Source organism: Hippoglossus stenolepis, chromosome 17 (genome assembly GCF_022539355.2).
Source record: "Hippoglossus stenolepis isolate QCI-W04-F060 chromosome 17, HSTE1.2, whole genome shotgun sequence".
NCBI lineage: Eukaryota > Metazoa > Chordata > Actinopteri > Pleuronectiformes > Pleuronectidae > Hippoglossus > Hippoglossus stenolepis.
In genome coordinates, this window is record NC_061499.1 from 16995463 (window position 1) to 17067551 (window position 72089).

Genomic DNA, 72089 nt, shown 5'->3' on the forward strand with positions numbered 1-72089 from the left:
GAATTTAAATTCCTCCTAATGATTATGAATTAGTGGCTTCACAAAAATTATTCACAACACGGGTTTGGAAATGTTGTAATGTTTTTGGCACGAAGTTTGTCTCATCATTATAGTTAATTTCAGCCTTTTAAGATAAATGTATTTTATCTGCTTCAATCAAACAAGGATCTCTGTCAACCTCTAGAAACCCTCCATGTCAGTCTGACTTGACAAAGCACAGCCCTCCCCCTCCTTTTCGCTCTCTGAGGAAATCTCTGTAAACAAAGCCCACCGGGTCAGGGCCAGACAGCCCCACTCAAAGAAAAGATAAGAGACTTCATGGAGGTAGCGGCTGTTCTTTTGACACTCCTCCTGATCTTCTGAGAAAACATATCGGCGTGCTATCTAAAATTTTTGCAGAAGTTAACATAAAAGTTGAGACAGTAATGCACTTTCAGAGAGACATCTGTGGCCTAGTTTGGGTAAATGTTATGTTACTTTTCAGAAAAGAGAACCACACTTTCCTCTTATCACAGTATGTCAGAGTCCATGTGTCTTTGCACCCATCTCTTTGCCTTTTTATTGTCAAGCGCTATATGTTTTGGAGTTGAAATATTTACTTTACATCGACCGTACCTCTGACCTAGATACCCTGTTTTGCCTTTCCACCTCAGGGAGTGAGCAGATGAAATGGCTCGACTTTAAAAAATCAACGTGGGCTGTTTACATATCCTCTGATTGGTGTTTTTCTCGAACCCCCTTGAATGTTCTCACGACTAATGTTAATTTTGGGATATGAAATGGAGGGTAAAGCATCTGTGAAGCTGTAACCAACTAATAATTGATGTTTTTAACTTGATGAGCGGCACAGTGGTGCAGGGGGTTAGCATCATACCAACAAGGTTCTAGGTTTGAACCTGACCGCTCTGTTTGAAGTTTGCATGTTGTCTGTGTGGGGTTTCTTCCTCTGGCTTCCTCCCACAGTCCAAATGTGCAGGTTGGGTTGATTTCAGACATGCACTGAACTTGAGACATTTTCCTGAAATATTCTAGGGCCTTTATGTGAGAACGGAAATGTCAGTTGCTGCGGCCAAGTTCTGAAACTTTTCCTGCCAGCTCCCAAGTAAAATATCTGGAAAATATGCGAGTGAGCGAATACAGCAGGTCATTGGCAGGAGGATTCACCGCAAGCGAGTGAGCGTGTTGATGATGTTTCAACCCCGCGACATGGAAAAGTGAGAAGACTAAAACAATATATATCTAAGGATGAAAAAGAGGAGCCATACATGTAGAAGATGCAGACAAAGCTGTCAACTTTCAAACAAGATTCAAAAGCAAAAACAAGGGCCAAAGCTGAATTAATACGTCATTTCCAGCCTCTTGTATGCTCTACCCAGGCGCCAGCCCTGGCCTGAATGTTGCGGACATTTTCCTGTGTGTTTTGCTTCATTCTTCATATGTGAAAGGCAAATAACGTTCATGTCTCGGGTTAAATGCTTTAAATTGCCCATCGGTGTGAATGTGATAGTTGTTTCTCAGCTGTGTGATAGACCTGTCACCCACCGCCTACCACCCAGTGTCAGCTGACATTGGCCCCAGCCCTTCTATGATCCTTTAAGGATAAGTGAAATAGCCAATGAATGAATGAATGAACTTGATGAATAGGTGCAGCAACAAAATGTTTATTGACCCACTTTTCACATAAATACATTCATTTTTTCTCTCTCTCCCTGCAGAGCTTCCAGAGAACTGGACCGACACACGGGAGACCATCATAGAGGGCATGACCTTTAACCTTCGTCACCTTGGCATGACGCTGGTGGACCAGCCTAAGGGAGAGGACCTTTCAGCTGCTGCTGTGAAGAGGATTGTTGCCACGGTAATGGCTGGAGCAACAATCACAATGTCAAGAAGTTAGATGTTGTGTATTGAAAAGGAGAAGACGACTGAATTTTCATCCTGTATCATGTTGTCTTCACTGTCGACAATATCTACCGCAATCTGTCGGAGTAACCACAAGCAGCTCAAACTGACCACTCACAGGACCAATTGACCAATCGCTACAAGAAGTAGATGTATTTTTATTATTAATGTTGTAGCCTTATTTCAGCCTCATTCTAATTAAATGGGAACTAAATGATTCGCAAATTGCTGCAACACAACAAAAATTGGAACAGCGAAGGGGCGCTAAAAACGTCTGAATTCACTGTAGTCTCACGTGTGATTGAACAAAGGTCTTGGCTTTACTCTTTACCAGGCTAAAGCCAGTGGGAAGAAGTCCGAGAAGGTTGCTCTGAAGGTTTCCCCTCAGGGAATAGTGCTGCACGACAGCCTGACCAATAAACTCCTGGAAAACGTCTCCATTTACAGGTATGTGCAGCGCTGAAGGTTTTTTGTAGATTGGTGGCATATCAGTGTGTTGTTCCACTTACAAAGCCGTCAGGTAGATTAATGCTGTGTAGGTGTTCCAGCGCGTGGTTCCCTTATCCCATGAACCCTGCTTAAATACTCTGAATGCTGTTTGTCTAACCTGTGACTTGTGACCTGCAGAATATCCTACTGCACAGTGGACAAGCTGCACGACAAAGTGTTTGCTTACATCGCTCAGAACACCCTCAACGGGACCCTGGAGTGCCACGCCTACCTCTGCTCCAAGAGGAAAGTGGTGAGTTGTTAGACTCGAGTATCAGTGCTCTCATGTTTAATTCATGATCAGGATGAATAACGAGAGCGCAGTGAGTTTTAAATTGACTCAACATCGCCTCATTATGAATTTCTCAGTCAGAGTCTAGTGTATGTTTCTCTGTGGTTTGAGTGGATTTCTATGGGATAAGTATTGATACTAGGAAAAATGCTTTAAAGTCTAAAAGTCAGTGTTTGAAGGCTTGAAATCAAAGAAAAAATTGTATGCGTTAAAGTCAATGTTTTGACTGGCTGACATTGTTTTTTTTAAATCTCTGCAAACGTTATTTTTTGTTTTGCGTTTTCTTTGTTCAAAACTGCAGCACTTATTTTAAAGTGTTTTTCCAACACATTATCAGAGTTTCAAAATGTTTTCACTGACCATCAGTTCTGGAGTTTCTGCAGGAATCACGTGATTCACAAGCTCGCAAATGTGAATAAGTCTCTGAAAACTAATGCAGTGGGAGAAAAGAGACGCATTTGAAAACATGTTGGAGAAACAGTGTAAAAAGAGAGCTGCAGTTTTGAAGAGGAAAAAACTAAGATATAAAAAAAAAATGTTTGCAGAGATTTTAATAGTTTTATCATCAAAACATTATGCAAGGCTTCAAGACTTTGTTTCAATCGTGCAAAACTGTATTTTTATTTCAACCTTTTAATAGCCTTTTTTTCAGTTTCATAATACAGCATGATACTTATTCCTTAGATTCAAACCTGTCCGCATTTTCAGGTTGATCATTTGAATCTACCTGAGCCTGTGACCTCCCGGTCCATTAAACAGACGGGCCAGTGTCACAGGTTCCAAGTGATTCCTCTTCCTCCAAATGCTCGTTGGAGTAAGACGAATGCCCGGATGCACTTTTTGGTGTACACATGATTTTCCTGTAACCGTGCTCCTCTGCATTTCCGACACTGTAGCTCAGCCTCCCCCCTTCCTCCTTCCTAAGAGGAAACCCTAGAAGTGAAGCTCCTTGTGCCCTCTATCTTCTTCCTGTGTGTTGAAAAGCAGAAGGGCACTTTTCCTCTCATCTTACCTTCAACCACACTTATCCCGCTTTTCTCCCAGGATAACATGATAATACCCTGCTTCCTTTATACTTGATTCTCATCGGGCTTGTGGGGACGTTGCTGATGACCTCTTTCTGTCCTCGGCCATAGCAGCACCCACTTCTTTGATTTAACTATTGGAAAGAACTTGCTTTCTGTGGTTTCTTATTAAAATTATATTCCTCATAGCCTCCAGTCTATTCTTAATGAATGAATAGCCTTATCTCAATTCAGCTGGCTTAAGGTGAAATCATCTTCACTCAGCCTCTTGCAGGTTACATCAGTGGCACAACTAGTAATGTCAAACACTGAAGTGATTGTGGGGGTGAGAGAAATATAAATCATAACTTCTGGGGACAACTGTATTATCAGCTTTGCTTGTTTTAAATCAAGTTTCAAAGTATCAAGTCTATCACTATTGTGAATTTGAATGTATCAAATTGTCCAGTTTATACATTTACCATTTAACTAATTGTACATCTAGCTATAGGATGCCAACACTGTTGCTATTTTACAGCCACTGTCGGGGCTAAACTGATGTGGGAGGAAATCCCAGACCTGTCGTTGATTTACATACTGGAAATGTCTTAATGAAACACAGCCATTTGGCTCCTGCCTCCATTCTGGGTAGAAACAGTGACAAAATAGCTCAGGCTCTGGTTTATGTGCAATAATCCTAGATAGCTGATGTATCAATCAGCCTCTAGTTGAAATGCCACTTTGCATCACTACCACAACAACAGGATCAGTTCACAAAATAAATGGCTCATTGTGATCAAGGTCCCCAATAATCATTCTTGTGTTTAACAGAGTTTCACTGGGGTCAGTGAACACAGAGGAACTCTCGTCACTCACTGTCTGTTACAAACTGTATTTCTCTTCTTCTCTCCAGGCTCAGGCTGTGGCTCTGACTGTGGCCCAGGCCTTCACAGTAGCTTTTGAACTCTGGCAAGTGGCCAAAGAAGGTAGACACCTCGCTCCCCACTCGTCAAGTCCTTGACAACACACACACACACACACACACACACACACACACACACACACACACACACACACACACACACACACACACACACACACACACACACACACACACACACACACACACACACACCATCTTAACTTGCTTGTGTTATGTCTCTGTACATCTCTCTCCCTAGAGAAAGGGAAAAGAGGGACGTCTGGTTCAGCTGGAGAAACCAGCAGCAGCTCTCATTCAGAGAGCTCTAACAGCCTGGGGAGTCTGAAGGGGACAGGTAAAAAAAACAAGAGTCTGCAGTAAGGATTGTGGTTCTGTGAAACTGTTCCCAGGCTCAGCACAGGGCTTTGAATCATTGACTGTAAGTAAAGATGGACGACTTGTCTCCACTTCCTTCAACTGCAAAACAATGAAGCCAAAATATCACAGAAACGGGTGCTGCCATCTTGCACTAATGAAGCCATTCGGGGAGCAGTTATTGTGGTGTAGAGCCAATCGTTTTATACCATCAAATAAAAAATCAAACCAAACTCATCTATAACATGAACATACATCAGTGTAGAACTACCTAAAATGACAGAAACCATCTTTGAGGAAAATTTATTTGATGTGTTTTTAAACTTTTTGATGTGGTCCATGTCTAATCTGTTGGTGGGGTGGGGTTTAGAACTTATACTGCAGCCAGCCACCAGGGGGCGATCGGGATCATTTGGCTTCACTTTTGGGGAGCAGTCATGTGGTCCATCTTTAATTACAGTCTACTTTGAATGCATGCTAACATACTCGCACTGAAACTAGCATGTTGATATTTAGCATGTACGATGTTTAGCATGTTCACCATCTTAGATTATATTATTATGCTAACATATGCTAATTAGCACTAAACCCAGATCACAGCTGCAGTTGATGGGACTTTTGTAGGTCATAGGTCAAAGTGTTGGACAACTTTTTGACCTGTTGGTGGCGCTTGATGAAGAGTCTGTTATAACTGTTCATTCTTGAAGTAACAAATGTTTTTGTACCACGGCAAAGATATTTCAATAAAAAACAAAGATATCAACCTCATGCTGATACTAGAGGAAAGGTCAGCATCATTGTTTTATTTTATTTCTCAAGGGAATGTGAGCAGACAAAGCAAATTTCAAGGCAATCCACTCAGGATATTTAACTCTGTGGTAAAACAACAATTGATGATCCTTCCTCCCACTTCACAACTAGATGTTGCCACAGACAACCTATTGAACATCGAGGACAGTGTGAATGTTGTGGTTGAGACCAATGGCAATATGGAAGAGGATCAGTTGGACAATCACAGGCCCCCGGAGACCAATAACAACCCTGCCTGGGTACGATTATCCTCTTCTGCTCTTCCTCAGTGTCTCAAGTCTCCTTCAGACTGAAATCTTTATATTCATTTGCCATATGACATTGTGAGTGAAGTGGCTCAAGCCAGATATCTGTAGCTGACAAATTCTTACATTTTAGTGTCTCACACATTCATATTTTATATAATAGCAATTTGTGATATGAAGAAAAAAAAATATATACATATATATTCTGAGTCTGCTGTCTATTATGTCTGCAGATTTTGTCCTTTTTCCAAAATCTTCTGTTATTTTGTTAATCCACCTTTTTTTAACGCGGTGTGTATTTTGTACTCTTTATTTCAGGGAAAAGAGGATGGTTTGGATGAAGCCTTCTCCAGGTGAGATCATTTTTGTTTTAATCGTTTTGTTATCAAGTGAAATTGATTGACTGATTCCCCATCTGCTTTTTTGTTATGATCACTGTCCCCAAAATTCTGCCATGTCAAATCCTCCAGTATCTCGTAGCTGCTGCTTGGCTCCACAGTGCCACTTACTGATGATTTGTGTGTACTGCAGAGTACAAGTCCTCCAACCTTGGGATTTCCTCGAGGAAATGAAGGATAACCTCGAGAGAAATGATGCAATCACTGACTTATTATAGTTTGGTTGACCACTGAGCTTTAAACTGTCTTCAATCTACTGTGTGTTTGTGTCTCCAGCTGTGCTCTGGATAGCTATGGTTCATGTCCAGGTAAAGTTGAGTACCGCTGTCTCACTGTGTAGTGTAGTGATCTGAATCACTAACCTAAATCCATTCCATTCAACCATCTCCCAACCCAATGACACAGTTTATAGGTCAGAAGTGTGAAATGGCTTCATGTGTCCTTTATTCACTCCCTCATGGAGAAAGTGTCGACTGGGCTCAGAAAAGGAAACTGATTCAAAGTACAGAATTTTCATCCTAGTTAAAAAATGCCATCATCTCTACCTGTCTCATCATCACCACAAATTAATAACCCTTTCTGTTATAGACTGTGTGTGTGTCCCTGTACTTATATCTTTGAGAGGACAGTTTTAAGCATGGATCAGACAGAGTGAGGACAATTTGGGGAAGTGAGGACATTTTGACCAGTCCTCACTTTTTCAATGGGCTGTTTGAGGGTTAAGACTTGGTTTTAGGGTTAGAAGTAGGGTTGGGGCAAGGGTTAGGTATTTAGTTTGGACGGTTAAGGTTAGGGAGGAGGGTGTGTGTGTGTGTGTGTGTGTGTGTGTGTGTGTGTGTGTGTGTGTGTGTGTGTGTGTGTGTGTGTGTGTGTGTGTGTGTGTGTGTGTGTGTGTGTGTGTGTGTGTGTGTGTGTGTGTGTGTGTGTGTGTGTGTGTGTGTGTGTGTGTGTGTGTGTGTGTGTGTGTGTGTGTGTGTGTGTGTACCAGAGCAATGGAAGTAATGGGACTTCAGTGCACACAAAAAGCTTTGTTGTGCAGTGTTTGTGGTCATTGGTATAAAACTGGAGCAGTGGGTCTTAACTGAACCTCTGAGACTGTCGCACTGTTTGTCCCGTGGTTGTAATGAACGTCATGTCTTGAAGTAATCTTTCATGAATTATCTCTGAGAGATCTAAGGCTGTTTGCAGCCAAACAGAACAGCACAGATTACAACTGACTTGAGGTTTCAGTTATATAAAAACAGGTCTGAGCTGCGACATAAGTCTGAAGAACAGCAGAAAGAGAAGACTGTCATCTTGCTGGACATCTAAGATCAGGAATTCTGGCTGATGATCTTTTCCCGTGTATCCCAGCTTCAGACTACATGAGTTGGGAGTCATGCAGTCATAGCGACTATATGACTAACTGGGGACAGGGGCTCACACACTACACACTATTTCACCAGGAGAAACCACTCACTACTTCGTCTGATCACCAAACTACATTTGGTCACAAAATCACAAGCGAGAAGAGACCAACTGATTCCTTACAGGTTTCTTTCTTTGCCCATGTCCCATCTTTACACCAAGTTGTGTGGAAATCCATTTAGTAGTTTTTTGCGTAATCCTGTTCACAAGCAAATCAACCTACGAACTAACAAAAGGGGTAACAACAACACAACAGTGAGCCACTCTGATGCAGTGGGTGACATGTTCTTTCATTATAATGATTGTGGAAACTGAATCATTCCCACATACAACACATAAGCTTCTGTTGACAGGCCATCAGGATGGTGAACTTTGACCCTTGTGTCCTCCCAGCACACTGTCTTCAGAGAATTCCATCCACTGCCAGACACATAGACATTTTACTGTTGTACACATGTTAACAATTCTTATATACTATATTAAAATCAGACATGTGTGGGAGAAAAAATTTCGATACAGTGCCCAGATGTCCTGGGAAATTAGATATACATGTATATCTAAAAGTGTTAAGCTATACATTTGACATAATCACCCTTGTTTGTTTTGTGGTTTCCTTGGGATTTATTAACAATTAGGGGAATTATGGAATAATAACAACCAGTTTATTCAAAGACTGAAATGATTCCAAAAAAGGATTAGAGCTCCTTATTTCTCCTCATCATCTCCTCTGTCTCCTCAGACTGGCAGTGTCGCGTACTAACCCCCAGGTCCTGGACATTGGGGTGACGCCACACGACTGGCTCACAGAACCCGACTGGGACAGCACCAACGGAAACACTCCACGCGGTCTCAGCCCATTCGGGGACGATACCTTCGGCTTCTGAGCACCACAAACACAGCAGAGGGAGACGGCGAGGGGGGGAGGGGGGCGTCTTTATGGCTTTCTATGAATTACCCAGGCATCAGTGTCCCTGCGTATGGAAGATGAGGATCCAGTAAATCCATAAGGGAATAAGTGTAGAACTGTGGGATTACATTTGGCCACTTCACCTTGTTGTTGCCTCCTTCACGTGGACGATTCTTCACTTGTTTGTGCTGCCCCCTGCCGACCAAAGCAATAATCTCTTCTTTCAGAGTCACTCTCCTGTCACCACACTGCAAACATTCCTCTCAAACGTCGTCTTATGTCAGCGTCTGTCCTTTTTGTTTACCTAACATTTGTCTGTAGTTTTGGCTTCATAATCTGTGTTTTGTACATGTGATTAGTTATAATTTATAGTTTTATAATTCTTTTTTTGTATATATATACACACAAATATATGGATGAAGACAAGAGAATGATTTAATTGAGACTGATGTACAGACTATCAACAGGCCTTAATAACAGCAGGACAATCAGCTATGCTACATCTTTCAGTTGTTTATGTACAGTATCAGTGGATTTATCCTTCCACCGCATCGGACGTATCCTAAAGATTGTTATATTTCTATAATCTGAAAAATCACTCTAGTTGTTTTGTTCATATGAAATCAACCAGTGGCTCGTTCAGAACTGGGCTGTTTACAGGTGCAACTTTTCCTCTGCATTGTAACAGTGTCCTCTTGAATGAAGCCCAGCAGCGCTCACCATTAAAATGTACATTATAACCAATCAGCATTGTATAGAATTAAAATATATTCATGAATAAAAAATGGGTTGATTTGGTTTATTTGATGTAATTTGTGAACAATTTATGCAGTCACAGGATGTAGAGCCGAGAAAAGGAACTTGGTGTGACTGAGGTTCAATGTTCAGTCTTGAAGTTTCCATCACAAGGGCCATTGAGTAGTCGTTATGCTTTTAGTCATTTACAAGGTTAAGAATCTATGACAGGAGTATTACGAGAAAAGGTCGTGATTTAATAAGAAAAGAAGTCAACATTAAAAGACTACATAAATAATTTAACAACAAAAAGTGATAATACGAGAATAAAGTTGTAATGTAATGAGAAAGTTATAATATTGCAAGAATAAAGTTGTAATTTAATGAACAAAAAAGTAATATTGTGGGGAATAAAGTCAATGAGAAAAAAATTTAGTTTTAAGAGTAAATAAAAAAAGTTTTTTAAGGGGGAGTCTGTGCTCACTGGAGTTCCACTTCTTCTGGATCCAAAGTCTTGGAACAATCTCTAATATCACACAGATGTTACCAACGATAACATCACAGTCGACCGCTGCCAAACATTTCCTCCTCCACAAAAGACAAGAAGAGATTTCCCACAAGTCTGTGTGGTTTCTTACACAATCTTTTCACAGTCCTGATACTTATAATAATGTGGTGCTGGTCTGACAAAATATTAAATATTACGTTATTTGTGAAGCAACAACTAGAAACCAGTTAGTGTTCAGATTGGGAAAGGGAAAGAAACCATCCTGCTTGTGTTTGACAATGAAATTAATGAAGCTTTGAATTACGTTTTTTTTCATTATATCATGTGATATAATTAAATATTAAGTCTCCAGGATGAAACCTTGCAGACTAGAGTTTCACAGCCATTGTTGAGGTGGCAACTTTGTTTTGTAGGAATTTATTCTAACTGGCTTCAAAGCCAAAAGAGCATGAAACAAATGGAGCCGTCCTCTGGCATTTGTTGGAGCGAGGAGCTGTTTCGTGGAGCCCTGCAGGACACCACCTGCAGTGTGATGCATGTGTGTGTGGATCCCTGCATCCGTCTCCCAGCAGGAGTCTCCACGGTCGACCGCCTTCAGCCACAGTTCTGAGGTTACTGCATATATTCTCACTTCCTTCCACTTACACCGAGTTTCTCTGGCTCAACACATGACAAATGTTTGTGACAGCTGGTAATTTGGTCTCCTCTGTGTGACTCCTCACTGGCTATGAAATGACACTATTCACACTGACAATGTAGTTCTCAGGGGATAGAGGTGAAGTTAGTTTATCCCACCAGCAGGGGGCAGCCCTGCACTGACAGTGAAGTGAGGCCCAGGCTGCAGCTGAGGCGACTGTCAAAATATCTCTCACAGTATCTGATGCTGGTCACATCTTTATCTCCCCGCCCGGACCCGGGGGGACATTTGTAGTCCCTGTTGCCAGGCGATGATGTTACAACATGTCTGATGAGCCGTCCTCCTCCTGCTCTGTCCTGGCAGGTCAGGTCAGGTCAGGGTAGGTGTGCGAGTGTCCCCTCGTTGGCTCCGAAGGATGCTTTGTGTCAGGCTGATCTGTTTGACCACCAGAGAGAGGAACATGATGGCAGGGGAGGAGGACACTCCAGACCTCGGCCTCATCAAGCTGCACACAGCACACGTTGCTCGCCACGTTCTGTATTCAACCCATGTGTGTGTGTGAACAGAATTCTGGAGGGCTGAAAGTCACACGCTCTCCCCCCCTCTCTCTCTCTCTTAACAGGCTCTGGCTCAGTGAAGCAGTTTTTTTACAATTCGTCCCGACAAGCTTACTTAACCACTTGCATTATTTAACAGTCTTTTCCTCAAAGGGAGCTCTGACGCTCCCTCTGTAAGTTTGATGAAAGCGTGCCCGCTGAGAAACAGCCAGGCGAGCGTCTCCTCGCAGAGAGAGGACAGATACTGTGAAGGCCTCACGCACAACTTAAGTGGCAGCAGGAGCTCAAAGTGAGTCATGTGCGCCAAAGTCAAGTGACCCTATGAGATTTGTTTACAGCAAACTCTGTGTGTGACGTTTCAGATGAGCTGGTTTTCCTTTTTTTGGGGGTCGGTGTGTTTTTATTGATGCGTGATGAAGGTGAATATTAAATTTCTCACTCCAGTGAAAACCTGCGAAAAGGAAGCACTTACTTCAGCTCAGACACGTCTCTGTTCATCTGGCCTGTGTAAAAGTCGGTGGTGTAAACCTCAGTACATTATATACACACTCAGTATACAGAGAAAATAAGTTCCAGCTCTGCTCCTTCTCATCGTGTTGAGCCCGAAGCAGAGGGGAAGGAAATGAAACCTGAAATCAGTGTATAAAGGAATAGATGCACAATTTCACACATAAGCAGTGTTGTGTAAACACATCATAAAAAGCTGCTGTGGCTCAAAGTTCAGTTCGCACAGATTCAAATGAACTCTTTCATAGTTCACAATTCTGAACTCCGACGTGCACACTCACAAACATAAACTAGCTCTCGTTTATTTGTTCCATGAAGAAAACAAAAACAAGCTGCTCTGATCTATTTTCAGTAGAACCTCTTCCTCCTCATCCATCCCCAGCCCTAAATCACTGCCATGTGTTTAGAACTGGACCCAAATGCTAAACTCAGACACAGAGGCAGGGTGACAGGGAATATTAGAATGTGCAAAAGGAGAATCCGACAGTTTGTATGTGACTGGGCTGAGAGCACACAGGTAGGTGATGAATCCAATCCAGATGGAACACGACAAAAACCAGACTGACACAGGGAGCGGCTGAAACAGACGGAAGGTATGAACCTGAGATGCAAAAGTTCAGGATAGAAGGAAAAACACGATCAAAAAGGCACAAACAGCAGCAGTCTCTGCGGTTACCGACTTTAACTGACGATCTGTCGTAAAACGGGTCCAGAGCCGGGGCTTAAATATGGCGGCGACAGGTGGGTTTGGATTGCATGGTGATAGGCAACAGGTGTGATGGGGTGAGGAGCAGGAGCAGACCTGGGGGGGGGAAGGGAAACTGCAGATCCTGACAGCCACGCACCAAACTCAATGCATCAAGTCCTTTATGAGTCCTGCTGTGGGGAAATATGTGTTACAGCGGCAAAAAGAAATAGTCACATTCAGTAATAAAGTAGTTAAAAAATCACAATAGAAACACAAGGACTTGCATATGTATGATATTGAAATTGAACAAATAGAAAATGATTATTGCGCAGTTAGATTAGTTGAAAACAGGATTTTATTTCTCTCCACCCTCCAAGTGTCCAGTGCCTTAAAATAACGCATGTGGTGATTTGGCGCTATACAAATGAAAAGAAATTGAAAACCTGGGCGTGCTATGAAAGGTGCATGTGGTCTATACTGGGAGCAGAGGTGGGCGGAGCAGGAAGGAAAGACCTGCAATATCTGTCCCTCAGACGCTTGAACCGTTGAATCGGGGGGGATTCGGCTGAATTATTACCTCCAACAATTGGAGATATGTTTTCATTGTTGATTGTAAGACTTTTAGCAGGATTGTGCAAAAACCACAAGACTGAGTTTATTGGTGGAAGGGAGGGGTACAGGCCCATGAAGAACCCATCCACTTTTGGAGCAGATTTAATTAAAGGGCTGGATACAGGGTTTTTCCCCCCACCTTCCTTATCTTTGTGAGATTGGACTTTTTTCAATGCTTTCTCAAGAACTAAAGCATAGATCTTTATGAAAAGATAACCAGGTATATTTAGGGAACTGATATCTATGATTGCTTGTGTGCAATTTAATGCAGCTTGTTGGAATTTAAGGGGACTGCGCTCTAGTACCATTCTAGTTATAGAATCACAGACACTAATGACTTTTGAAAGCCCATGAGCCCATGTTTAAGCACTTTAAACAATATGTCATGAAGCAGGAAAAACCTAAAAACAGATTAGTGTTCAAATGTAATCCAGCTGTATATGTATTCATCATGCAGAAAGTGGGGAAAAGAGGTTCACCAAACGTACGCCGTAGAAACCTTATTTAACCTGCATGAACCAAATTATGCAGCAAAACTCAAAATAGATGAGAGGCTGGTCCAGGTTCCACTGCTGGCTTCATTACAGTCACTTCTCATAAGATGTTCTTCTTCTGATGTTTGTTGGCAGTTGGCTCACAGCTTTTTAGTGCATTCAACTGTGTGTGTGTGTGTTTCTTCTCTTTTCACAGAGCTCGGGTAGCAGCTCTCTCCCCCTTAGCCGTTTCCAATTTCTATGCTGTTAGGCTCTAGTCGTCTCAGACTCCAACTTACTTTAATGAGCAGGTAACTACTACTACTGTTACTACAAATAATAATGATAATAACAATCAATAATAATAAACTTTAGTTCTATTAGATTCATTTCTAAGAGTTACGAGGTGTTCCTCAAAATAAAATGTAAGTGCAGAGTTATCAAATCACAGAAAAGCCTGATCAGACTCAGCAATGCAATAAAACAAAACAAAACAAAACAGATAATATAATTATTTAAAAAAGAACATAAAAACAATCAAATAAAAAATATGATATAAATTTAAAATATAATGTATGTATGTAATCTATGTATGAGAGTGGTCTCATTCTTCTGGTCAAAGTCCTGGCAAGAAAAATGCAATATTTGCAATAGAATTACAGACTTCATGTGATGATTTGCCTCACCCACACACACACACACACACACACACACACACACACACACACACACACACACACACACACACACACACACACACAGAAAACCCTGTTCAATGTAAACATAAAGCCCACAGGCAGAAGGTGACATGGATGGAAGTTTCTGGCTCTCACTCGAACAGCAAAATCTCATGCATGGGTAAACAGACTTTGCAGGGGTCAAAGAGGATATACAGTGGTTATGTCACACACACACACACACACACACACACACACACACACACACACACACACACACACACACACACACACACACACACACAACTTCACAACTTGGTGTGTGCTTCCTGTTTTTTTACAGCTGAGACAAGCACTGCAGCAAAACTGGCTCAGCATCGAGTAAACATTTAAGCAAACTAATCCATAGCTTTAGCTTCACGGGAGATGAATCTGCAGCAGCTGCGATCGATGCCATTCTTAATTCACATATCTAATAAATTCCGTGCTTAATGTGAGCTGCCAGCCATAATGTATTGGAGCAGTTGGGTGGAAAAATGGTGACATTCATTTTGCATTGTTCCTCTGTCTGGGTATTCAGATAACAACCCTGAGTGCAGGGGGACAGAGACACACTTGAAAAGGGAGGCGAGCTCAGTATATAATCCTGTTGATGCGTGTCCGTCCATGTGCTGTGTGGCTGTGTCTCCATGTCCTTCACGTCCACATCACGTCTGACAAACACCGTCTTACCTTCCTGCCATCCAATGAACGGGAGAACAGAACCAAGAACAGAAGTGTTTGCCTCATTAGGCTCCATCAGCCTCCTCTGGCATTCTACTGAGTCATCATCTGCCACCACTGTTTACGCCATTCATTATGAAGCAAATATCACCATTTTATTTGACACAACACCATTAGCTTGTGTGTGTGTGTGTGTGTGTGTGTGTGTGTGTGCAAGTCAGGCAAAGTGTGTGAACACAGTTGTGCACTCTCTGAGTCTAATTTACATTTCCGGTTCCACAGGATGCCCAGGATGTGTATGTGTGTGTGTGTAAGTCTGCGGTTGTTGTATTGATACACTGCGCCTGCTGATCCAGCCCCATAAACAAGCCTTGACTTTGAAGGCCTGGGCCGAATCCATCGCAATCTAACCTTGTCACGCCCCGTGTGCTGGAGGCCAACTCGGGCTCCCCACGCCCCCCGTTAGGATTCAGAGAGACAACTCCCACGCTCGCCAAACTCTCAAGTGATTTAGGTGTGTTGGGGGTCGGATTAAAACCAGATACAGGCCGGCAGTGAGAGTGATCTTTTTGCAAACATGCATTGTTAAATTACAATATCAAAAGAAATGAACGCCTTATGGTGTTATGACTCCTGTGGCCTTTTGTTGTGAGAATAGAACAAAGGAATAATAGTATTACCAGGAAGTCACTGTTCCTCACTACTGCGTGTCTGTGTTCATATTGTGAGTAAACAAAAGAAATGCAATGTGGTAATCAGGAGGCTTTTAGAAGTGTTCTTTTAGCCTTAGCTAAACTAATTGCCTCTCCTGGCTTTAGTCTGCTGTTTGTCAGCCTGTCTGGTGTTATTTCCTCTTTGTAAAGCACTTGCAACTTACAATATAAATATATATAAACATAATAATAATATTATTATTATTATAGTACATTACTGATCAGCTGACATTATCATTACGTGATACATATTCCTCAGTAGATTTATCTTTGATTAAATCACCAAAAACTAATCTGACAAACATATAAGCATGGACTTAGGTTTTTGCATTTTGAGGCTCCTGCCAAACTATTTAGAAGCTGTCATGTATAATCTCCTGTGCCCACTGTGCACGATGGGTGACTTGAAGCAAAGACCTGCAGGACCAGGGGTTAGCAGCAATGGATTGTAAGGAGGCCCCCCTTAAAGGGTTAATCTGCCAACACCACAGTGCTTGTTTTGTCTGGTCAGTCGTCTAAAACCCAGGTAATTTACTGTTATCCAAAGTTCAGTCTTCAACTGGGAGAAAAATAGTTTAAAGTCCATTTAGTAACTTGAATGTTGATCTTCATTAACGACGACATTCCATTACTACCGGACAAACTCCATTTGCTGGTGGATATAATCATATAAATAATGCACTGCGACTGAAAGCTCCAGTAGTGTTACTAAATGACAAGAAACTGAAAAAAATACTTTTTTTATATTACAGAAATTGTTTTGGAGGAATTTTCTAAGATACTCATTAAGAAATTATTTCAGAATTGGCATCACGTGTATATTCTACTGTATAGGTGGTAGAGTTTGTGTATCTGTGTGAATGTACAGTAAACGCCAAGAAACATGAATGGTGCTTTGAAAATACTTTATTTTTTTCCTGTGTTAATACATAATTAGACATTTATATTTTCATAGAAATAGTATATACATGTGTGTTTGTGTGTGTTTGTGTGTGTACTTGTCTTTATAGTTGTGAGGGGACTATCTTAATGTGAGGATATTTTAGCTGGTCCTCACAAATTCATTGGTTTGAGTGCTCGGGTTCAATTTAATTTAGGTTTAGACATTTAGTTGTGAGCTAGGGAATGCATCGTGTCAGTGAGTGTCCTCACAACCATAGAAAGACATGAGTGTGTGCATGTGTGTGTGGGTGAGTGGGTGGGTGGGTGTGTGTGTGTGTAGGTGTACCATGGATGTGAACGTTAGCAGAGTCATGCTAGCCCTCATGAACAGGTTTTATCCCATAAACATCAAAATGGACAACACAGACATGATTGTACATAAAACACTGACTCCATTATTCTGCTGTAAATCCATGCTTCTTGGTTATTTGCTGAAACATACAGTACAAACATACGCCATAAGTATAAAAGGTCCCTTCCTTTACTATGTGTGGGGCCTTATGGGGTAAGTAGTTCAAGGTTTTCAGAAGTTACTCGTCCAGTCATCTACATTACAGGCAAACTAGTGTGAACAAAGTGCGATGACAACATGGTAACGTTCGGTTGGCACATGGAGATGGGGTGAGCAGGAGTTGGGTTTAAGGCTGAGGTTACTGAGAAACTCAAGGTGATGTTGTGGAACAAAAACAGCACAACTGGAACATTTCTTATAATTAGATCAAGTAAATCTTACACATTTATCAGTGTGCTAAACATTTATACATGTAGACATGGCCAAGCACCTGGTTGCCAAAAATCCAAGGTTGTTTCCTGCAGCAAAGAATGTTTGGTACAAGAAGCAGACATTATTTGGCCACTGTCAAATGTATTCACGTGTACTTCTAGCTCTTACTTTACACACACTTTGTTATGTCAATATCCATCCATCCATTCACCCATTATCTATTCTAACACTATCCCTTTGAGGGTTGCGGAGGGAGGTGGAGCCAATCCCAGCTGACGATTGGCCAGAGGCGCGGTACACCTTGGACAGGTCTCCGGCGTATCACGATACAGACAAACAACCATTCACTCCTACGGTCAGTTTTAGAGTCTCAAACGAACCTAATCTGCATGTCTGGACTGTGGGAGGAAGCTGGAGCACTTCTCCCAGACACAGAAATTCCACAGCGGTGACTCTCAATATTCACTCCTCCAATGATGTACTCAAATCAAGACAATGCCACTCAACTGAGAATCCTATTAACATTCAAATATCTCATCATACTGGAATTAACTTGGAGTTTTGAGATCCACAGGGTGTAATGATCTTCTCTCTCCTGTCTCTTGCAGTTTTACTCCCTCTGACTCATCTTCCCTCCCCCTCCCCTCTCTGCCTCTGTTTGTCCGTCTTTAGGATTTTCTGTCCGTCTCAGTCTCCATATTCTCACATGCCTCATTGGATGTTCACCATGAGCAGCTGTTGAGTCGCCTCCTGCAGCCTCAGATAGACAGAGACCGAGCTGTCGGAGCCAGACCCGCCTTCTGCTGCTTCCCTCAGTGTGACAGTTTGGTCCCCAGCCAGCCGGAGAATGGGCTCTGTGTGGGAGCCAGTGTTTTAAGTGAGTGTGTATGTGCACTTGGATTAGACCAGTGGAAAGTAATACCACTTGAGGTTCAGTGCTATTATAGCTTTACAGCACATTTGTACTTTTATCACCCACTATATCAGATTTACATCCCGCTGATTTTTATCCCCGTGCAACCGGTTTATTGAGAAATTTAGAACAGAACAGTTTGTGTTGATCAATCACAAGTAGCATCATAAACTTCATATAATCACAAGTCTTCTCTTTTAGTCTCTTTCTGTTTGTTTGTGTGCAGGTGGGAAGCACTTCTCTGCCTTTTTCAAAATGGTTTCTATCTAAAACAAACTCGAGTTAATGGCCAACCACAACACTGGAGTCATTTATTCATTCTACACAGGCTTTTCTTCTAATCTCTCTCTATTTCTAGTCACACGTTTTACTCCCGTTCTTACAGTTTGAGAGACTGGTGCGTGGATTCATCTAATGAGCTTTACTGCTGCCTTTGGTGGAAACCTTGAAAAAGTTTTTGATGTTTGACCACGATGTCACCATCAGTGATGTCATGATTCCCTATAGTTGTACATCATTGCAGTACAGTAAAGCGGTTACACCACAGGAAGACGGGCACAAACATTAGGGCATTTTACGTTTCTCTTATATAACTTTTTTATCATGTTATTTTGCTAATACTCTTTAGTTAACCACTTTAAACGATTTTTAAGCGACCGATAACAAAGCCCTATCCCCTAGTTACACCTGTCAAGCTAGGGAATAGTGTGAAAATGTTTTTTTAGCTTAAAAAGATACCTGTTGCTATGTCAACCAAAATAAAGCTAACCTTTTCGCCATGAGTTTCTTAAAAATGCTGTCTCTGGCCACAGAACACGATATGGAGTCTTTGAAACCTTTGTTAGAAATGGCTTTTCCAGTTGGGCTAAAGCAGTGGAACGATTCAGACTCTACGCAAAGTCAAACCTGCATGGAGCTGCTGTTAGCATCGTTGCCACTGCTAACGCGGTAGTTAACGTGGCTGCTTCTATTCCTGCATTTTTTTTTATTCCTCCAGCAAAAACAGATGGCTGATGCGAGGCAAGCTTTATTGGGTATTCTTTCCTCCATCCAATATGTTTCGTGTCAGGGATTGGCCATTAGAGGAAAAACAGACGAGGAGTCCAACTCGACCCAGTTGCTAAACTTGCGTACTCAAGATATTCCAGAGTTACGCTCATAGCTGGCTTGCAAGGAGTGCAAGTGGCTATCTCATGATATCATAAGCAAGGTGACTAAAATTATGGTCCATGACGTGCTTGAGAACGGCGAGTGAAGAAATAAAGTTTTCTCAGTAATTATGGACGATACAGCCGACATCCCAATCAATAAGCAGGTCTGTCTGTCTGCTTTCATGTTGTGACTGAAAATCTAGAGTCAGAGGAGCTTTTTCTTGGAATTTATGAGACATCCAAAACAACAGGAGACACACTTTTCCAGCTGTTTAAAGATGTCCTGATGAGAGTCTCACTACCAGTCAGTAAATGTGGGTCAAATGTGTCTGGCATAAGAACGGGTCTGCAGGCTCGCGTGCAGGAGCCCTGAGCTGCATCCACTCTGCACATCTTGTGAATTGATAACACTAATCAGAAACTCGCCAAATGAATCTCACATGGTTCCATGAGTTCACGTCAAAGAAGCACCGTCTTTGACGCCCCTGTGCCCTGATGTGCTTTACTTTGAAAGGGGCCTCCTTACAATCCATTGCTGCCAACTACAGCGCGCTAATGGATTTCCTCGAGGACAAAGGGGACACAGGAGGTAAAAGTGAATGGCCTGCTTTTACACGCTGAAAGTCATGCTGAAATTATTGAATGGAAATTGGCAGTGCTGCACTCGAAAAGAGCCAGCTGCACCTGCAGCCACCTGCAGAACCTGGAGAGCCCAACTGTTCCAAGACTGAGAAAGATTCCCCGCCGCCTGGAAGATGGAGGGGGGCTGCCACACGGCTTTCAAACACTAAAAGAAATGTACCGACAGCAGTACCTGGTTCATGAGATCATGGATAAGGCATCAACATCCCTGGATTTCAGATTTACTCCTTCTGTGTTCAAACACATGCAAGATGTTGAGGATTTTGTTACTGGAAAGCTGGACTGCAGAAACATCACGCAGCCTGTGGCTAAAACTTATTTGCGGTTCACAATTTTGCGGTTTTAGGATGAGTAATAACCGTCTTGTTTCCGCAAATATAGCGCTAGCTCAGGTAACATTAGTTACATTTACAGTTAAATCTGCAGGACATAGCCTCGAGCATTATCTTAATAGGATCCAGGACCAGCTTCCACTTAATACTAGAATATACATGCTCTATTTAAAACACAACTTGTTTAGCTGAACATGCTAACATTTGCAACTTATATTAGAGAATAGAGTCACTCTGCATTTTGGAATAGGTTAAAAAAAAACAATGAAGCCATCCACCAAACTGTTTAAATGCTGAGTATTGCTCTTAATACACTTTGATACCATATGTGCTTGTTAATAGTGTAAATAGTGCTTTTCTTCCACTCACTTTCCTTTGAGTTCTCCTCTTTTATTGATTCTTTCATTCACTCCCTCCCTCCTCCTATTTCACTCCCACTTGTTTACCAGGTCCATCCTGTCCAGTCCGAGACAAAAAGGTGATAAATGAGCAGAGGTGCGAGCGATAGGCAGCGGTCTATAGTCGGAGCAGAAAGAACGAGAGAGGAGAGCTGATGCAGAAAGGGATAGTGAGTAAGAGTGGATATAATGAGAAACAGGGGAGAGGACCGGTGAAGGGGGAAACGAGGAAGGGTGCCATGATATATGAGAAAGACAGCATTGCGACAGTGAGATAGAAAGTGAAGGGAAAAGCCATAAATGGGAGAGTGAAGGCGGCTGGAGATAGAGTGAGGAAAGAGGGAGGCTGATAAGGAGAGGGTGAAAAATGGATGGCAGGGTGAGGGATCATTGTTCTTGCAGAACTGATGACTGAGATGAGGAAAGTAATGGCTGTCTCTCTCAGCACAGGGCGGCATTTAAATACGCCAGGCAGCTTTTAAATCCAGAAAGTGCAAGCGAGTGCGTATGTGGAGCTGATTAGCAGTCATCTCAACCTGCGAGGTATTCAGACATTCACTAATTATCTCTAACTCTGCCGAGTTCAGCTCTGCAGTGTTTTTCTGTCTGACTTTCTAGTGAACCCAAATGGTGGGCAACGCTATCCGGCGGCTGGCGTCCAATATCTCTGTAATAATGTGGGTAACACAGAATAATTGAACAGGAAGCCCTGAAGAAGATAACGAGGCTTTAACTGGACTACAGTGATAACGTCCTTTACGCTCTCACATAAAACCCTTGATGAAGTGGTAACTGAGGTGACTCAGCGAGGACGCTATGATTTCTATTTTAATGCGAGGATGTCCATTTGAGCTTAAGATCTATGGCTGCAAATAACAATGATTGTATCCACTCATTAGTTTATCGTTTGGATTATGCTGCCATAATTCCATCATTTTCTTTTTGTCAACCTATGAAAACACCAAATTCTACAATGTGGTAATCTGTCTCTCAACACTTTCCGACGTCCTTACCCAGTCTGTGGCACTCACCCCAAGCCCATTTTTTCCTTTGCAGAGCAAGGTATTGTAGTTTGGAATGAATGTAACTCGAAAAGGAAGATAGCACTACATTTGTTGGGGACTACTACCAGCCGAATAATAAAACACACAATGAGCTATTATTAGAACTTTCATCGTCCTTGTACTCTACTATATATGTGTGCCATGCCACCATGAGTCTTGCTGATGTGCCCTTAGTAGTTTGCGTCGATCCCAATTTTTTTTTATGTACTTAGGCCTGACCATTCAACTTTTTCTCAAAGAAGCAGCTATTTCACATTAAGTGGGGGTAGGGCGAGTCATCGCAGGGGCTGATGGAGGAACCACCGAGAAGAGTGATGAGTATATTTTCCAGGATATTAAACTATCAGACCGCCAGACCACTATGGAGGTTGGAACACTTTTCAAATCATAGTCGTATGTGCTGACTTTTCACTGTGCCAGGTCCACTGGACATTCCTTTAACCAACTGATTGAGATACATGTTCATGTAACATTTACTGGTACTTGCAGTTGTATGGCAGTTTGATCACGTTCTCCTCTGGATATAATGTATTTTCACTCTATCCCAAGATTGTGGGATATGAGTAGAAATGGTTTACATTTCAAAACAGGGATTCAGCCACACGGCCAAATGGGACAGCTGTGTGCCTCCGCAGCCTGGCATCCCTGCTGGTCTCCAGCCAAACCACAGTGGAAACCCAAACCAAACTTGGCCCTGTATGTTCTTTTCATTAAGGAACGATGCTTTGCATATCTCCATCCTTATTCCCTGCACATCCCGCTGCAGACCACACACAGCATATGGTGCTGAATATGCAGCGCTCAACAATAACCCTCAATATGAACCTGCATAATTTTTTTTGATAACTTTCAAAGTTCAAGTGTGTTGTAAAATTTAGATTTGGAGTAAAAAAAATTACTTTGATGACCAATCCTGGCCAATCCTTCAACTTTGTCTGTATTCAGACGTCACTCAACTCAAATAAACAAAATATGGGATGCTTTGAAAGTAAAATAAATAGATGGCGTTGTATCTCCGCACTGACAGGGCTTTAAGGTTCCAGTTCCAGACAGAAAAAATAAACACATCATTTAACTGATGACAGAGAGTAAGACTCGGTGTACAGTGTCAAAATGATACCATAATCAAGACTGGGATTGTGAGGGCTCAAACAATCACAGTAGGAGGAGCACCAAATGGTGATGTGCTTATTAGAGAAACACAGACACAGAAAGACGAGGAGAGAGATGAGCTGCTACACGGAGGGCTGTGGTCAAGACAAAAAATACGAGGCTATGACGGGTGGACAGATAGAAAAAGAGAAAGTTCTTGTGTTTTTGTCGCTTGTTTTGTTGTGTGCTGACTAATACCTGGGCCTAAAGGACCAGCTGTTCCGGTGAGACAGACTACATCTCTGCCATCTCTGACCTTCAGTTGAATATACAAACAACAGACATTCATGTTTGATGATCCACTCCTGGGATTTGATGCCACTGATGAAGAGTAACCAGAACGTACGAATCAAGCAGTTCTCGTCAAGAAGAAACTCGAGTCCCCACTGGTGCCTTGACTGAAAGCCATTTCATGTTCTGTCATATCGGCCGCCCACAAAAAGTAGGCTACAGTCCAGTTTTGGGCACAACAAAGGTGAAAGTGGATTTGTCCTCTTCTGTTTCCTGTTGGACTGTTTGTAGCCTGTGATTCTTCAAGTTCACGTTTGTGTCTTTTGTATTTCAAGAGTTCTTCATTGTGTGAAGCTTCTGTGATGGTTAATCTTTTCTTCAGTGGGATGGTGTCTGACAATGGCTTTCTGTTGGTCTCAGGGTCTGGAAAAAACAATGTTCCTGCACATAATGAGGACAGCAATAGCTCAGGACAAGACTGGAAACAAAAGTTCTTATGAGTTCACCAAGCCTTTTCTACGGTGACTGAGACGTTTCACACAGCAGCATAAACGAAAAACACAAACGCAAAAGCAACAAGATTGTAAAAGACACAAAATGGAAACACAATCACAACGGAAAGTGAGCATCACCAGATGTCGACAATGAATCAAGGTTACAAGTTTGTAAGTGTCCCCCCACCCCCCCGTTCATTGTCAACATTGATTGTCGCTGACTTCCATTGTTGATGTGGCTTTTGCAGTTGTGTTGTCACTCTTGCATTCGTGTTTCCCATTAATGGTCCAATGTGAAGCGCCTTGGCCACCGCACTTTTGAACACTGGTTCTCATTTAGATGTGGGCTGTGACAGATCATAACTCTATGTAACTCTAAATCTGTTAGCTGTCCGCACTTTTTCTCTCGCTACCTTTTGCGTTTCCAGCTAAAACGACAGAGGCTAAAGTGAAATAGAAGCTCTTGTGCCCTTAAACTTGTGAATGTGTCAGTCCCGAACAGGGCTTTCTCAGGAATACCCTGCAACCCCACAAATAAACATAACAGTATTCCTATTGGTATCAAAAGTGACATTAGGTTATTACAAGGTATGGCTAGTTAGCTGGGAATTCTCATGGGATCCATTGCATAAACTTTTGCTCTTGTATTTTGGTTTTAAATCACTAAGCACCATGCAACACACAGAGTGTTGAGAACTCCATAGCTTGACAAGCCTAGTTGTGGCTGCTTTGACTAGACTGTGAAATCACAGTTCAGGGAAGAGGTTCAGCCTGCTTCTTCCTGATTACTACTTCTCCTGTCATTTCAGACCCTTCTCATCCCTCCCGCCCTGCACTGATCCCTGCTTTACCGCCTTTCATCGACCTGTAGCTCTTCCCTGGACACCTACTTACCTTTTCCCAATTCCCTAAACAGGTCTTAGATGACGGCCCATTTCCACTCATTCCCTGCCATGTTGTCTGTTGTGTTTTTCCACAGCGTAGCTTTCCAGCTTTTCTTTCATTCTTGCCTGCTTGTTTTTGATAACCTGCCTTGGGTGGATTTTGAATTTTCTTTCCTCCTTTTACCTTTATGCCTGGTTAATCCGCCTGCCCATTACTGACCACTGCTGATGCCCTAACTCCACCTACTGTCTGCCTGCAATCACTGAGCCTTTATAAAGGTGGACTGTTTCGAACTCTTACCTTCTCTTTAACCTGAGCCATGACAGCAAATGGATCAATTGGAAAAAATTGTTTAAAATGACAAACAGCATCTATCCCATCGGAAAGATTTCCATCTTATTACGAAAGACCCCATCAAATCTCGGGAAACACTTTTCTGTTCCTCACCTGTCCTGAGGTACAAGGAGTTGGTTATTGCAAGGCGATGCGGGGCTGGTCTCAGACGTTGCTGCGCAGTAGCCCCCCTTGTGGGTGCTCAGGAGTACTGCACTCTGAGGAGTTCTTGGCTTTGTCCTTGTTGTTGTTGGGCTCATTGTCTTTAATGATGTCATACTGACGACAAAACAGGGCGATCACACCTTAGAGAGAAAAGGATATTGGGATTATTTCGATTTTTTGTTAGCTGTTGAATTAAATAAGTTGTATAAAGAAATAGTTCAACATTTTGGGGAATACAGTTATATGTTTTCTTGCTGAAAGATAGATGAGATAATCAATACTACGCTTAGGCTAACCACCTGCTAGCAGTAGCTTCATTTTTACCATACAAATATAAGAGTGGGCCCAATCATCTCATTTAAGTACAGTAATATGGTAAATATAATGTATTTTCAAAAACATTGAGCGATTCCTTTAGGTATTAGAAGCTCCTGCATTTATGATATATCTTCAAATGTAGCTTTCCTTATATCTTATATTGACTGTTATTGATTTTAACATAACTGATAGAGGCTGTGAAACTCGGTCAAAAGCTACATAACAAATAAGAAACTGGAACTTGAATGGTGGAACTTTTAACGTGGATTTAAAAAATCAAGTCTTCAGAATAATGGCACGTTTAAGCAGCCATAGTTCCATGACAACGGAGATAACCTACCTACAGTATGTGGTATGACCAAAGCTTTAAAGGACATAGCATGCCATTTAACAGTTGATATGGTTCCTGGTTATGAATGTCTTAACATCTGTCAAATCGATCATAAACAGCACCTTTACCTTAAAAGCCAGCGACCTGTTTTTGCTGTCTAAATGTAATGAGCACCGCGAACTACTGTAACCGAACTACTGTAACCGCACAGTAGGCTGAACACTGGGAAGTCTTCCACACTGGCAGGGAGACCGCGCAGCGCGCTTCCCCTGGCTGTGCGAGCATTTCTCGCTGGTCAGCCCCATAGACTGTACATATAGGTCAGCCCGATTCTTCTCCTTGTTGTACTGAATGTTGGGTTCGGGGCGTAGCGACACTGCGGAGTCCTCCTGTTGGCTGTGTGGCGACAAATTCAGCTCACGAGAGCGGCGTCGCTCCCGAGCAGCTGCTGCCCAGTCCCGATCCAGACAAATGCCAGAGTGAATCGGCTGACCAGCGAGAATGCTCGCCTGAACAGCCGCGCGTGTCGCGCTCTGCCCGCAGCTGTAAACCGAGTACGGGGGAGGGGCCAGACCATGGAATCAGGTATCACAATCCAGAAGGCAATCAGTCGCCATGACGTTTCTACTTAGAGGAACTATAACGCTGTTTCCCAGTTTTGGGTTGTAGACATGCAGATACCCACATTAACTTACACTACAAAGTGAATTTGATCTATGTCCTTTAAAACATAAAGTGAACGTGACTTGGAATTTGTTCTAGAAAAATAGGAAATTTGCTCTCCAGTAATCTGAATTAGTTTTTCATTTCTCTGATTTTGTTGTATTCGTTTACATATTTAAATACAACAACACAGTTATTTCAATTACAAATAAAGGTGGGGATGATATCTACTAGTTTATTTGTTACTTCTATTCGGGCAACAGCCACCTGAGGTGTCACTAACGCAGACACGGGGAGAGCCTAGGGAGAGAGACGTGAACACAGTGAAATGTGCAGATGCAGATATGAACTTGATGTTTTGATAGTGATGTGATGTCTGCCCTCAGTCAAAAAGATTAAAAATATGGCAGAGAGGTAAGACAGATGCAGAGACAGAGATACGGAACAAGCACAAAAAAGGAGAAAGAGAATAATTCATGACAGTGGAGGAGTGTGTGGCGGGTTGAATCTGGCCCGATCAGGCTTCAGTCTTGGCTGTTGTGCTTATGTCAGCCCCTGCTCATTTCATCACCACAATACCAAAGGGCAACATGGGCTATCTCACTGTGATATCCCCCAGCAAGCCCCACAGGCCCAATTAAAAGCTGAAAAACACAATTCATCTCCTTCACTTTTAGTGTTTTTTCATCATCCAGCTCTCACTTATTCTTTTTTGAGTTTGGATTGCTCCGATTTTCACTCTTTCCCCTCACAGCTCCCTCTCCAACCCTGTTTGAATCTCACTCTCTGTCACTTGTCCTCTCACAGGTAACTGACGAGGGAAATCAAGGCCTCGCACTGTTACTATATATATATATATATACTGTCTATATGGTATAGACAGTATTTGGGCTATAATTGAATCTCATTACACTTGGTGAAGTGGGTTAGATAAGAATATTTATAGCTGTGTGCGTGTAAAACGATGCTGAGTAGACAAAAGATTATTTGCAACATGATTGAGTGGCTTAAATAAGAGAAATCCATTTTCTTTCATTTTAAAACACTATTATATGGATGATCAACTGTGTGTGTGTGTGTGTGATGATGAAAAGGTGGCCTGGTCTGCTTATGTCAAGTGTGGATAAAAATAAATACTAGGGCTGTAATCCTACTTTAAATCCACTGTTGGGTTCGGACCACGGTGTTTGAGCCACGGTTCGGTTCATACCTCGATTCTTGTATTTTTCTATGAGGGGAGGTGTAGTGGGTGCGTAAGGAAAAGTGGGGGTGGGGATTTCTGGGTTTTATTAAAACACCAACATTTGGAACAGTAAAGAGAAGGACTTTAAAGAACATGTTGGACTTTCAGTCTCCCCCACAGTCCCAACACAGGTCATTATAATCCAGTTCAAACAACGAAAAACAGATGCAATGAAAATATTCCTTTCCGTTTTAAAGCAGATAAACAAACAACTGAGGAAAGTAAACATAAAGAGAAGTGTCCCTGTCCCAGTTTACAGGGTTATGGTTTCTGCAGCTAGAGAGAAGTCAAGATGTCAAATGTTTTCCAAGTGTTTGTGAGTAAACCAGGATTTTAACAGACATTACTGACAGACTGACCTCTTCCATCCTACTCCAATTAATTACAGTTAATCAATGTCGTTAAGAAGGTAAATCTCTGAGCATCTTTAGACACCTACATGCTCCTTTATGTTGCCTTTACACATGAGAAGAGATAAGCTTCTCATAATAACAGAAGAGATCTCTAACTCTGTGTTTTGCTCCGTTACTGCATTGTATAGCTTTGAAGGGTGCCTGCTCACTCGCTTGCACTATCGTTGGCTCCCCGTTCACTTCCAACCTATGCGATCAAGGGGGAGAGTAAATGTAAATATGCTTCCTGTAGCGAAGCAAATCCACAGCGTAGATCATATACATGTTGATGCCTGTAGTCTCTCCTCAAAAATGTCTGCTTGTTGAAATTTCATCCTTGTTTTATGGTTGTCTCACTCCAGCTACTGGCTACACTGCCCCCCCCAGCTGCAGCTGTAGAGATGATGATGTCAGTCACTTCATCACTTTGGTCCAGACTGAATCATCTGATGAATGGATTTAATTGTGTGCAGACATCTGTGTCCCCCTCCCAGGGTGACCTCTAATAACTTGGGGGGTCCCAGAACCTTTCAAATCGTCTCAACATCATTTCCAAATTTTAATTTGTCCACTACTGCAAAACTAATAAAATTCCCATTAGCCTAAGCTGTGCTTTGTGTTTAGTGCTAATTAGCTAAACGTTAGCATGCCAACGCACCACAATGAGAAGCACCACTGTGCCTGAGTGGAGCATGGCGGAGAAATGATGTATCTGACTGTGCTTTAATGTGTGTTACAGGGATGTCAACATGCTGCTATTGTACGTGTACAGGATTGAAGATGATGGGAGTTTACCAGCCATAATGACATTGTAACTTGACTTGTAATGCGTTTTGTGTGTGTTAAGCTATCATTTATCGACATACTTGTCTCATACCAGTGCAATAAAGCCCCTTAGTTTGATGTTTACAGCATGAATAACACATTTGTGAAACATATATACTATAGATGACTAATCCTGTTATATTTGATCTATTTTATGTTCAAGTATGTGTGTGCTCCATGTTTTGCCGGGCTGCAAGAAGAAGAAAAGAAGAAGAACATTTTCCCTCAGGGAACAAATACTATTTGCTGATCAATTGAAAGGAGACAGATGATGCTTTTTCAGTTTTTCTGTTCTCTAGGGTGTAATATAGTTTTTTTGTGGATGTAAAAGATCTGGTAATACACATTTGCATTTGACTTGCTTATTATGGAACATCCCCTAAATAAACCAGGTAAATCGACAGCAGAGGCCAACATTTCCTTCACATGGTGGAGGCAATTGACCAATAGCAACAGTGATTGTGGTCCAGCCGGCCAATCTGGATAAGGTTCAACCTGAAATTATGTCTTTTGTGACTAAAATACATCTCAAACACAAAAACAACTCACTTTCATGTTTTTTTCTTTCTTTTACTAAAACACATTTCTGTTATTATGATAACTTCTTGCCTCTTTAAACTGTATATTTTCATCTCTTGCTTTTTGTTGATGGCTGTAAAGGATGGAAAACTGGACTTGATGTGTTGGGATCACCCTAAAATGCATACTGGCCGGCCTTGCGTCATTTCAAAAGCACTGCAGGAAACAAAGTAGTCATCATAGAGAAATGTGTGTGTGTGTGTGTGTGCATGTGTGTGTGTTTCTTAATAGCACTTCAGCCACAGAGCTCATTTTCTGCACAGATTTATAAGATCTGCAGTGATAAATGTGTGATGCTGAAGAGGAGACGAGTATTACCTGCCCACATGATGAGCACCACCACAATGATGATGAGTTCTCCGGCCCTCAGTTGGGCAGCGTGACCAAACTCCTCCATCGTCACCTCGTCTAGGGTGAAGAAGAACACACACACACACACACACACGGAGTCAGCGAAGCGCCACGGAGGACACTGCGATTCATTGTACCAGAGATCAAATGTGAAATTGCCATTTCACTGAAAGTCTGCAGGGAAAGATAAAAAGAATCAAACGAGGTGACGGGAGAGCAGAGGTGCTGCCTGGCGTAAATTCTGCACTCTGGTCAGTGTAATTAAAGCTAAGTGAGAGCAGAGGTCCGTGGAGACAGAGGGAGCTGGATCCTTACCCACTTGTCACTCAGTGTTTCTCCTGCAGCTCCAGCACAACACCAGTCACTGGGTTAAAGGTTTGAACACGACAATCTCTCTCTCTCTGATGCCAACAGCCGCTCTCATGGTGACCCCCATTTCCCTTGTCTCCCTCTTATTTAACATCAAAAAGGTTGAACTAACACAATGAAGACATACTGACACCGATGTCACTGTGCTTGCAATTGGGGCGATATCCTCTATGTGTCTCAAAGGGTGGTAGATTTAACCACCAACTCAACAAATCTCTACAACTTTAAAGAAGTCTGTATGCTAAAGAGGCTTAATGGTTTCTTTTATTTTGAAGTTTGATCAGTTTAATGTAGACGTGATGCTACAGAAAGGGTTTCCCCCCATGTCCAGTCTCTTCAGGACTTTGTTGTCGGTGTCTGGACGAGTCAGGGGCGACGCTGCTTGCTCCCAGGACTCCTGTTGCCATGGTGATCCGTCTGTGCTGAGCTGATGCCTCCAGCCTGACAGAGAGGGGAGTTATACTGTAATAATTTGGTGATAGCAGTTTACATGTTTCTGCAGTGAGGACGTTTTTTTTCTGATTCACACCGACATGGTTGGGTATCACCTGAAGCTGTAGAATGACGTCTACTGTACATCTCTCTGTATCAAGGCTGCCACTGTCCCTTCATGAGGTTATCACCAGAGCAGCTGAATGCTTGCCTAGGTCAGTTAATGTACAGGTAGGAGCATGTGTTTCATTCTCAAATATCAACTACTGTTTCTTTTCCTAGATAAAATGAAAAGCTACAATGGCACTCAGTATAACAAATACATCTACCATGACCTATGATTGTCTTTTTTTCACTTTCTTTGACATTGAGAGACAGGTTTTTTCAATTCATGGATGCAAACGACAAACATCTGACATTTTTCAGAAATTGTCATCTATGAGTGGGTGGAATTTGGTGCCGATCCAAGGCCCCGTGCCTCCACCATGTTTTGTACAAATCAGCTCAGCAAATTGTGTGTACCACCTGAGGCAATCCTGGGTCAGCAGCACCATTTATCCTGATAACATGTGCTTGAGACTTGCGTTGATGATGCCACACAGCAGACATCCAAACCACTGGGTAACATTATGGGGAAATGGGAGGGTGTGATAGGCTCTCCCAGCATAGTTTCCAGCATACTCCAGATGTCTGCCCAACTAATGTGTCTATTCATGGTACCATCCAAATGGCGGTCCTGGGATTCTGCTTTAATGTGCTGTAGCTTGATGACTTTGCTTTGATCAGTCTTTGCCAGGATCCCTGCAAGTCGCTGCTTGGCTGGTTTCCCCATCTGTCTGTAAGACAGGTCTGCAGTGTACTGCCCCCTCCAGGCGTGGGAGTGGCTTGTGGCCAGCCGTGGAATGGGCTGTCCTCCAGCGACAAAGATGGTCTCGTTTTACCGCACTCCTTTCCTTATTATTGCTTAAGGAGCCCTGTCGTGCATTGAGGAATGCTTGCACCATCGTCCAAGCTCCTCCGGGAAGGATCCTCTTGCTTGATGGTAGTTTGATGCCCCTACAACCTGTCCGCCCCCCTCTGAGGATTACTTTAAAAGCTATATATTAATAACTGACATAAAACATTACACCTCATTGCTTGCCAACAAGGATTTTCCTACATTATGGAAACTTCAGAGCATTCAGGGCTTTTGAAGTTTTTGCCGTTTATACACATGAGCTACAGACAGACAGGACAGACAAGGAAATCCAGGCAGACAGGAGGAAAGATAAACAGACAAACGGACAGAGATAAAAACACAGGGAGGTCGTGTGTGGTGTTTACATTGCACCTGCAGATAGTAAATGGTGTCAGGCTGATTAATATCCGCTTCGAGGGGAAGGGAAGCAGTAATGGCTGAGAGATTTAATCAGGCCGCCTAATGAATTCTTCCACAAACACACACAGATACACACAGGGAACTTCTATCAAAGTCGAAGCAAACAAAACGAGTCCGCCCCTCAACACCAGTACAAATTGTCCCACTAAACACCTAAGTCACATGCCCTCACATCCACGGCAAATCATTTCTGTCTAACACTGAAAATCTAATTTTTCCTCAGACATTTGAAAACATCAGCAAGCAGGGTTTCTGTGTTAGTAATTCAATTATACGTTGAATCACTATAGCTTAGCACAGTTAACTAGGAACAGCAGGTCAAACTGGCTCTTGTGTTATAAAAGCCCTTTTCCTGACTATTACATCTGCTGGGATGTATTGTATTCCCCCACTCTATGTAAGCTGGTCCTAGATCTGCCAGCTACATTTCTGCCTACAAAATCCACACACATCTAGAAACAATAAGCCTGTTTATGTCTATCTGTCTGAAATAAAAGAGATATATTATTTCCGAATTTGAAAATGTGCCCCAGTTTTCTTTGTAAACAGCAATATGGTATGTGCTGGGCAAATAGGGAAGGTTTGCTGTTGCAGACAAAGATGTAAGACACAAAAATGGCCCTTTACTTCTGAAAATGTATCTGGATTGTTGCTTTTAAACGTGCACTGCATGCCTGAAATGTTCTTTCCGTCACCTGAAGGATCTGCATGTGTGAACCCAAATGTTTGAATCAGTGGATCCAGACACTAAATGGACTTTACCCTACCAGCGCCCTGCTTCACAGTGTGTGTGATGTCGGATAAAGTCGATAGTGTGAATAGAGCAGGTCATTGTCTGGAGAATTCACAGCGTGTTGATGACATAGCCGTCCTCTCTCCTGCAGTGCCTTTGAATGGTGCTGATCTCCAGAAACTATCCTCGCCTAGTATTTCCTCTCAGTCAGAACACACTGTCCACTTTTGCACAGCATGTGTGCAAGGTCAACTCCAGACAAAATCCAGGCCTGATACTCTGATGTTCACAAATCTGCTTTCAGACTTTTACATTTTTGAACTTTTTAGACTTTCTCCAGAGGGGCTGTACGAGAGAACACCAATGTCCCAGTCAGTTGCTGAGGACATTCTCAGGAACTTTTCCTGCCATTACCCTAGTAAAATCTCCCAAATATGTCTGAGTAAGCCCATGTGAGAATACAGCAGGTTTTTGTCCAGAAAATTCAAAGCAGGCAAGTGCGAGTGAAATGTTAACGTGTGAAAAAAACAATAAGAATACAAATATCGCAGGATCAAGAGGTCTCGTACACGTAAAAGACGCAGGCAAAGATGGACACTTGGAAAGGCGACGAGATTCAAGAGCTTTAGGTGATAAGGGTTGAAGTCGTTGTTGATGTGATGTCAACACAAACATGTGATTTACGCAGTGTAACTTATACGTCATGTCCTACCTCCTTCATGTTCTACCCCTCGCCTGAACTTTTTCCTGTTGCTGTGAACGTGCCTCACCCGGACAATCTCCTGCTCCGTTCATCACATGTGAAAAGCAAACTTGTGTCTGAAAGGTTCACATCTAAAGTCACTTGTTAAGATGTATGATGTAAGTCCACCCTCCCCTCACATGGACCAAAAGCTCCCACATGCAGGGTGATTCCAGGGAACACGCTGCTCCCTAACGTCCCCTCGTCCCTCTCTTATCAACTCGCTGCTGATGAGCATTTAACTGCTCTTGCCGCTGTAACTGGGTCGGACGTGATAAAATTGGAAGTGCTGCAAGCGGCTCTAGATGACAGCAGCCTCTGAATGTGAGATTGAGAACAATGCATTGCATGGGAGGAGCGGGGTTTTTTCACAAAGATTGGTATTTCTGTATTTTATTTCATTGTCCCAATGAAGCATTAACAGAACATTACTCCTCTGATGTGATACTGTTTCTGCCACTAACATTTCTTTATGCATGGACCTGTTTGAGTAGACCCATTTGTGCAATGGAAAACACAAATGCAAAAGCCACAACACAACTGCAAAGCCTTAGTCGTAACCACAAAAGCCACACAACGGAAACACAACCACAACGGAAGTGAGAAACAATGGATGTTGACACTGAAATGAGCAGAGTTACTTACTGTGGTCAAGTGGATGGTGAAAAAACCAAGGCAAACCAATCGCCACTTCAAACTCGATGCTTGTCTTTTTGTGGCGTTACGGTAAAGGTGCTTGGAGCGCCCAACAAGGGAGAACACAACTGCTTTTATGTGATCATTTTCTGTGTGTAGGTCAGAACCTGTGCATTAATCAACTCTGCTTGTGTTCATTGTCAACATTGTTGCTCACTTCCATTGTCGTTGTGTTTCTGTTGTGTGGCTTCTGTGGTTTGTTTTGTGGCTTTTTTAATTAAGTTGTAACTTTTGCAGTTGTCTTGTGGTTTTTGCATTCGTATCGTCCACTAATGAGCTAGTGTGAGTCTCGACCCCCGTATGTGTGTCTCATCAAGGGGAAGAAACAAGCAGAATGTTAGAGTACTCTGTGCGAGTGCTGCTGGGTTCATGCATGAGTGCTTCTGTGTGCTTTTATACTTACTTTTATTTACTCTTGCATATATTGCATATTAATGATCTACCTACAGTATGTGTGTGTGTGTGTGTGTGTGTGTGTGTGTGTGTGTGTGTGTGTGTGTGTGTGTGTGTGTGTGTGTGTGTGTGTGTTTTTAACAGAGGTCGAAACTGTGTGTGTAAAATTGACACTCATGCAGGCGCAGTACGTGTTGTCGACCCTCACCTGGACTCTTGGACGCCATCTTCTCCGACTCTTTGGGCGTCCTGAAGAGAACGGGCTGACTGGGGGGGCTGCTGCCTCCCATGCTGATGCTCTGGACGTGGACGATGTACTCGGTGTCCTCATCAAGATCCCACAGTGCGCAGGAGCGTGTGGTGGTGTTCACCTCCTGGATGAACCTCAGCATGCGTACGTCCTTCTTCTGCAGACGAGGGGGCGAGAGCAGAGAAGCAGAGAAATCAGGGCCAGGAGGTTCAGTGTAATGTGATACTCTATTGATCCCTGCAGGGAAGTTCTTTTTTTCATTTTGGCACCACTACAGCTGAGAACTCACAGGTCAGGGTTAAATGATGCATCGGGTCGCTGTCTGATTTTTTTAAACCGTAGATTATAGAGGGTTTGATTTTGCCTGGTTCAGATGTTTTTCCAACATGTCAAGAACACAAATTCGAGGGGAACAACAAAAGGGTTATATACTTGTTAGCAGAAAATCAATGGATGAATACTTAATCAAAGATTCCTGGTGCTACAGTCAAACCGCACACCAACCCTCATGAAAAACTTCCCTCTGGTTAAGGCTGATGGTGCAAATGCAAACACGTCTTCATGGTCAGCGGTCAAGAAAAAGCTGCAATGAAGCCTCGAGGGGGTTTTACTTGCAATATAATTAAGCCTAAAGAAACATAATGCTTCTCTCTACTTGGAATGTACATTATTATTCAGCTAGGACTTGCTTGCTCAGGTTAATTTGTTCCTGCTAGAGCAAGGGGAAGTCTCCTCAGGGACATTTTTATTTACTAGCCAATTAAAAAGGGAATTTCTTAACCCATTAAAACTGCATGTGGACAAAATCTACCTTTGAAATGCATCTGAAAGTGCATATTTACTTGACCGCAGAAATGTAACTTTACTTTTTTTGTTTATTTATGAATGTCAATGGGTTTTTGATTCTGACACTGTCGACTCTCCCTCAAATAAGAAACAGCCTATACTTGGTTCGTTTTGGCAAATTGGCACCATTAAAAGTAGGTCAGATTAGCTATGAAACATTCCTATTGGATGTGGAAACGAGTATCACTGGAAAACTGTGATTCGATGATTCTCTTTCAAGGTCTGGATTTATAAGGAGCGTATATTTTATGCATTCTACCAGGATTTAAGGATGCTTATTTGCTATGGATGTGAAAAATTATGATATTCTCAGAAACAGTAAGTCACACTGGATCTGAAAATATGTGCATCACATCAGTGGGTTAATATTGGACTGAGTAAAGACTCCAAGAGAGACTTAAGAGGGAAATTACACCAATCAAGCACTAAGGGTTTGAAAGTACCTTAATTGCCATCATAAGCTGTGTGGCACGCCACCGCTGCTGCTGCAGCTTTTGACCATGTGGGCAAGTGGGCTATTGAACACGCCAGGCTACGAAAACTGGACTAACCCTGTGGTGTTTACACATCTGTCCATTTTCACCTCACAGAATGAGAACCTGTGATGTCCGAAGTTGTCACTTTTCCTCTGCACACACTCACATGAAGGACACAACACACACACACACACACACACACACACACACACACACACACACACACACACACACACACACACACACACACACACAAGTACCTGCTGGGTGATGGCGAATCCAATAACGGGGTCTCCCTCCAAGATTTCCCACGTGACCACGGCGGAATTGACCTCAAGCTCTCTGATGGTCACATTGAGCGGAGCTGACAGCAGGGGGTCTGACACACACACACACACACACACACACACACACACACACACACACACACACACACACACACACACACACGCAGCATGGCCACAGGAAACAATATAGATGAGACAGGTCATTAACATTTTGTCTTTATGCCTTGTCATACACACAGTGGTTGAACACACATCTTGCCCGCTCCAACACTCGCTCTCTCTTTGAACTTCTCCTCCACCCACAGATTAATCTTCCTCCTTTCATTAATACAAGGCCTAATTAACAACACGCAGGTCTGCTGGTGTTTCTCTTTCACATCTGTCTTTGTCTAAGTCTCTCTCTCTCTCTCTCTCTCTCTCTCTCTCACTCACTCACTCACTCACACACACACACTGATTACCATTTCGCATTTTCCAATCTTTACCTTTTCCTCTCTTCTCTATCCTCTCTCTCCCACTCACGTCTCATTAAATCGTGACTCATGAGGATGTATTTATTATGCCAATAAATGTTACATCCTAGTCGGCCATGCATTTATTTGGTTGGAGATTATCTGTGATGGATTAAATTATAGTCTTGTTTAATTTTCTTCCCCCCCTTAAGCACAGGGTGGAGAAAAACCTGCTAATGTGAATGTCTGTATATCAAGGTCTGACTCTGATGTTGCTGTTACAAGTCAGGCTCAAGGGAAATATCCTGCTCCCTTCTTTATAAATGCTAATTAAAATACACACTTTTCTTCCAGCTTTACCAGTTTTACTGCTTGTTTTGTTTCGTGCCTGAAAGCAGCTATTATCAGCATTTTTATTAGGGTTGAGTGATAATAAGGTAGCACTGTATCCTGGGGTACAAAGAAATGACGTGCAACTGAGTGTTTCACATAAAAAAAAGACAAAATCAACATTAAAATCTCACGTGGAAATTATTAAAATCTGCTCTAAGGAGCGTGTAGCATCTTTTAACACACTGTTTTGCTTTTCAGGCCAATAACTCTTACTGCTCTCACCAGCATCTTTAGGAGGACAAATTGGAAGATGGACAAATGTGACTACCTTGTGTGCATTTAGCAAGTGTAGAGCCAATACTTCCCTTAGGAGTTGGAGGAGACCAAAGCAGAGTTAATAAACGAATAGTGGATTTAAACAAATCCTGGGAATTCTGCTGTTGCTCCAGATATTAGCTGTAAGCAATTTCAACTTCAGAAGGTGGTTATATGTCATGAACACATTTACTTGTTGAAGATTTGACTGCTTGCTATTGGATAAGGACAATACAAAAAAGTAGTTTAACGATAACACAGATAAAGAAGGGTCAAAAAGGCATAGAACCTTGTTCCATACTCTCCCACTGACAAATTCAAAATACTCCTACACATTACTGCTTAGCTGATTTAGTGTCATTACCCAGTCTGCACAGCTTGCTGGTTTAGTCCATTTTGTGCAAACAAAGCAAAACAGTCAGCTAGTTCAGCCGACTATCAGACTAATCAGAACGAATCAGTGTATTTTTAACAAGGTGTCTGGCCTTGCTTATACATTATGCATGTTTTAATTTCCTTACTTCCAATGGTACTTCAATCTTCAAAGAAAAAAACACAAGTTATCAAGTTTAAGAGGTTTGTTAGCCATTTTAGTCTAGTGGTTGTAAGGCTGTAGCTAATACCTTTGTGTAGAGTTGAGCAACAAAGCACTTTATTTCCTTTATTTCTTATGAACGCTCTTTTTTATTTGGAAGAGGAAAATTGATCTACTCCATCTTACAAAAGTAATTGAGTCTCCCCTTAGTCCTGATCTTCTGTCCACTCATCTCCAGCTGTAACCCTCCCCACTCTGTTTTAAAGTGTGTGTTACAGTACCGAGCTCTATTTTTTTCTCGATGTTTGCCCACCAGATTACCAGTAGAAAGTGCAGTCTGTCACCTTAAGCAAATTAGACTCATTGTCTCACACGTGGGCAAATATTGAACCATCCAGCTCGAGAGTCGTTTGAGGAGTCAAACGATGGTGTATCAGGGAGAAGAAGGAGCTCTCTGTGTCTCTGTGTTCTCTCCTACACAATCATCAGAACCCAGCAGAGAAAACTGGAGTGTTGCATAGTGCTGGCGAGATTAATATTTTGGTGGGCGACACACTCTCAGTGGCTCCCAACGGCTCTGTGTGTGTGTGTGTGTGTAGATGCAGAGTAGATGTATCAAACGTGTGTGATACATAGTCACAGCTCGGTGTTTGACTAGCTGTTTCCCCACTATTTATCTTCCAGCTCTCACACGCCCACAGAGAAACCATACGAGATTGAACAGGGATTCCCATCCATTCTTGGGCTGTTTGCTGCCAGAGAAAAGATTCCAGACGCTGGCTGCAGCCTCACCAAATTCCCTCTTAAAACTACATTCATCTTCAGCCTCAGGAAGCCAAATATATCAAATCCCTGCAGGCTGAGATAAATCCACCAAGATCTTATCAGCAGGATTTGGGCTTTACAAAGGACTATCTGTCATCTCTCAGCTTATCATCCAGATGCAATGTAACTCTGTAGGATGTGAGATCTCCCGCATGAAATGAATGTTCCACTGGCACGTAAACTGCCGCAGGTTAAAAATATGCAATATCATGAAAGATAGATGAGGTGCTACAGTATATCCAACATGCATGATATATGATGATTAGAGCTATGCAGCATATATAGGGCTCTGAACAGAATTACGCATTGTTGTTTAATCTCATTTCAGGACACTGATGGATGCTGGATGCTCACGTTTTAAGCCATGGACATGCAATTAATGGATGTGGCAAATGACTATTTCCTTAATCAACTGATAATTAAAAAAGTGTGAATAATGAATAATGATGCTTAGCAAGATTTTCCAGAGGCCAATGTGACATATTTAAACGTCTTGTTTTGTCAAATCAAGAGTCTAAAACGATAAAAGATGTTCAGTTTACTATTATATAGTAATAATAATAGGAAACCTGGCAAATTGTTGTGGTTCTGACCATCGCTTATGAAATTAATTTCCTCGGAGTTCCAGCTGTAACACCTACGTGGTGTTTAATTGAAGTCTGAAGTGCTCCTGTACTATCAGTAATCTTTAAAAATATAAATAAACTATTTACTTACTTAAAATAATAACGATAAATATGAAAATTTGTTCGGGATTTTGATTTTTTACGCTATTTACAAGTAGACAATGTGCTTGAACATGGAAAAATATATTCAATGATGTGTGGCTTTGAATCAAAGCTATAGAGCAAACAGTAAACAAGGACTAACTTAACTGTGCACCTTACTGAGTCAGGAATTGAGCAGGGATATCGGACATATAACCGGCCCCTGTGTGTAAACTGTGGCCCCCCCCTTTATGGCCCCTGATTTAGACAAATCCTAGATCCGCCACTGAATTGAGAGCACATTTTTTTGCCAGTATATTTCCAGAAGAGAAAGTCAGAACTTTCTTGAGCCAATCACACAAAAAGCTGATCCCTCCCACGTCGAAAATAATACTAATTTCTAGAAATATGCTCCAAACAACAGGAAGAAAACCTTGTTTTTAATCAAGTCTCGATACTTAATTGTACCAAGACTAGACCTACCTGTGTCAGCCATGTTTGTTATTGCCTAATTGTGTCATCTGATGCAGATGTTGATGCACAAAGCAACACGGATGCAAACACATCCCGAACAAGGTGTCACGCCAGGTGCTTTTCCAAAGGGACCTGCTCTACTCTGCACTGTACATGCACCGCATCCTCACCACTACACAGCAGCCTGTGCTCACCCGGCTACTGACACACCCGTCGTGCTTTGTTTACTCGCGACCATCCCTCATCAACCTGTGGTGGTTAAAGAAAACCACTCACCGGCATTGACGGAGGACGCGGAGAGGAAGCCCAGCAGGAGCAGCAGCACCGCCGCAGACGAGACTGGTGTGGCCATCCTCCTCCTGCTTCTTCTAGCGGGGCTTCACATCCTGCGCGGCCCATCTAGAGCATCCCATCCGACGGGAGGGAGGGAGCGAGCATCCCGGTCTGTGCGTCGGGACTTGTTGTGCCGGAGACCAGCGCTCACCTGAACTTGGACGCTGCAGCAGAAGCGCAACACTGGCCACGGGAGGAGGGAGGGGAGTGTGTGTGTGTGTGGATGGTGTGAGAATGTGTGTGTGTGTGGGTTGGGGAGGCGGGTGGTGTTCCGATACCGTGACTCGGTGCAGGTGGTGCACGCCACCGGTGGACTGTGAGTCCGGCAGCTGGTGACGGAGCGGCGGCGTGCGGGGGCTCTGTCTGCGCGCAGGGGTGAGCGGAGCGAGGAGTGCGCAAGTGCTGCAGACTGCAACGTGCAGCCACCGCTAATGTCTCTCTCTCTCTCTCTCTCTCTCTCTCTCTCTCTCTCTCAGACCTCATCCTTTACCTGCACAGACACAGTTAATCATGTCTTAAATTCTTATTTTTCTATTATAGGTGTACAGAATTCCTACATTCTTACTGAAATCAAAGCCCCCACTGCTCTGCTTCTCTGTCTCCTAATGTTTCAGACACTTCCACAATAAACCTTTAGGAGTTTTCTTTCTGGCAAGACCTCATTGATGCAGTCAGGGTGGTTCTGAAACTACAGCCATTTTATTTTTTGGGTATATGACAACCTGGCTGTAGTTCAATGCTTTGTGAAGTTCTGTCCCCACTGATGAGTAGCAGACTTCAATAACTTCACAAAGCATTGAACTGCAGCCAGGTTCATCACTCCATTGGGTCCCCTTGAAACATTTCCTGTGTCGTTTTCGCAATTTGCAGCACGTTTATTTGCACGTGTTGCGACTTTTTGCAATCAAATTGCGTTTGAGCTCTCTCGTCCATCGTATATTTGCAATTTTAGGAGTTTTTGCTCCAAAGTAGGGTCGGGGCCAGGTTGAAGAGATAAAAGAAGTATTGGCCTCCAAAGAACCAGCCGAGTATTAGTCACCATATTATTTCGATTCGATTTCCCAACTCGAGGATTAGCTACTATTTTGATTTTACAGCTGCAACTGTAAATTGAATATCTCAGGTATTTAAGACTCAGTTGTTGTTTAAGACGTTGCCCTTCACGCTCTGAGAAGTTGGAATGGGTATTTTCACAGTTTTCTTATATTGCATTGAGCACAGTAAACAGATTCATAGATTTATTAAAAATAATCATAGTTGAAGCCCTTGAAGTTAATGTAATAGTTGAATATACTTTAGAGAATTGGAGTAAAAATTCAATATGAACGGACAAATACTTTGAGTGTCGTGTTTCCTATGAGGTTATAAAAGCAAGTGAAGGTGGAGGATACACTTTTAGAGAAACTTGAAGTATGATCAGAATTCATATGTGCTGTACTTCAAAAGGACGCCAGTGTCACACATGAGGATCAGTTTACTTGACATGACGAGAACCATTAAACAGCTGCAAGTCAGAAACAATAACCCATCACAGATATCAAATCCAGGACATTTTGGCCTCCGTTAGTTCTATTTTGACCTTTTAGTTTGTCTCCCAACTCCAAAAAGCTCCAATACCAGCTTTATAAAGAATTTTTAATGAATTTTTGCATGAACAAACACTGGATTTTTTCATTGGTCAGATATGAATGTTTAATATGCGGGGCATAACAATCTATTTATAGGTACATTTGGGAACAAATTTTAAATGGGACAGAAACAATGACCAACACAAGAAATATGACATCAGTATAAAACAGATGTATTAATGTATTAGGATATAAGTATGTGTTTAATGTAAACAACTTGACAGGTGACATTTCAGCACTGTGATATGTCAGGCCAATAAAATCACAAACACTAAACATCGGTTTCTATAGGAGACAGGATTCCAAAAACAGTGCTATTATGTGGCAAGAATATTTCAGAGCAGAATAACGATGGACAGGACCAGAGCATGTGAATTAAAAATGATGTGAGTCTGACTGGATTTTATGAAGAATTTTGCACTAGATGTTTTCATGTCTGTCACAGAAAAAAAAAGACGAAAGAACTCTGTGAAAAATACAGTCTCAGTTAAACCGACATCCAGCTCCTCCTTCAAATGGATTTCATTTCTACAGAGGAATCAGCCTGAATGGACTGGATTAGTTCATAGAGCTGAGATTTGGTTCTTTCCCAGGAGAGGGAGGGGTAGATAGTGACATACCTTCGGAATTTAGTGCTCACATCCCAGGACTATGGTAATTTGAGGATGTCAAATAATATTCTATGATATGCTCAAGCCCCTGTAGAGAAACATTGGTGCAATCAGTGGTAATACTGCAAAATATGCATTTGACTTACTAGTGCCTATTCTAAAACTGCTTGTTTGGAATGGGCTGTCCTCTTGTCCTGTGTTAATGCTCCGTAGCTATTTCAGAATCATTCCTTGACATTAGTGAGTCCTCCCCAAAGTTCTATTGTCACTTGTTATTGTTTGTGTGCTGGACGTCGTTTTTCTTCTTTTTTCGGTTTATTAGCCGTTGGCAACCAATGTCAAGGTGCATTACCGCCAAGTGTGCTGGAAGTTGTGAGCAGAGCTTTTTATAAACAGTCTATGGTGCAGAATGAAGTTAGAAAACTTTATCCTACCTGGTTTAACTGCAGTGAAGATTTTATAGTCAATGCTTTTCATTAAAACTTAAAGGGATGTTGATTTATTACTGTTGAAAGATTTACTGATCTGCTGTTGTCGCTGATAACGCTAAATATATCTCTGTAATTCGTCTCAGTGTACAGCGTTGCAGCAACAAAATGAATGTCATGCTTTTACATTGAAGATAACTTGCTAAAGGATTTCTTATGAATGTTTTTGCCATGACAGAGATCTACATCCACTGACTGCCACAGAGCGCTGGTCGCCTGTTTATTTTTATTGATATTGAACACATCTCGTGTACAAATCGCACCAAACTTGGCCCTGTACTTTCTCGAGCAATGAACAACACACACGCCAAGAGTGAAGCTGATTAGATGAATAGTTTACGAGATCTACATTCCATATAAAGACAGAAGGACATTTGTGGAATTAGTACGTATGTGACTGCACAGCACCAAAGCAAAGTCCTGCAGCAGAATCCATATAAGATCGAGCATTTTCTCGTACATGTTATTCAGCAAACTCTCTCTGGCCTCGACGAACATTATATCACAAGACAGGGAAATATCCTCGAGTCTGGAATCTGAGTAGAAAGCATGACTCATATGCATTTATATAAATCAGAAGCAGTATATCTGCTCCTTAGAACAATGTGGTCAATAGAAAAAAACCCCAAAAACAAAGACATACTCAGGATGAGCAACAAACCAGCCCTGACTTTGGTCTGTAAGTATAACACAGAGGTCAAATGTGAAATGAGTCCTATAGCTGGTTGTTAAAATGAAACAGGAGTTTTATACCTGGTCCAAATAAGGAACTATGGGTCATATCTGTCTATTGACAGGAGATAGAGGCGACTGTACAGTCAATAAAGAGGAAACAGTAAATGTGCACCTTATTAGGAATAAATTAGGGCCACTGCTCCTCCTGCAGCGTGGAAGAATGGCAATTGTAGCTCTTATGTATGAGGCAAAGGGACAAGAGCTGCCCATAGATTACACGAATCGATACGCGATTAACATTCCTAACAGCGGCTTCTTAATGTCTCCTTCATTTCAATGATAGGAGGCAGCAGTGCCACTCCACCACGTCCTCCTCCTCCTCCTCCTCCTCCTCCTCCTCCTCTCTGCTCTTCGCTGTCTTTGGCTGGAGGTTACGAGAGTGATTTTTGACGACAACAGTCATATCTCTTTGCCCCGCCACTGACAGTTTTATCACTCAATTTAGGTTCAGATGAGAAAAATCTCCTCCTGTGACCTCAACAGATCCAGCATGCAAAAATGACTGTGCCTTCTCACCTATTCTGGGACTCGCCTGTTCCTTTCATGGGCCGTGATGCTGAGGGATTTATAAACAGTTTTGGAGAGGTTAATTTAGCGGGATACCTTATAAACTACTGAATAGATGAGGGAGAGTGTTGTCTGACCTCTACACAAATTTCAAATTGTATCCTTGTATTTATATGTCTGTTATCTTCACCATTATCAGACATGAACTGTCCAAAAAAATCGGGTCCAGATTTTGCCTTTCACATTGAAAACATTCCGGCGAGGAGTGGTGCCTCGGTGGAGCAGGCCACAGGTGAGCAACAAAAATGGCTGTAAACACACAAACAATGAAATATTATCAGATTATGAGCGCAAACAGTTGCTTATTTACACAAAATCATCAAAGAACCACATTAGAAGTTGTGTTTTTTGGCAACCTGTCAAATATAAGTCCAGTTGCCACTTTTCCTTTTACCTGTTTATGTTTGTTGACTAGACGCTAAGTCTGTCGGATAGACTGTGAATAAAGATGGACGACACATCTCCGCTTCCTCCCATTGAACAAAAATGAAGCTAAAGTATATCCGACACGAGTGCCACCATCATATTTGATGTCCTTTGGATGATTTGGCTTCACTTTTATAAGCTGTCTTGTCTAAATACAGGCCAGGGTCAAAACTATGATTTTGTCATTTTGTGAGAATGGATCAAATGTACATTAAATAAAAAAATGCTGAAGGGAACTTCAGAGTTTAGCTTGATCACTTGGAGCAACTTATTTCACTTTACACACAGTCTATGAAGATATTAATGATATTGAGCATTTTTTATCAAAATGTAATGAAAAACCCAGAAGTCCTGGAATCAAATGTTTAAAATGTAGGTGTGTAATTCTCCATGAATTAAAAATAGAAATACTCTCTTCAGTCTTTGTAAGAAATGAGATTTGTGAAAACAAACAAAAGAAAAAATGTTTATAAAACTCAAAGTTGAATTTCAGATAAAATAAAAGCAATTGACCACTTTTCTTTGCAAACAAATGCCAAATCTGATGTAAAGCAAAATGCAGCCTTAGAGAAATATTTGACACATTAACTTCAGACCTCACTGATAAATCGATCAATTATGATGTTAGACAAATATCCTTAATCAGAATGAGTTTGTAACAGTTTATCTATGCAGCAGTGTGAGTTTATCGTGACCACTTACTCGATGGGTGGTTTTCCACTGGGCATTGAGAGTTTGGAGTGTTGCAGGAAACACTGTGGAGAAGTGAAGGGGAGCTGTTGGGCTGCAAACAGGCCTGAAGTGACTTTAATCCATCTGAAGCTGCAGGGGAACAAACCAGTCTGGAGCTGCTTTGAAGTTGCCTTATCGCTCCCTTCTTTCCCTCGCCTCCTCTCACTGTGAATCCCCCAAACTGTCCCTGGAATTGTTTAATTACACTGTCTGTGTGTGTGCATGCGTGCGTGTGCGTGTGTGCATGTGTGTGTGTGTGTGTGTGTGTGTCGGGTAGAAATATTTATGGTTGAGTCATGCAAATGAGGATGAAGGAGGATCATGGGCGAAATGAGGTGAGAAATTATGGCAGAAACTCTGCAGAGAAAGAATGACTGGGAAGAAAAGTGTGGAATAATAGAGGGGTGTAGACAGAGCGAGGAGGACAGGACTGTCAGCTCTCAGCAGAGAATTGACGTTAAGCAGAGGGAATGCTGTTGAAGAGGGGGAGAGGAGGAAAAAGTGATGGGGAAGTGTCAAGTGTGATATAGAGATAATAAATACAGCTCCAGCCCATTACCTTACTCAAGAACCCCGAGATACCAAACTGAACCCGTTCAATTTAGCATAGTGGCACCTCTGCAATGTCACCTATATACACACACACACACACACACACACACACACACACACACACACACACACACACACACACACACACACACACACACACACACACACACACACACACACACACACACAAATGAATGCTGCCATCCCAAAAAAAAAAGAAAGAGCCATCGCCAAAGAGTTGCTGACATCATCAGAACTCCTCTCAATCGTCAATATTTGGCCCTTTTCTCCTCAGTGCTGCAGTTCAGTTTCCAAGCAAATCTCACGGGACTGCAGCGGTTCACCTCTCTCATACTCTTCACTGTATGTGTGAGTGTAGGTGAGCAGGCAGCACAGAGTATATTTGAACCCTCGTTGCCTGTAGAGTAAGTTAAAGTGAGTGTGCGTTCATGTCCCATCTGCTAACTTGGAGGAGGTGGGGGTTATGACCTATACTGCAGCCAGCCACCAGGGGGCGATCAAATTGTTTTGGTTTCACTTTTGGGCAGCTGTCACACGTCCATCTTTATCTATGGTCCCAAAACTGCCTATTGATGTTCTTCTTTGTTAGTTACATTCTTATTCATTGTTCAACTGATGAACGATGCTGGTTCATACTCTCTGTTATCTCAAAAATGAATATGGACGGGCTTTGTCCCAATTCAGGGGCCGCCTCTTTCACGCTTTGGAAGTTTTGGTCTGGTCTTAGTGGCATTATCTCTCTGTTAACAAAAGCACATTGAATCCTGGGATAGGTTGGGCTTGGGAGAATTCACTCGCTGGAGCCTCTTTTGTTACATTGTCTGTCTCTGGCTGTTTTGTTTCTGCACCTAAGACGATGCCCACCAGCCCTGCCATAAAACTGCCACATTCATCCAGCCACCTCCACAGGGACCAAGGCAGCCTACTTTCCAGGAACAGATAGGTAGGTCATTGTCTTCGCTGGAGGATACTGCTGAAAGTTTCAGAGGAGGATCATCATCTTCGTTCTTTTTGGGCCCCCGAACTCCAAGTGCCCTAAAATTTCAACTAGTTTGTACTGGTCTGATTGAAAATGTGTTTTGCGAATTTGCAACAATCAAACACGATATCAACTGACACAATAAAGGCCTTGAAGTGGGTCCTGCTTTATTACCGAGGCCCTATTCAAGAGGTACCGCATGTTTAATCTCTAAACAAAATTATGTGACTGTTCATTGGTGATATACATTAATGCTGATTTTAATATCACATTTATGGCCATATTTATGTAAAGAATCTACATTCATGGGTTGAACATGGCACATAACTTGGATCTTGCCGGGTCATTGCTTACGCAGAGTCAACTATTTGGGTTGTCTCTACGCCATGACATTTAAAAGTATTTGAAAAACTTATTTTTTTCCGTGTTGTGGGTACATTGTATATTCTTAGATTATTTAGTTGAATGTTTTAAATTTTAGTTATCTTGCAGCACATCTGGACCCTTGACATGTTCCAGCATAAAAGAACGACTCAATGCACAGAGCAGGAACATTGGAGGTGATAGTCGAGACTCAGGTGCTCCATTTTGCCCCAGAATTGAGGAGCAGAATCAAACGCTCCACCAGTTCTGCAGCACTACTAATAGTTTATTTATTTGACTCTAGACACACACTGAAAAAACAAAGTCTCTCCAACTGGTAACACACATGGTCGACAGCACAGTGGTGTGGGGGTAAGAACTGTCAACTCACAGCAGGAAAGTTCTCGGTTCTATGCAGAGTTTGAATCTTCTCTGCATGTCTATATGGGTTTTCTCTGGGTTCTCTGGCTTCCTCCCACAGTCCAACATCATGCAGGTTTGGATTAGGTTAATTGGACTGTCTGTGGCTGTTTGTCTCTAAATGATGACCCTGTTATTCATGGTGTAACCAGCCTCTCGCCCAATGTCTATTGGCTCCATGCTCCCCCCCCCCGCAACCCTCAAAGGATACGCTGCAGAGATAATGGATGGATGATAACATTAATCAACTGTGTTTATATAACTCGTTGACTTTAATTTGAACACACTTCATGTATTTCCGTGTAACCCATTAGTCATTTTGTTGAAGTTGGTCCCACGATTTTCTTTTTTCAGTGTAAATCCAGGCACCTACTGTAACTGCACACATGAAACTGCTTTAATGTGGACAAACAAAAGAGATTTTAACTACTTTGTTCTCATCACTTTATGGGGGGGATTATTGACCGACCACTGCATTCCTGTGACATGGACATCCCCACGGAGCAATGCCACCAGCAGCTAAAACAGGACAGCAGCTTATTTCCTTAAGTGCTCACGATTGAAGTGTTGGCATCAGGTAGAGAGACTGTCCTCCTCACAAGGAGGGATGGAAGCGGAGGAAAGATGGAGAGACAGTCAGAGAGATAGAAGGTGTGTATGTCAGAGAGAGAGAGAGAGAGAGAGAGAGAGAGAGAGAGAGAGAGAGAGATTCTCGCTGTTCTGACGTCAGCGTCTTTGTATCCCTCCGTGTCTCAAGGACGTGTACAGGTGCTCGGCACTGAGGGTGCAAGCCCCTGTGTTACCTAACAGGACGGAGACGTGTGTGGGGCAGAGTTGACTTTCAGAGCTTGCAGGTTGTCATTTAATCTTCATATTCGAGCCAATTGAGACCTGGTCTATTCTTATGCTTTCTAAACCTTTTAAAGAACTATGCTTCCAATTAAACTCAGATTAGGCCCCATGGAACCATGTAATCACACTATTCCCTGATGATGTTGTTGCACATGATCTTTTGGTGTTAAACTGTGGAACCGTTTGCTATGTATCAGGGGGACACTGGCAGTGATATCCATTATTAAGCCCTCCTTCCTGATTCAGGCTCTTGTGAATTGAATTATTGTAACATAAAACTTTTCGTTTTGTAGGGGGAATCCTGGAATCCCTCAGATACTCATATCTGGGTGATTTTCAAGTCATAGCCTAGCAACCATTCCAGGGATAGACGGAACTGTTATGAATTTATGTGCACGTTAAATCAGTGTGTAAGTTGTATTACGTGTAAAGAATTCCGATGGTGTGTTTTTGTCAACCCCATCTGAAACCATAGATATGTAATTGAAGAAAAACAAAAAGTGAGGATATGGATTAAACCATGTATTTCTATCATAAACTGCAAACAGCTCACTCCCTAGAACATAAACTCTCTGGTGGAGGTAATTCAAACCAAACCTACTGGAAAAATAAGACTTGAACCTACATCAGTGTGATAAGAATTACCTGAAATGATTGAAATGTATTCAACATGTACTTTTACTTTTTAGTTTGGCTCATATCCCATCCGATAACATGGAGGAGGTTGAATTTATGACCTATACTGCAGCCAGCCACCAGGGAGTGATCGGAATGTTTTGTGTTCACTTTTGAGGGGGGCAGCCATGTCGTCCATCTTTATATACAATTGATGGTGGAGTTACATTCACCACCATTCACAACTATCCCAGCCTAACTCATCAAGACCAAACTTATCAGTTAGTGCTCGTCCTAAAAAATCTTTTCTGTTGTATAATAAAGAGTCAAACATGCAAATAAAATATAACAAACCTCCATCTTGCTTGTCTTAATATGTAAATTACAAGCAGCTAAATGAGGTAATGCTTGAATAAAAACCCCATCTGATAAAAGGACAAATAGCTTTACATTAGAATACACGGACAACAGTGTTTCTTTATTTCCCTGTCTTCTGCATGGATCTCCAGCCGGTGAGAATTCAAACTTTTCTTTCCAGGACGTGCAGCCTTATGTGTGGAGCCAAGACCTGACTCATGGAGTTAACATTATTTTTGGCCAGCTGTCTACAGCAAATCTGCTTGCGATGGTTGTTGGACACAGATGAGAATCCTGCTTTGATGTTTTCTTTTGGAATCAAGCCCAAAAAGAACTGAAAATGTTGGAAACAAAATCAGCTGGTGTGCAAGAATGGAAAGCTTGAGGTGTTTCCGCAACATGTTGAATTCGTGTCACACAATTTAGATGAGCAAACTGAGTCACAAATCAATCGCCTCCTCGTTCCATTTTCAAGTCGGAGACACTGGGAATTTCTGACAGTGACGATATGAAAAGACCCAACAGAAGTGACAACAAACTATTGGAAGAAAAACTGCCAAACCACCATCGCTGGCAATTACATCCTACATCAGTCCAAATCCATTTTTTCCCTTTGACCTCTAATCTCATTGGATTATTCAAAACTGACTGGAACTGTGGTCATTTATCCCATTCCGATCATCATTAGGCCACTTTCAGCGCCGTCCTGGGTGTGGAAGTGTGTGTGTGAGGGAGGGCTGAGGATGGAGAGACGATGGAGAGGAGTGGCTTTGATGAATAACTGCGGTACTGATGCTGACAGCACACTCCAGTAATGGACCCGCTGTGTGCGTGTGTGTGAGTGAGTGCTGTACATATTTCCCATGTTGTGGGGACCTAAACCTGTTCACACACTTACTTAAATTAATCGATTTTAATGTGAAGGCCATGTTATGGTTAGTGTAAGGTTAGGATTAGGTTAAGATTGGGTTTAAGACAGTAGTAGTAATGTTTTCTGAAGTCATGGACTGTGTGTGTGTGTGTGTGTGTGCGTGTGTGTGTGTGTGTGTTTGATGAATGACAACCTACTTTCAGCCTGACTCTTACTCTCTCCTCTTCCTCTCTGTCTCTCAGCCATTCTCTTTCAAGAGTTGGGCAATAATGAGCAACATCTTGAGAGAAAGAGAACCTGATTTTCTGATCTGTTCATTACACAGGCCCGTTTTCCAATCTATAACACGCCACTGATTCCTCTAAGACACACACATACACACACACACACACACGCTCCTCTCTCTTGTGGCTTCAGGCTCTAAAGTTATTGCCAGTGTGCTCTCATTAGGGGGAAACATGGACACATTGACCATCCTTGCTGGATCGAGTGGTGCAAATACCTCGCTTTGCTGTGTTTTTGGATGGAGCCCTCATATCCAGCACACGTCCACACATCACCACCACCATCATCATCATCATCATCATCATCATCATCATGATCAGTCGTCCTCATCACCTTACCAGACTCCACACTATTTCTCCTTCTATAATGATCCTACTGCTCACTTAGTGTCTCCTACATTAGGGCTGCAGCCGGCCGAGTGAAAGACATGCATCACAATTGGATGTATTTAGTATGATTGTTATGCTCAGGAGTAAAAACCATTGTAATTATATCTGCAGGGGTTGGGTGTTATTGCCAGTAACTCAGCGAATTACTAAAAAACTTTGTGCCACCTGACTTTCTCTGCTCTGTAAAAGCTGATGAGTAACTTCTACTCAAACTGCTTGAAGAAACCAAATGCCTCAAATCATTCAAGTTTATGAAAGCAAATAATCATAATAAGTGAAAAAGTGTAAATATCTACTTATTACACAATAATTAATAATTACAGAATGTGGAACGGATATTTTGTGAACAGTTCATCTTATTGGCTTCAGGCTTGTGCATTTTTGATGGCCCAGTAAAGTGCAGTGTCAAATTTGGCGCGATTTGGACACGAAATACGTTCAATATTAATAAAACTTTAATAAACAGGTGATCAGCGTTCTGTTCCAGTCAGTGGGGGTGAGTGGAATGAGTTGAACATGACTTCGTCTTCATCCTCAGATAAACTTTATCAGTGGTCAGTAACTGGATCATTTGAGTAATTATACATTTTTTATTTCACCATACCGGACTGAGATTCATGAGTGCCACTGGTGCTGAGCTCTGTCATGGCAACCACATTTATATAATCACATCCTTTTCAGCAATTTGACTACAATGTAAAAGCACAACATTTGTTTTATTGCGGCTGTTTAAGAATAAAATCATTCAAACTTTCATATAAACCACACACGTGAACAGTAATGAAGCCAATTCAGAGTTGGTTTACGACAATAAGTACAGTCAAACCTTTACTGCAGATAAACCAGGTAGGATGAACACAGAGTTTTCTAACCTCACTCTGCACCATATTTGCACTATAGTTTAGTTAAATTCTTAACAGTCATAATTGACAGCATATTTCAAGGTTTGAACATTTCAATGTTCACAATATTATTTTCCACGTATTAATATTTTACCAGACCACGCTACAGTGAACACTTATGGCCACTGACATCCACATATTATGCATTCTGTGCTTGTGTGAGAGGAAATCAAGCTTCAGTAGTTTGTGTACATTTAAAGCATCACTGCTGCAAGATAAAGACAAACTATCCAGCGTGTCTGTTCCCATGCTTTTTGTTACGTTCAGAATACTGATGTTGTGTTTTATTTAGTTTTTCACTGGTGTTGTCAGCCTGGGGTTGTTTGCTCATGGATAAAAAAAAAAAAAGACTTTGAGATCACCGATTCACACAATTAAGCATCTGTTCACACACACCTCTCCTCCTTTGTAGCTCTTCCCACCTGAATGCGTTTGATTCTATGTAGCACGTACCGTTGGGTAAAGGATCACAGGGACGATCAGAGATGGCCAGGCGATGACTGCTGTCTGACACCGAGCTGGGAGACTTTGCTGTTTGTGTGAAGAGATGTCTGACTGTTAAAAGCAGGAGTGGATTAAGAAGATGTCTCCTCATTCGGTCCCTGTGAGAGGTGCTTACTGAGCACGTATACACCACATCACTTCTTCAGGCTTCTGATGGCGTCCACAGCTCCGGGCCCGCAGAGAATAGCCGAGGACATTGAACGCAGCCTTCTCATTTCAGTTACACACGTCTCGCAAAGCCAATACACTCACAACTTCTGTTGAGTTGATGAACATTAACACAGCTACTGCACTGCTGTCGCCTCCCGGTCAGTAATGTCACATCCTGAAATGTTGTTCATTACCATCTACCTGGATTTAACTCTACTTCTGTATGTGTGTGTGTGTGTGTGTGTGTGTAGACCAGAATTGCTCTGCATTACAAAGTACACAGAAAACTGCAAACACACTTTCTGTGGGGGATTTATTCAAAGCAAGATGCAGTTTGAGAATTCTGCTTTACTTGAGTATGTGGTTTTCTACGACTTAAACCTTTATTTGTGGCACTATATTTACGTACTTACTATATTCACCAGTTATATATACAGCAGTTTATTGTTTTGCACACAAAATAATGGTATTATCAATAAATACACTGTGGAACAAACCCCAAAAGTAAAAATGCTTCTTGTATATTAAAGTTACTTTTTTGTCACTGAACATATGTAACAATCAAATGCTAATTACGATTATAATTATGATTATGACACAAGTAGAGATTTTATTTCCTAAAATTATTCACCATGGTCATACCAGACAAAGTAAATACATTCAACTGAGACACTTTAAATACATATTTTCAGATATAACCCTAACCCAATACTGGCTGGAAGTTACAGTGATTGGATCAACATTTATACATCTCACTCACATTAAACTTAGTATAACCAGGGTCATAAAAATACATGCATAAACTGATATATTTATACATTTATGTAATTAAAATATAGGACACTCAATGGATAATTTAGCTATTACACCACAAATTACATATATATTTAACACAGGTATGGAATTACAGTCAAAGCTGTCAATTAGAAACACAAACATAGTGCTTTAAATTTCAGCAGCTTGAAAATCAATAAAAAAAATATATATATTTCACTTCCGATATCTGATATTCAGGACTTTCAAATCAGAATATTTTGGGGTAAGTATTTTAATGGAATTGAATTACATTTTTAAATAAGTGTATTTTAAGTTTTAGTTTATCGTTTCATTATTTGTAACAGTTAACGTAAGTTTTGTTAGAGATCAGGTTAGAAATGAGTACGATTTTAAATTAATACTTCATAAAAATGCTGTTTAAGTACAATATAGTAAATGTATGTACATATATTAATGTGCCTTATAAGTCCACAGTAGAGGAAAGTATGGCAGATAGGAGAAGAGTTTGTAAGTGACTGTGAGAGTGAATGTGGCAGCAGACTCAGAAAACCACCTGGAGGCACTTCCATCGCCTTGAGGCAGCATAGCAAAAGAAAACTACATGAACAAATCAGATTGTTGAAATAAAATAATTGGCTCACACTGTGCTGTACATAGTGTAGTGTACACTGATGGAGGATGTCCAGTGGTGGAGGTCAGTGCTTATGTAATACTCCTCTTCTTTCTGCTGCTGTAAACACTGTCATCACACATGTCAGCAGGGCAACAGCTGAACACATTACTTATTCACATCGATGGCTTTGTGAGCAGTGGGTGACCTGGGTGTGTGTGAGGGTCTGCACGTCATGATCAAACTACTGCGATCACAAGTCACCTCGAAGACACACACACACACACACATACACATACACACATGTTTGTACAGCTGTCTTAGTGAGGACACTCATTTGTGTAATGCATTCCCTAGCCCCTTACCCTAACCCTAACCATCCAAACTAAATGCCTAGCCCTAACCCTTAACCTAACATAAACCTAATTCTAACCCTAAAACCAAGTCTTAACCCCCAAACAGTCCATTAAAGGGGGGTCACAAAGTGAGGACCAGCCAAAAGGTCCTCACTTTCCCAAAACTGGTCCTCACAAAGATAGCTGTACAAGAGCACACACACACACACACACACACACACACACACACACACACACACACACACACACACACACACACACACACACACACACACACACACACACACACACACACACACACACACACACACATTGGAAAACGGGCCTGTGTAATGAACAGATCAGAAAATCAGGTTCTCTTTCTCTCAAGATGTTGCTCATTATCGCCTAAATCTTGAAAGAGAATGGCTGAGAGACAGAGAGGAAGAGGAGAGAGTAAGAGTCAGGCTGAAAGTAGGTTGTCATTCATCAAACACACACACACACACACACACACACACACACACACACACACACACACACACACACACACACACACACACACACGCACACACACTGCTTTGGTCTTTTTTCTACAGCAGCTTCTGAGAAGGAAGATGACTTTGCTGCTTTCATAAAATAATTGTGAATCAAACATTGTTATCCAACAGTGGGCGATGTAGGAAGTGCATTTCATCCCCTGCTGAGACATACACTACAATCATTTAATTTTTTTCCTTTTTCTGGAGGATGTAGTACAACTTAGATCTTTGTAGTTTCATCTATTCATCATTCACAGGCAAAGAAAAATGACTGGTAACACAACTGGTGGAAGAAGATCCTGAAAAATACAAAAACAACAATCTGAACAATGTTTATGTAAAAATAATAGATTTATAATTTCCTTATTGAAAATTCTATGAATCAGCTTGAAGTACATAGAGCGTCCTCCGAGTAAAATGACCCCTGAGACAGATATATTATTAAATATATGAGATTAATGGAGGCACTTTTTTTTTATACTGTATTGAATTTGTTATTGCCCAGAGATCCCAATCCCAAGGTGTTGTCTCCCTCCAAAGGCTCAAACAATAAATCTGAGGGGTCATGAGGAGTGAAAACACAACATCAAAACTGTGTGTGTATTTGTGCCTATGATCAGTATTTAAAGTCAGAGGATATTTTAGTTACTTGAATATCCCTTTCAGCAGCTTAAAGACCAATAAAAGTTAAAGAGGTTGTACCCGTTCACCCATCAGCAATCTAAAATACATTTCCTGCATCCCTTCATATGAAGTACCTCGGCTCTCGTGCCCACATTCAGACGCTCTCTTCATCCTTCAAACATCCAGCGGGTGAAAGCTGACACCGGAGCAGGTTGCGTGCGCTCCATCAAAAAGGAGCACGCAGTTTCACTTTTACGAAATGATGACAGAGTTCATCCTCCGAAGCGTCGAGGCTGAGTGACAGCTCCAAATCGCACTCATCAGATATGATTGTGTGAAACGCAGCGAAATGAGGCTTAATTGCAGTGAAGCTAAACGTCTGGTAATGAACCCAGCGGCACCTGACTGTGTTAACATGAATGACTCCATCGCAGGAATAGACATGAATATTGTCTTTGTGAACGTGGGATGAAGACAGAGACGGTGAAAAGGGGCTTAATCAGCCTTCGTTTTCATTTGGAGAGAAAGTGCTACTCAGTGGATCATTTTGACAAGTGGCGAGTCATTTTGATTTCTCTTGTGTCAGAGTCTCTCTATTTCGAATCAGCTTATAAAAGTGAATGAAGTCTGGGTATAAGTTTTACATGCTTCCAAACCAAACTTTCTCTAGAGTTTATCTTTCACATATGTATAACCCAGCAGGACCTTCTCTGCTCAGACAAGCTCACAACAACACAGAAATCTCAGGAGCGTTCAGGTGAGGGGTGGTGCAGCAGGCAGAATGATGACGTGACAAATTAATTATTCTATAACTTATTGGCCCTTATAACCCAAAACTCTCCTGAAATCTTAATTCGAGTCCTCTACGTGTGTGGCGCTAATTTTTCATCCTGAGATATTTGTATCCTTTTTGGTTTTTTTTCCAGTTTTGTGTCTGTTGTGCATTAGAAATGTGAAAAACACACACTCCTTGGCTCGCGTGAATCCTACTGAGGATTGTCACATGAGTTCACTCTGACATTTTCTTACTGGGGGCCTGGCAGGAGAAACTCGAGTTCAGTGCACGTCTGAAAGTAACATTAAACTCTTCTACATGTGCTTATTTATTGACGTCTGAGTTTAGCCACGCTACAGTTGATCATGATGTTTCATCCCACTTTTATATCATCAAAATAACTAGTAAACACAAACTTTATGGTGTATACATTTTAAACGTATACACCAGTGGACAAAGAACTAGCATAACAGAAACCATGTTATTATTTGACGTGACTTTTTCGTTTAGTCAATGTCCCATCTACTAACATGGAGGATGCCGGGTTTATGACCTGTACTGCAGCCAGCCACCAGGGGGCAGTAAGGCCAATTTGGTTTCATTTTTGGGGAGCCGTCATGTAGTCCATCTTTATACTCGGCCTATTCTTTCAAACATTATAGAAAAATACTACAGGTATATAAAGAAGAGGATACTTAGTCAATCACTGAAATACCTCCTCTGTGATAGTTCTCACTGCAGCGGGTAACTGCATGACGAAACACACACACACACACACACACACACACACACACACACACACACAGTTCATCCCACTTTACTGAACTTACAGCTGACAGGAGTGCAGGAGACAAACTGTGATTTAGTAGCAGTGTAAACTAGAAAGCTGAGGCCCGCGGCTCTGCTTTATCAGCGGTGCTCCATCTTGCCGTGGGGGACACATGAACTCATTTAGGGTGCTGTTGCCAGAGATGGTCTCGCACCAGCGAATGATAGCACGGTTGAATTACTATTGCACTGCTCTGCTTCCACTCTTTTATTTCTCTCCGTTTGTCCGCCTGTGCATATGTGTATTGCTGCCTGAAGGCACTGCAACAAGGTGTCGGGAGACCGACCGCCTCTTTTGACTGCTCCGTGACTATGGTGGCACATGCAAGTATTGCGTTATCATAACACACACACACACACACACACACACACACACACACACACACACACACACACACACACACACACACACACACACACACACACACACACACACACACACACACGTACACGTACACAGTGATTGTAATGACAAACGCAAGCTTCCCAAAGGGTTTCACTGATTTTAACAGTGACTGCACTAGAATGATAATTGCCAGTTTCGACTCAAAGACGTTGTTGCCGGTGTTTCTGTGTATCTCTGTGTGTGACGTGTGTGCCTCATATTGTTATCCAGAAGGCTCCTGGGTCACCATGGAGACTGGAGACTGCGGGTGTTTTTCCCGCGTCCTGTGGAGTTGATGGAGGGTGGAGGGTGGAGGGGGGGTGTGAGCGTTTCACTTCATAAAATTTGAGAGGTTGTGTTCTTCAGTCACCTCATGGAAACATATTGTTTGTTTGCTATTGTTTGCTTCGTGGTTTTAGTTGAAAGGTTCAGAGAAAGTCGTTCTGAAACCAATAGTCTCTCAACAGAGATTTCTGTCCTGTAAAGGCAATGCCACTGTTCATCCTCGTTTTCTGTCAACACCCGTACTGATTTCGTTTCACCTCATTGTGTAACGTAGTTGTATATGCTTCCTCGATTTTTTGTAGTTAAAATATAAGTATGATCCACCATTTAGCGTGATTTCTGACAGCAAACTTCCAACAAATATTTAATAACAACCTCCATGTCCGAATTGTTCTTCTTTCTATTTTTATTTTTGTCTGTCGTATTTGTGCTTCTGCATCAATGTACAAACACAAAAAGCCAGTTTTTCCATTGTGGGCCACTGTAGAGACATGGCGTTGTGTCTGTGGAAGCGAGACCCGCTCCCTATTTAAATATAAAGGGCTAAAAACACCAACGTTTATTTAAGGTCGTTACACGGTCACTATAACATAGTCATGAGAATTGTATCCCATGCAAATAGATTCTTATACCCACTATACCTTTAATGTTCAGCTTTCAGCCCCTGAAAAGCCCCTTGTTGCTGTTCTTGAACTGAACCCTCTTGCACACAAAGCATTTTAAGTTTCTTAGTCACTTTGTAATACATAACAGAAAGTCGTAGTTGTCACTAAGAGTGTCTTGAAACTTGACGAGGAGAAAATCCAGAGGGAGACACGCCACAGCACTCCACACTGTTTGACTGACAGGTGATCTCTGAAAAGTGCCCGACTGCTCCCACTCTAATTTTGGAACGCCTCTAGTAATTACAAACAGCAGGAAGTGTTGTGCTGGCAGGACGCTCCCCACAATGTCAGAGAGGACGTTCATACACATCAGTACCTCCGCACATCTGTCTCTTCAGCCGCTCTATAGGGAATCTCAGGGGAGGAAGATTCAGCCGACTCCATCTGTTTTTAATGAAAACAAGTTCATTGGTACTGGTATTTGGTTCTTGTCTTTTATCTGATTGGTCTTATTTCAACACGTCACGCTATATGGCAAGAGTGAATTCATCTTATTTATGTTAATGGTGGTATTTTTTATTTTATTTCATCATGGGCAGTATATTGACACTAAATCCATGAGTTTATAAGATGCCATATAACTGCATAATGATTTACGATCAAATGAGGAAGTGTATTTTATTACCATGCATTTATTTTACAGTGTTCATGGTGATCGTGGCCATTACCAGGCACGGTGTGGTCATATTGGCACTAGATCAAGACCTGGAAGTGAAGCAAGGCACCAGGTGAGCAACTGAGAAGAGAGAAAAGATTACGTTCACCATGAATGAACATTGTCGGAGTGGAAACCTGAATGTCACTCAGTAGAGCACAGATGTCCGCCTAGGCCCAAAAGTCCCTTTAAATTCATCAAGCTGCACCAAACTTCACACACTCGTATATATCAGTCCCCTTGATGTGCCTGATTTGTTTTTCACCAGGATCAATTAATCATTGTAAAAAAAGACCTGCCTTGCAATAAAATACAAAACTAAACAATTCCTGGATCCACCCCTAGATCCAAATCAACACCAACATTTTGGGGGGGTTTCTTCCCTGATACATCCTTCTGCCAAGTTTCATGGAAATCCATTTTCTAGTTTTTGCTGAACTGCTTACAGGGTGAAAACGCAACCTCCTTGGCAGCGTTAAATATCCAAAACAGTTCACAGTGGTTTATGATACCATAAGACGGAATTTTAGAACTTTGTAGTATGGTTACTGTATTAGTTACCAGGTAAACCAAAATGATCCCTTATCGCACACATTTACAAGTCACACTTTGCACGGAGTTCAACTTTGGTGAACTTTGATCCATGATATTCACTTTGCATTCGCTAATGTGTGACCAGGCCCTAATTTGCCGGCACAGGACACGTCTGAGCGATGCAGGGACTCTTGTGTGGGGGGGTCCAACTCAAAGCAGGTTCAACTTTTTTGGATGACAAAACACATTTTTTTTGTTAAAGCTGTGTTGGCAAACCCAGTGCATCAAGAGCGTGGCCCCATTCAAATGAATGACGGGCCCTGACATAAATAAACATAAGGGGCTGCATTTTTTTGTAGGTGTTTGGATAAGAACTTTACTCCCTTGACTATAAAGGCAACATGATGCCTTACCATCACCATGAGGACCAATATTGATGACTACAGTCTTACTGTGCCAAAAGCACAATTTCAATCATTTCTCTCTCTCTGTCCTTGTGTATTTGTGTATTCGTGTGTGTGTGTGTGTGTGTGTGTGTGTGTGTGTGTGTGTGTGTGTGTGTGTGTGTTTGTGTATTTAATACAAGCTGAAAGCCTTTTTTAATGTTCTGTATTTAATGAAATTACCGCACACACAGAAAAAAAGCCTTTGCTTCCTTTGCTTGTTTGCTAGCTATGATGCTGATCATTCGAGGATCATTAATTTCAAAGCCAGAAAAACGCTGTGCAACCAGCAGGCATTAAACATTTGAGAAAATAAGATATTCCAGAATACTCAACAAGTAAGAACTCATAGATGTTTAAATATTACATAAACAAAAAACATGTTTATATTTTGGATTCCTTTCAAACGTCATTAAATGAAGTTAGGACAAGTAGAGATGCGTGTTTTCATCATATTTTTCACTGCAAAATTGTGACTAAACATTTTAAGTAATAAAAAGTCTGATTGTGCATCTCTCTGCAGCTCTGAGGACGAGAGTGTGTTGATTACATTTCTGAGCGGAGAATCTCCTGCTGCATTCTTCATGTGTGAACTCTGGAGAAAGTCCGGACCCAATTCTGCGGACCTGTGTTCATGTCTGAGACTGGCTCAAGAGAAGCAGCTGTGGGCTCAGGAGACAGAGCGGGCCGTCCACTAACCAGAAGGTTGGTGGTTCAATCCCTGGCTTCACCAGTCTGCATTCTGTAGTGAAAATGCTGAACTTCAGAAGGCTGTGCTGACAGTGTATGAATGGTTTGTGATAGTAAAAGGGCTGTGTGAATGAGTCAATGCAACTTGTGCTCTATTTCACTTTTTACTGTACCTGCTCTTACCTCTGGAGCAGCGTCTCTCAGGTCGGCCACAAACTGGAAATTTTACTTGAATGCTGTATTGTGCTGAACTCTGGGGAAACTCAATCATTCACTTTTTCAATAACCCCTACTTCACTCGTGACTTCTATATAGAGGACTATGCTCGACACACAAGCATTTGTCTGACCTGAGAGAGGGAGGAAGAGTTCCTTGGCATTATAATATAGACAATATAATAAAAATGAATTGAACTTTTTCAAATCTCATCTATTGTATTTAATTGCAACATTTCAAAGTACAGTTAGTAGCACAGCTCCAAAATAAAAACACTCCTCTCAGTGACTCATTGTTGTCATATTCCCAGTGTGCCACTTCGCTGCCTCTCTCTCACACCCCCTCAGATGTGTGTTTCATTTATACAGGTCCAAAGTGTTTACACCAACCTGCTCCTCGATGATTTGTTACCATGACGGCGTCACACAGGCAGGTCTGGCGTGTGATATCTGTACTTGAGCGCGGGCAGATGGTGAAGTTAAAGTGTGTGTGACCTTTAACTCCTGGGTGATCTCAGCCATCTGTCCTGTGAGTTGACAGATGACAGCTTCCTGTTATGGATGGTCTCCGTCTCAAGGCTGGAGGGCACTAAACAGATGGACAGAACGGTGTCTAAGGAGGTGAGCCACTGACTAAAGGTGCCTGTTTGGACTAATGGACTGACCCAGAGCTCCCCCCTGTGGTCGCTTTTGTGCCGCAGCTATATTTTTACTGTTTACTGTTGACGTGAGCTGAATAATAAACATGTCATCAGTCAGTGAAAGTGTATTAGCTGTAATACAGTGGAGCTTAAAACAAGGATGTGTCATTAATTATAAACATAATGTGTTGGCACTGACGCTGTGGACCGTTTTGGCCACTTACGTGTAATGATACAAGCAGTAAACGGAATATTTGCATATTCAGGCCTTTTAGAGTTTAATACATTTAAGTCTTGTTTTCCTTCGACTCTGTTTTGGTCTCCACCAATTCTTGACAGAAATATTCAGCTCTAGAGAAGCTAAATGCTTTGCTATAGCTTGTCACTTCCTTTGTCGAAGCCTTAGGTGGGTTTGTTGGAATGAAGATTAAGCAGTCATCAGTGAGCGTGAGTCATAGCAGTATTGTGTGCAGTCAAACCAAAACAAGATGAAATAAGCTAAAGCGCTTCATAGACCTGATTTGACTCAAAATGTCAATTTGAAAAATATTATTTACTGCAGCTTTGAATAATGAGTTTGGGCCTCTCACCCACACACAACCAACACTTTGACTTCACTGAAACAGAGATTTTATCTCCAGTGCAGATTTCTGCATTTCTTGTTTCTGTGTTTCCAGGTGTACGTGTAAAAAGAAGCGCTTGGGAAACAATGACGTCATCGCTTACTTCACGCTTACCCACTGATGTTGTCATGCACCGTATAACTTTGTATCTAGTTTTTGTTTTTCTCTCCAAAGTGGTTGTTTGTTTGTCACTATTCTTTCTTTGCTGTTTTCTTTTCATTGGTGTGCTTTAGTCATGTGACACAGCTGGGTCATAGTTCAGAGATGACAATCTGGAACATATGGTCAGAATACAGTTCCGGCTATTTGATCCTTTTCATCATTGTTTGTGTCAGTAAAAGTATTTTTTGTAAGTATATTTATAGTTTAGTGAGATTTGTATGTTGTAGCTGTTATTTTCATACTTAGTATGTATGTGCATACATTTTGTTGTTAACAAAGCATTTAGTAACTGTTATTCTCTTATATATAATTTCAGTTTTGCAGAAATCTGTTGATGAGAATGCTGACAACAAGCCTGTTAGCTTGAGTTAGAATCTGTCGATTCGTGTACAGACACACGTGTTGAGGACAGAATAGTTACGAGCATGTGCCATTACAACAAGCTTATTGAGAACGATAACAATCTTCTTCTCTTGTATCTGACAGACGGTTGATGTAGAATTTATCATTTATTTTTTGTGTTCTCGTCTTCGTTGTAAAACGGGAAAAAAATACCCACAGTAGTGGAGACAAGGCCTAAATGTTTTGAGTTCTAAATAAAGAATCTCTTACATAAAGTCTTTAGTGAAAATAAGTTTCTTGTCATGCTACGAATCAGTCTGAAGGATTTGAGTGAGACTCTTAACCAGTGGACAATCAAAGGTGCAGTTTTTTAACGTTCTGATCGTCCACTTTCATTTATAAAGGAAAAAACATGTTTTTTTTGACATTCAATCAAACAGATCCTGATTTTAAAAGGCTTCAATATCGGAGACAAATATCTGGGTGAGTGTGTTTCAGTGACAGATTGACAGCGAGAGAGACTCTTGTGGGTCTTAACAGTCGTACATCAAGTCAATGGAGTGAAACCGATGTGTACTCTGAATCATCTGCTCCAATGTTGGCATGGAAATCTGCCAATCCCCCGAATGAGTGATGCTTGTCCGGCATGCTCAATTGAGAGTTTGGTAGTGTGCCTGAAAGTGGATGAGTGTGTGTGTGTGTGTGTGTGTGTGTGTATTCTGCATTTGGATATAGAGACAGTAACTTATTATCAGGTGTATTGTGTGTATCATGCAATGTGTGTGCATATATTTCAACACTGTATTTCATCATTAACACTTCTCCATTGACTTTAATTTGATGTTCACCCAGAATTCTGATCTGACACCAGGTGGCGATGTTGCCTTCAAGATTCATGACCATTCCCAAGCCACTTTCCCTTCCTCCTCCTCCTCCTCCTCATCCTCCTCGGTGGATCTGGCGCGACAGTCGGATCCTCTCGCCATGCCGGTCACGCCCCACACACACACACACACGCCCCACACACACACACGCCCCCCACCACACACACACACACAAGCTATCACATCACTCATACACATGTACATATGTGCACACAGTTGATTACACACATACTGTGCATTCATGCCCATTTATCTATCACAGACAGACATCTCACAGCCAGCGTGCTCTCCTGCATTTAAACCCCCCCCCAAATTCATTTTCAATATCCACACCAAGCTGCACCTCCTTCATCTTCATCTGTTTCCAATAACGCTAAAAGCCTTCCATCATATCATAGCTGTTCCAAGCCAAATGGTGAGACAGCCCACTCTGTTCTATTTTTGTCCTTTATTACAGTCATCAGTGAGACTTGATGGCAACAACACAGGTGGAAAAAAGATGGATTCTCCGCAACAGATCAGTAATTTGGAACCAAAGGGAAAGTTATAGTGCAACCGATGACATTTTTTTGCAAATGCAATATGAATTAAGACACACGATTAAGACTATGTGGATTATTCACGTGTGCAATGAGTCAAATTCATCTCAGTGACACTTTAAAAAGGCAACAACAGGATGAGACCTCGTGACAGGCACAAGAAGCTCTCCCTGTGGCGAAAGCTGCCCGTATTTGGATTCAGACTGTATACTGTGTACGTTGGTTTGTGTGGCGTCTGTATTCTGACAAACCATAAGCCTTTCTCACTTCACCAAAAGGGAACAAGGCAGTGCTGTATGATACAGTGTCAAGCCCGGAAGCGTTTGGGAGAGCAAAACGGGGATCATTCATAGCTGTGGTTTTGTTACCGTGGTATCAATGAAATGTCCACTATGCCAACAACAAGGGCTTGGTTATTTATTGACCAAAACATAAATGCCGTTACATGCGCATACACATGAATACATAAACACACACACAAACACACACACACACACATTAAAGCCCCATCTCCCTATGTGTGGGAGACAGAGACCATCACCATGGAAACAAACGTCATGTAGCCTAGTCTCCCACCATCTACCAGCACCCCCCTCCCCAATATGAACTCACCCCCACTTTTCTGTCTCTCTGTCTAGATGCTTCTTCGTTTCTCCTCCTCGCTCTCCCAACATCACCCATCCCCCTAAAAATACCACCAATCTATCTATCTCTCTATCTATCTATCTCTCTATCTATCCATTTATCTATCCTCCTATCTATCTATCTGAGACACACAGTGATAGTTAGAGCCAGAGAAAGTGGGGACAGGGGTATGTAACAAAAGTGATATATGAATCGCTCGAATATTATAGGTGTGAGCATGTATCTTGTGACAGAACATACAGTCAGCAGCACATATGACAACAGATTATCTCAAAATGAATACCACAGCCATGTCTCCATCCAGTCACTCGCTCTGCTCCAGTCACGCCTGCAGAGGCAACAGGGTGCACACAGCAGCCCCGGATGTTCTTTTCTCCCACAGCTCTTCTTCAGCTCATACAGCTGATCCCTTCCATGTCATGCTGGGAGATGAAGTGTCTCTAGCCACACTGGTATGTTTCTGGTGGTCATTTACAAAACACATTGAATTGTGTCATTACCTCCGCCAAGGAGGTTATGGTTTCTCCTGCCTTTGTTTACCTGTGTGATAGAATGTTGACGCAAATTCGATTGAACAGATCACAATGACATTTAGTGGAAGGATGTGTTTCGGGTCAGGAAAGAACCAATTCACTTTTGCTGTGGATCCGGATCACAGGGGTGGATCAATGAATTTTCTTTCACTGTCTTTAACATTGCGAGTTATTCAAGATTTTCATGGAGTGATTCATGGATCTTGATTTTTTTTTAATCAGGCATGGCACTGGGACATATATTTATTAGTGTGTGCAATTTGGTACAGATCCAAACAAAAATCTGAAACTAGTGGATATAAATGTGGTTTCATAAGGGGACTGTTGGGCTTTAGCAGAGGTATGTGCTCTGCTGTCCGTTGATAAAGTTCATGATGGCTGTGTCCAGTCCACGTGTCCGAAGTCATACCGGGTGTGATGGTGAAGACTGTTGGCGCCTTTAGTGGTTTGCAGTTTACAAAGTGTGCTGATGACTGGTGGAGGATGCAGAGATGTTCTAAAGAATAATTCATAAACAGAGTATTGTATAACTTAAGACATGCAATACCTGTTTCCTGACACTCCTGCTGTGTGTTTGACATCATTTGTTATGTCTTAACTTTGTCTATCTAGTTTTATTGGTCCTATTTAAGCACTTCACTTATATTGTTCTTTCAATTAGTTTTTACGCAGGCTCCTGAGCAACACTAATGTCCTCATTGAATATCCGTTAGCCAGAAGGTTAGAGTCACTGCTTTTGTGGTGGTGTCAATTCAGGGGCTGCATTTGAAGACAGACTGGGAAATGAAGGCTCCAACAGGTGAATCTGTAAAGGCCCAACTTATTCCAGGATACATTGCACTTCAGTGATGAAGAATTTTTACTAAAAGGTAATAGTGCCGGAAAGCGATGAGATGTCAAATGTTCCATACGCTTCAACTCAACCTAACCGCAAACAATTCACATGTTAAAAAAACAAGGGGCCTTTTAAACATTCTTGTAGTGTCCCAACTTCAGCCATGTTGCTATGCAACAGTAATAAAGGCGGGACGAGCTGGTGACGCCAATCACAGAAAGCCTCCCTGGACCAGACCGTCTCATTTTGTTTCAGCTTTCGCGGTCTGAGAAGGAGGCGTCCTCCTAGACTCAGTTATAATGTGACCTCTTTTTATCTGTATTTTTTCATGATTTATTGGTGATAAAACTAGTTTCACCTCTGAAGATTATTAAACTTATCCAATCAAAGTGAACCATTCACTTGGGTCTGGATGCATAACTGCGTCGCCCTGGGTCAGGTAAAACTAGATGGACACCACCACACAACCCCACCGACATGCTCACACTGTCCTGTCCTTATATTTACTGCATGCTTAAATGGTGAATACCTGTTTTATGTTGTTTCATGATGCACAGTCTGATGGTTGCTTTGGTTTTTATTTGCATAGTAGCACGTGATCCAGTTAAACTGTGAATTGAGCTTTTGTATAGTTGCTAGCTTTGGACTGTGATACAAGTGAAATTTACTGAACCCTGCACCCTATAACCTTATTTCCTGATAAACTGATAGGCATTATATTATTTGCATGATTTCATGATGTATAATGTGAAGATGACAAACTAAGACAACACCATCCATTCAGAACTTTAACTTAATAGAAAGTATAGCACCCTGTGAAAATACTCAAATACAAGTAAAAGTCATTGAGTTAAGAGTATATAAGCAAAATTTGGAAAATGTGTACTTTCAAAGTAAAGTATTCCTTATAAAGAAAATATTGGCCCCATGATATTATATATTATATCCTTAGATTATTATTACTCATACATCACTACAAGTAAAAAAATGTTGGTGTTCTTAGTTATTAAAGTTATTCTGGACCACCGGTTACTTCAGACTGTGAATGTGCAGATCATGCTCAACTGTGACACTAATATTTTTGTAGAAGATCAATTACAAAACGTATCTCTCATCAAAACCTTAATGCCTGGGGGCAAACATATTTTTGCTGAATCTGCTGAAAACCTGACACATGAAATCAGCTCAGGCTCTTTCATAAATCAGCCTCACCTTCATAAAAAGGTAAACACTAACTAGAGTATCATAAAAAATAAACCTAGATAGCTAACCTAACACTGAAAGACAAATATTGAATCACCTGGAGTGGAGGGATTTTTTATTAAGCTGCCACCAATGACATCTTTAGTCATTCAAGGTGCCTCATCTCTTCTCCTCCTCTCTCTGACCTGTTCATCTTACTGTAATGCTCCAGTCCAAGCTCCCTGGTCCATCACAGTTCATGGTAAAGGCCATCGCCACCCTCTGGCACTCCCTCTTTCATCTGCGTTTTCACCTTCTCTCTCGCCATCACGCTCCACCTTGCTTTCAACTCCCAAACCCCTCCGACCCAGGCCCCTCCTTGAATGTCAGAGGTAAAAGGCAGGTGGACATGGAAGGGTGAGCAGATGGAGAGGGATGGTACAGGGTCATCGATATGAGGTTAGGTTCATTGGAGACTGCAAATTGTAGGTTTGAAATTGAGTGTGAATGGTCAATATGTCGGCCCTGTGATACACTGGTGACCTGTCCAGGGTGTAACCCGCGCCCAATGTCAGCTGGGATTGGCTCCAGCTCCATAACCCTCAAACAGACAAGAGGTATAGATAACGGATGGATGGATGAAGGGATGGATGTTTAATTTGACGTCGTTGTGTCTCAAAATGGTTTCCATCATAATTGCAGTTGTGTAGATATGAATAAGATACAACCTTTCAATCAATCGAGACAAAAATATCTGTCTAAAAACATCTGACGGCTCAACACACAGTAAAGGCAAACACACACACACCCACAGAGACGGGGGGTTGTAAATTTCCGAGTTTGGCATTGTTGAGGTTGAAACCTCAGTCTCACACAAAGGTAATCGATGCGATACATAAACCATCCCAGTCATGTGTTGAGTTCTTCTACACAGAATCCTCCCCTGGCCTTGCTGAATGGATTAGCTCATTAGGAATGTGTGGCAGACCACCAGGACACACAAATGATCCAGTGATTGATTCATTCTGTCTGGACAGTGTAGCCACAAGACTAATAGTCTGTCATCCATTAACAAGGTCTCTTACCTTGCTGACTTTGCTGTCACATCCTGCACTCAGGTGACCTGCTTAATGTCTCTTTTTCCTCTTTCTCCAACTCAGTATTTATCTTGTCTCTTTACAGTTGGACACTGGAAAACTGTTAAAGTCTTTACACTACTTTTTGTAGAATAAATGTTGTGCGTTATTAACAGTGAAATGTTAGACTACTCTTGCATATCTAGTTCACCCAGAAATGGGCAAATTGTCACTTCATTTCTGATGCAGATTTCGCATCAATACTGGCCCACAGACTTCAGGGTGATGCAACTTCATGATGATGCGTTTTTGGGTCAACTCAGTCGTCTATGGGCCCAAACCTCCACATGGATCTGTTGATTTGCAACAGACAGTGTAGGTCAGAGTGTGCCACCATTATAAAATTAACTTTATTTTTCAGGGGAAATTTTTAATTATTACTGTATAAATATTACAGTTTGCCAATATTACAAATATTACTATATATAACTGACTTTACTGCATGTTATTATCCAATTTATAAGGTTCTGCCATTAAAAAGTGCTCACCGTGGTTGACGTCTACACTTTAAATTGTAGAGGTAGAATCTCTGTCAGCAACCTCTCTGACGGGGGTGGGGGACGTGGGGACGGAGCACATACCGGTGAGGGCACTCAACCATGTTCACCACCTGAGCTGCTGCCGAGCAGCACCGAGGAAACAGAATGTCATGAAACGTCTGCTGAAATTTTTGTTTGTGAGGTTCGTTCATGTTGGAATTTCCTTAGAGGCCGAGTTGCATTTCTTTATGAGTTCGGTTAATCAGGAGGTCATAAGGGAAGCTGACGTTTTTTACCAGGAAGACAAACACAGATATGACCCAGCCTACTCAGCCTCTGATTGGCTTACTCTGATATTCTTGGCTTGAAGGACACAAATGAATGATGTGCACCACAGGCGATTTAGAAGTGTGTGTATGCTTTGCTGATTGAAAAATAAGTGGGTATATGCCATATACCTGCGTATAACCTGCACTACGCTACTGTTTATATGTAATGTAAAAACCTGCAAGTAATTATCATTCAACTTTGAGATTCCCCGCAGCTCTGCTTTTAGCATCTTGCAGCTTGTTGTTTTATGGGTTACAACTTTGTTTTTTGCTTCATCTGCATCTTCAGATACAACAAGCAGCTTATTTCAATGTCATGTGTGCCTCTCAAAGAGTAGCCGTCTAATGGCGTGTTCCATAATCTCATATTGTTTGATTCATTGTGTCCCACCCCTCTCTACCACAGCAGGCTTTTCACCCCTCCATATGACTATTTGTAACAGCTATAGACACATTTGCAAGAGATTGTCTCAAGCTAATCTGTACAAACAGATTCTGCATGTGAATACACAGAATCTTTAGGCAAAGGACAAGATTGAAGAGGTCTTCTGGTTTCCATCTCTAGTTCGACCAATTATGTTTGAGCAGAATTTGGTTACCCGCAGATAAACAGTCGATGAAATCGGACTTGTCGGACTGTTAACAGTGTTCAGCCAACAGAAGTTGGAGTCTTGATAATAGATGATTGGCTCCGAGATTCATTTCAAGCTGACCCTTTGCTATCATCATCCATATTAGAGTGATATAACCTATTGGTTGGCCAACACTGGTCTTTTATTTAAAAAAACAACTATTGTCCAGCCAGTATCATCCATCTCTAACAAGACGAAATTCCCCTTTTCACCACAGGCAGTCAATAGATTTTTCATGTATTTTCTATATCATGTGCCTGACTGCAGAAGTCATCTAGTTTTATATGTTGGAGTATTTTACTGGGCAGCCTGTCTATGTTCTCAGATACATTTACCACATTGATTTGCTTCTTCTCTGACCTGTTGATTGTGTGGTTCGTATGTGTGTGTGTTGGGGGAGCACATCCAAGTGAGAAACGTGATGCAACATGAGTTTAGGGCCAATCTGGGTCAATGAAAGAGCGAATGTACAGTGAATGTACATCTGTGTGTGTGTGTGTGTGTGTGTGTGTGTGTGTGTGTGTGTGTGTGTGTGTGTGCCATCTGTCCTGACAAGATTACTGGAGTCAGACAAGAAGTCTGACTGGACCAGATTAAAGAATGAATATAGGGCAGGAGAAAGAGAGAAAGAGAGAGGGAGGAGGAGGATGAGAGGAACACGAGGAAAAGCAGGGGAAAGGATGAAAAAAATGAGAGAAAAGAGAGATTGGAGGCAGCAGCAGAGATAAAAGCTTAATTTCAGCTGAAATCGGTGCAATAATGGTTGTGATTCTGAGGAATGGAGATTGTATTTCATTGGAAAAATCACAAGTTCCATTTAGGCAACACAAAATGTTCAGCACGATATAAAAATACAGTGGCTAAGTGAGTGCAGTCAGGTCTATTTCTACGAACAGACATAATATTATCAGTTTTTTCTATTAAGTATGCCGACTGCAGCCACAGGTTTCATTTACATTTGTGTGTGTGTGTGTGTGTGTGTGTGTGTGTGTGTGTGTGTGTGTGTGTTTATCATGCAGGTAAGAATGCTGACAGCACCCACGAGACAAATGCTTCAACTGAAAGCTGATTGGATCGTCATGGCAACTGGGTCCTACTTTCTCTTTCCCTCGTCCCCTGTCTACGTCAGTTTGAGTGGCGTTGGGCTGTGATAGGAGTCGCTGTGAGTCTTTTACAAACATGTACACACGACTAAACTCCCGCTCACACGAGCACATAAACCGGGACCATAAAAATGATTTGTGTGCATGTGGCGTGTGTAAAATGTGAAATCCTTGCAATTCCTGTTGCTGCTCTTCATCTCCAAAAGCACTCATTCATCCTTTCACTTCCTCGCTACAAATCACTGCAGCACTCCTACCGACTGCATTACTGTCAGTCAGACCCTCCACCACACACACTGTTGCCATAAAAAAAACACATATATAATAACCAGCATTCATCCGCTCTCTTCTGCCGATACCAGTGACAGGCCCAGCGAAGAGTTCCCCAAGCTGTTGCCTTGACAACCCAGAAGAATATTCCTCAGTGGCCATGACAACCGGTGATGCACATCCGGTGTGGTCGGCGGATTTTTATTTAGATGCCTAGCAGGGGGCTCAGTGTGTGTGTCGGCATTTGTGTGTTCATGGATATGGATGCGTATGTAAATGCGAGTGTGTATTCGTGGTGGTATGCAACAGTGGCAACTCTACGCCTGTGAACATTTGTTGCGTGTGAGCTTGTAAGCGCATGTGTCTATTTTGCACCAGGAGGTGTTCGTATAGCCTGTGTTAACTTCGTATAGAGACATTTTAGTTTCATATCCTCACAATGGAGACTGCAGTACATTTTTCATGTACAATTTTTGTATAAACTTATAGAAAACTTTCATAACACACAATTTGGACAAGATCAAACACTTGAACACCTGAGGCAAACTACCCCCAGATGGTCTGATGTGCTTCTAGGACTGTTTATTTTGAATTCAAGTCATTACAGTTCAAATATAAACTTTCCCTCTCACATATGAATGAATGTTAACATTTCAAGT

The 72089-nt window shown here is 41.9% G+C and overlaps 2 protein-coding genes across 4 annotated transcripts in view; one reads left to right on the forward strand and one right to left on the reverse strand.

Annotated features, from left to right (window-relative positions):
• ldlrap1a (low density lipoprotein receptor adaptor protein 1a) overlaps positions 1-9549 on the forward strand; it is a 15036-nt gene extending 5487 nt beyond the window's left edge. The window contains exons 2-10 of one of the 2 annotated variants that reach the window (XM_035183671.2): positions 1716-1858; positions 2237-2349; positions 2530-2644; positions 4601-4673; positions 4869-4964; positions 5906-6033; positions 6358-6392; positions 6714-6745; positions 8584-9549. In XM_035183671.2, the coding sequence (XP_035039562.1) occupies positions 1716-1858; positions 2237-2349; positions 2530-2644; positions 4601-4673; positions 4869-4964; positions 5906-6033; positions 6358-6392; positions 6714-6745; positions 8584-8630 (782 nt within the window). In that variant the 3' untranslated portion in view covers positions 8631-9549. The remainder of the gene's footprint in view (positions 1-1715; positions 1859-2236; positions 2350-2529; positions 2645-4600; positions 4674-4868; positions 4965-5905; positions 6034-6357; positions 6393-6713; positions 6746-8583) is intronic. The other variant, XM_035183670.2, reaches the window with a different exon arrangement.
• A 6920-nt stretch (positions 9550-16469) lies between these two features.
• On the reverse strand, positions 16470-40671 carry fndc5b (fibronectin type III domain containing 5b). Of its 2 annotated transcripts, none has more exons than XM_035181997.2 (6): positions 40229-40671; positions 36285-36403; positions 34661-34859; positions 29677-29766; positions 24957-25147; positions 16470-23553 (listed from the first exon to the last, which is right to left on the reverse strand). In XM_035181997.2, exons 1-5 carry the CDS (start codon positions 40302-40304, stop codon positions 25008-25010), a joined length of 624 nt encoding a protein of 207 aa, XP_035037888.2. In that variant the 5' UTR covers positions 40305-40671; the 3' UTR covers positions 16470-23553; positions 24957-25007. The 2 variants fall into 2 exon arrangements, with proteins under 2 accessions (XP_035037888.2, XP_047200016.1); XM_047344060.1 differs by having other exon boundaries at positions 16470-23571.
• Positions 40672-72089: the final 31418 nt, after the last annotated feature.

What these genes read in the sequence shown, in the direction of transcription:
- fndc5b (XM_035181997.2), bottom strand. Translation starts at nt 40,304, where the DNA reads ATGGCCACACCAGTCTCGTCTGCGGCGGTGCTGCTGCTCCTGCTGGGC. An exon ending in GATTCGCCATCACCCAGCAG is followed by an intron (nt 34,860 to 36,284) that starts GTACTTGTGTGT and finishes CCTCGTCTGCAG; the next exon opens with AAGAAGGACGTACGCATGCT. An exon ending in GATGGCGTCCAAGAGTCCAG is followed by an intron (nt 29,767 to 34,660) that starts GTGAGGGTCGAC and finishes TCTTCACCCTAG; the next exon opens with ACGAGGTGACGATGGAGGAG.